This window comes from Pan troglodytes, chromosome 7 (genome assembly GCF_028858775.2).
Source record: "Pan troglodytes isolate AG18354 chromosome 7, NHGRI_mPanTro3-v2.0_pri, whole genome shotgun sequence".
Classification (NCBI taxonomy): domain Eukaryota; kingdom Metazoa; phylum Chordata; class Mammalia; order Primates; family Hominidae; genus Pan; species Pan troglodytes.
In genome coordinates, this window is record NC_072405.2 from 48,437,690 (window position 1) to 48,509,778 (window position 72,089).

The following is a 72,089-nucleotide window of genomic DNA, read 5'->3' on the forward strand; positions in this document are numbered from 1 at the left end:
GGTTTTTATGGTTTTAGGTCTAACATTTAAGTTTTTAATCCATCTTGAATTAATTTTTGTATAAGGTGTAAGGAAGGGATCCACTTTCAGCTTTCTACATATGGCTAGCCAGTTTTCCCAGCACCATTTATTAAATAGGGAATCCTTTCCTCATTTCTTGTTTTTGTCAGGCTTGTCAAAGATCAGATAGTTGTAGATATGTGGCATTGTTTCTGAGGGCTCTGTTCTGTTCCATTAGTCTATATCTCTGTTTTGGTACCAGTACCATGCTGTTTTGGTTACTGTAGCCTTGTAGTATAGTTTGAAGTCAGGTAGTGTGATGCCTCCAGCTTTGTTCTTTTGGCTTACGATTGACTTGGCAATGTGGGCTCTTTTTTGGTTCCATATGAACTTTAAAGTAGTTTTTTCCAATTCAGTGAAGAAAGTCATTGGTAGTTTGATGGGGATGGCATTGAATAAATAAATTACCTTGGGCAGAATGGCCATTTTCACGATGTTGATTCTTCCTACCCAGGAGCATGGAATGTTCTTCCATTTCTTTGTATCCTCTTTTATTTCATTGAGCAGTGGTTTGTAGTTCTCCTTGAAGAGGTCCTTCACATCCCTTGTAAGTTGGATTCCTGGGTATTTTATTCTCTGTGAAGCAATTGTGAATGGGAGTTCACTCATGATTTGGCTCTCTGTCTGTTATTGGTGTATAAGAATGCTTGTGATTTTTGCACACTGATTTTGTATCCTGAGACTTTGCTGAAGTTGTCTATCAGCTGAAGGAGATTTTGGGCTGAGACGATGGGGTTTTCTAGATATACAATCATGTCATCTGCAAACAGGGACAATTTGACTTCCTCTTTTCCTAATTGAATCCCTTTATTTCCTTCTCCTGCCTGATTGCCCTGGCCAGAACTTCCGACACTATGTTGAATAGGAGTGGCGAGAGAGGGCATCCCTGTCTTGTGCCAGTTTTCAATGGGAATGCTTCCAGTTTTTGCCCATTCAGTATAATATTGGCTGTGGGTTTGTCATAGATAGCTCTTATTATTTTGAGATACGTCCCATCAATACCTAATTTATTGAGAGTTTTTAGCATGAAGTGTTGTTGAATTTTGTCAAAGGCCTTTTCTGCATCTATTGAGATAATCATGTGGTTTTTGTCTTTGGTTCTGTTTATATGCTGGATTACGTTTATTGATTTGCATATGTTGAACCAGCCTTGCATCCCAGGGATGAAGCCCACTTGATCATGGTGGATAAGCTTTTTGATGTGCTGCTGCATTTGGTTTGCCAGTATTTTATTGAGGATTTTTGCATCGATGTAAATCAGGGATATTGGTCTAAAATTCTTTTTGTTGTGTCTCTGTCCAGCTTTGGTATCAGGATGATGCTGGCCTCATAAAATCAGTTAGGGAGGATTCCCTCTTTTCTATTGATTGGAATAGTTTCAGAAGGAATGGTACCAGCTCCTCCTTATACCTCTGGTAGAATTCGGCTGCGAATCCATCTGGTCCTGGACTTTTTTTGGTTGGTAAGCTATTAATTATTGCCTCAATTTCAGAGTCTGTTTTTGGTCTATTCAGAGATTCAACTTCTTCCTGGTTTAGTCTTTGGAGGGTGTATGTGTTGAGGAATTTATCCATTTCTTCTGGATTTTCTAGTTTATTTGCATAGAGGTGTTTATAGTATTCTCTGATGGTAGTTTGTAATTCTGTGGGATCGGTAGTGATATCCCCTTTATCATTTTTTATTGCATCTATTTGATTCTTCTCTCTTTTCTTCATTAGTCTTGCTAGTGGTCTATCAATTTTGTTGATCTTTTCAAAAAAACCAGCTCCTGGATTCATTGATTTTTTTGAAGGGTTTTTTGTGTCTCTATCTCCTTCAGTTCTGCTCTGATTTTAGTTATTTCTTGCTTTCTGCTAGTTTTTGTATGTGTTTGCTCTTGTTTTTCTAGTTCTTTTAACTGTGATGTTAGGGTGTGAATTTTAGATCTTTCCTGCTTTCTCTTGTGGGCATTTAGTGCTATAAATTTCCCTCTACACACTGCTTTGAATGTGTCCCAGAGATTCTGGTATGTTGTGTCTTTGTTCTCATTGGTTTCAAAAAACATCTTTATTTCTGCCTGCATTTCGTTATGTACCCAGTAGTCATTCAGGAGCCGATTGTTTAGTTTCCATGTAGTTGTGCAGTTTTGAGTGAGTTTCTTAATCCTGAGTTCTAATTTGATTGCACTGTGGTCTGAGAGACAGTTTGTTATAATTTCTGTTCTTTTACATTTGCTGAGGAGTCAGTTTTGGAATAGGTGTGATGTGGTGCTGAAAAGAATGTATATTCTGTTGATTTGGGGTGGAGAATTCTATAGATGCCTATTAGGTCTACTTGGTGCAGAGCTGAGTTCAATTCCTGGATATCCTTGTTAACTTTCTGTCTCATTGATCTGTCTAATGTTGACAGTGGGGTGTTAAAGTCTCCCATTATTATTGTGTGGGAGCCTAAGTCTCTTTGTAGGTCTCTAAGGACTTGCTTTATGAATCTGGGTGCTCCTGTATTGGGTGCTTATATATTTAGGATAGTTAGTTCTTCTTGTTGAATTGATCCCTTTACCATTATGTAATGGCCTTCTTTGTCTCTTTTGATCTTTGTTAGTTTAAAGTCTGTTTTATCAGAGACCAGGATCACAATCCCTGCCTCTTTTTGTTTTCCATTTGCTTGGTGGATCTTCCTCCATCCCTTTATTTTGAGTCTACATGTGTCTCTGCACGTGAGATGGGTTTCCTGAATACAGCTCACTGATGGGTCTTGACTTTTTATCCAATTTGCCAGTCTGTGTCTTTTAATTGGAGCATTTAGCCCATTTACATTTAAGGTTAATATTGTAATGTGTGAATTTGATGCTGTCATTATGATGTTAGCTGGTTGTTTTGCTCGTTAGTTGATGCAGTTTCTTCCTTGCCTCAATGGTCTTTACCATTTAGCTTGTTTTTGCAGTGGCTGGTACTGGTTGTTCCTTTCCATGTTTAGTGCTTCCTTCAGGAGCTCTTTTAGGGCAGGCCAGGGGGTGACAAAATCTCTCAGCATTTGCTTATCTGTAAGGGATTTTATTTCTCCTTCACTTATGAAGCTTAGTTTGGCTGGATAGGAAATTCTGGGTTGAAAATTCTTTTCTTTAAGAATGTTGAATATTGGCCCCCACTCTCTTCTGGCGTGTAGAGTTTCTGCCAAGAGATCGGCTGTTAGTCTGATGGGCTTCCCTTTGTGGGTAACCCGACCTTTCTCTGTGGCTGCCCTTAACATTTTTTCCTTCATTTCAACTTTGGTAAATCTGACAATTATGTGTCTTGGAGTTGCTCTTCTCACGGAGTTTCTTTGTGGCATTCTCTGTATTTCCTGAATTTGAATGTTGGCCTTCCTTGCTAGATTGGGGAAGTTCTCCTGGATAATATCCTGCAGAGTGTTTTCCAACATGATTCCGTTCTCCCTGTCACTTTCAGGTACACCAATCAGATGTAGATCTGGTCTTTTCACATAGTCCCATATTTCTTGGAGGCTTTGTTAGTTTCTTTTTATTCTTTTTTCTCTAAACTTCTCTTCTCTCTTCATTTGACTCATTTGATCTTCCATCACTGATACCCTTTCTTCCAGTTGATCGAATCGACTACTGAGGCTTGTGCATTTGTCACATAGTTCTCATGCCATGGTTTTCAGCTCCATCAGGTCCTTTAAGGCCTTCTCTGCATTGGTTATTCTAGTTAGCCATTCATCTAATCTTTTTTCAAGTTTTTTAACTTATTTGCCATGGGTTTTAACTTTCTCCTTTAGCTCTGAGTAGTTTGATCATCTGAAGCCTTCTTCTCTCAACTTGTCAAAGTTATTCTCTGTCCAGCTTTGTTCCGTTGCTGCTGAGGAGCTGCACTCCTTTGGAGGAGGAGAGGCAGTCTGATTTTTAGAATTTCCAGTTTTTATGCTCTGTTTTTTCCTCATCTTTGTGGTTTTATCTACCTTTGATGATGGTGACATACAGATGGGGTTTTGGTGTGGATGTCCTTTCTGTTAGTTAGTTTTCCTTCTAACAGTCAGGACCCTCAGCTGCATGTCTTTTGGAGTTTGCTGGAGGTCCACTCCAGATTCTGTTTGTCTGGGTATCAGCAGTGGAGGCTGCAGAACAGCGGATATTGGGGAACAGCAAATGTTGCTATCTGATCATTCCGCTGGAAGTTTTGTCTCAGAGGAGTACCCGGCCGTGTGAGGTGTCAGTCTGCCCCTACTGGGGTCTGCCTCCCAGTTGGGCTACTCGGGGGTCAGGGACCCACTTGAGTAGGCAGTCTGTCCATTCTCAGATCTCAAGCTGCGTGCTGGGAGAACCAATACTCTTTTCAAAGCTGTCAGACAGGGACATTTAAGACTGTAGAGGTTTCTCCTGCCTTTTGTTTGGCTGTGCCCTGACCCCAGAAGTGGAGTCTACAGAGGCAGGCAGGCCTCCTTGAGCTGCAGTGGGCTCCACCCAGTTCGAGCTTCTGGGCTGCTTTGTTTACCTACTCAAGACTTGGCTATGGCGGGTGCCCCTCCCCCAGGCTTGCTGCTGCCTTGCAGTTTGATCTCAGACTGCTGTGCTAGCAATGAGCGAGGCTCCGTGGGCGTATGACCCTCTGAGCCATGCGCGGGATATAATCTCCTGGTGTGCCGTTTGCTAAGACCGTTGGAAAGCACAGTATTAGGGTGAGAGTGACCCAATTTTCCAGGTGCCATCTGTCTCCCCTTTCCTTGGCTTGGGAAGGGAATTCCCTGACCCTTTGCACTTCCCAGGTGAGGTGATGCCTCATCCTGCTTCAGCTCACACTTGGTGCGCTGCACCCACTGTCTGACAGTCCCCCGTAAGAGGAACCCAGTTCCTCAGTTGGAAATGCAGAAATAATTCATCTTCTGGTTCGCTCATGCTGGGAGCTGTAGATTGGAGCTGTTCCTATTCAGCCATCTTGGCTCCACCCCACTTTTTAATTTTTTTAAATCAGAGTCTCATTCTGTCGCCCAGGCTAGAGTGCAGTGGTGTGATTCCAGCTCACTGCAACCTCCACCTCCCGGGTTCAAGCGATTCAGCCTCTGGAGTAGCTGGGACTACAGGCACACACCTCCATGCCTAGCTAATTTTTTGTATTTTTAGTAGAGATGGGGTTTCTCCATGTTGACCAGGCTGGTCTTGAACTCCTGACCTCAAGTGATCCACCCACTTAGGCCTCTCAAAGTGCTGGGATTACAGGTGTGAGCCACCACACTTGGCTGGTTCTTTTATTATAATAACTGAAACAAACCTGTTACATTATTATATGTGTGTGTAACTTGGTGACATAGGCTACAGGTCATAGGCAAAAAATAAGATAAATAAAAATAAACACTAATCTACTCCCACTAATGACATGCCTCTGCTCTACACCTGCTTGGTTGTCATCCTGACTCTATGTGAATGCCGTCACTGCTTATTCTTTCATGAACTCTCTCTTTAATTTTGCTGAGTCAGAATATGTCTTCCTGGAGCTTGCTGATTAGCCCAATTTCTATCTATCCCTAGATGCCTTTCAGACAAGCTTAGTTTTTCTTTCACACAATAACCCTTCAAACATTTGAACTGAAACATGTTGTCCCTGCTGAGGTTTCACCTCACCTCACAAAGCATTCTGGGCTTCAACTCAGTTGATGTTATGAACCTTTGCTGATTAAATTTCTCTATATACCCTCACCTGTTTGGGCTGCGTATAGCTCTTAGAAAGATAGAATTAGATTGTCCTGCAAAGAGAAGAGCCAGATGTGGCTGCACCCTGATCAGGAAAAGAAAAGAAACAGGCGACGAGCTTCAGGAATGGCGCTGGGTATCATTTACGATACTACTTATAACATCTGGGAAGCTCATATAAGAAGTTTTATTTCCCTTATGGATCCCTCTTGGAGAATGATTGAAGTGTGGCAACGTCACAAAGCTCAGCCAGAAGCACACATTGAGCGAATTGGAGTGAGGACTGGGAAGAGATAGTTCATAAAGACTTATTTTGGCTTTAGTCATAGATTTTAGAAACGCACACGCTAGTGTAAATACATATAAATATCTCATGCTCACTTCCTGAGAAAAACATGCTAGTTTATGTTCACAACTGTTTTCTTTTTAAAGAAGCTATAAATACCAGGGCCTCAATATCTGAATCTGAACAGCTAATTAAAATTTTTAAAAAAGAACAGCTTATCTTCCATTCCTTTTTTAGGAAACATTTCAAATATAGACTGATGGTTTAACAAAAGACAGCTGTTTCATTTCACATGCAAAAACATCATGTGAAAAGAGGCACTTCTAAAAAATTGTTTTGGCTGTAATTCTTTTCAATAAAGTTGCAGATTTTTCACCATAATTCGCCAGAAACCCTTTGAAAATGCATTTCACCAGATTTGTTTTTTGAAATTTGTATTGCTTCAGAATTTATTTCCTCTCTATGATCCAAAATAAATGTTAGAATTGAAATTTCTAAATTAAACTACTACTCTTTCTTATCAGCAATAATTAAAGATTAAAAATGTATTTAACAAAATTTGTTAAAAGAAAAATGTTAGCTGATTAGTTTTAAAAAGAGATCAACCACAGCTATGGAAGAATAGAAACCTAGAATAGGCCTTGTGTGAAAATGACCCCGAACAACTAATTGCTTAGGAGAATGATTGTCACTTCAGTTGTTAAGTATAGAAAAATGAAAGACACTCAACATCAGAAAAATAGAAACAATGCAGCCACTAAGCAGCAGTTTCATCTTTGTATGTTGCTTATCCCTCCCAGGGCTAAATACTAATTATTTTTTATGTGAAAGAATTCTAAAACTATTTAAAATTTACTTCATGCCAGGCATCATTTTGGGTTCTGGATTTATACATAAGTTGAGTGAAGAAAGCTACAGGCAATGTTGACTTCTTGACAATTTTTACTGAAAAAGAATAAAGAATTAAACTTGCATTTCAGATTTCTCCTCTGAGCTCTGGTTTCCTATATTCAGCTGCCTCCTTAGCTGTGCTGCAGGCATTTCAGCTTTACTGCTTTGCATGTCTGAACTCTCGATCTTTCTCTCATGCCCTCTCCACCTACACCTGACCCACCTCAGCCTTCCTGACCAACCTGCTCAAGACTCAACCTGGGAGCTCCGTTGACCCTTACCCTACCCTCTATCCAAATCACCAGATCCCATTGCATTTACTTCCAAAATGCCTTTCAAATAATCTGCTTGCTCTCTGAAACCACGATTGTTCTTTTTTGGTTGTTGTCTTTAATGGCCCAAAAGCCAAAGTGCAAAGGGTCATTACGGGAATTAAATAAAATTGCATATGTTGTTATTTAACATTACTATAAAAACAATCCTTTTATTAAGTGATCTAGGGACTTTGAACATAGTGACAAAGGTAGATCCAATCCCTGCTTCTGATAGAGATAGGCTTTAAATGAGTACTCCCCAAAATAAATGTATGTTTGCAAACTCTAGTAAGTGCTAGTAAAGAAGAGCAATGGGTATATTGGCAGGAATTAGGAAAGCTCAGTGAGCAAAGTGACTTCAGAAGAAAACAAAATCTAAATACTTGAGCAGTTTTCCTTCCATGCCTGTAACCTTTTAAAGACTGCCATTTGCACTTGGGATAACATTTTAAATCTCTAACACGACCTTCAGCACCCTGCAGCATTCGGCTTCTGCCTGCCAATCTAGCCTTGTCTTCCTCTCCTCTCCTCATTTGTTTCTGTTCCCCATATATGTTGTCTTTATGTCTGCTTTTCTGTCTTCTAACTCATTCCTACCACAGGGCCTTTGCACAGGATGTTCCTTCCGTCTCCAAAGCTCCTTGCTGTGCTCTTTCACAGGCTTTCCAGGACGCGACCAATTTAAATGAAGCCTCGCCTTGTTTCTCTTTTATGTCTTTGGATGATTTCATTCGCTAGCATGTGTAAACATTTTCTTCATATAATTACAAGTTTACTTATTTGTTTAAAGTCTCTTTTCTTCTTTAGACCTCATGTTCCACAAACACAAGGGCCATGTCCATTTCCCTCTCAATGTACGCCTGACATGTAGTAGGCAATCAACAAATATTTGTGAATAAATCTATAAATCACTGAATAAGTTCATGAAAAGACAAATGGAAGAAAGCTGCAGTAGAATCTTTAAACTGTAGGAGACGAATAGATATGTGTATAATAAGAAGCTATGCCACGATAGAAAAGAACACAGAATTTGAAATTAGAAAATAAAAGTTCCAGGGTTAGCTCTTCATTTAATTAGCTCTAAGATTTTGGAAAACTCATTTAACTTCTGTAACCTAATGTTTTTTCATCTGTAAAATGAAGATAATACCAGTGATGTAGTGAAAGTCAAATGAGATAATATATGTGAACGTGCTTTTTAAATTTGAACACAGCATGATTTTTTTTGTGTTAAAGCAAAAATGAACAGGGATAATTCAGCTGATGTTTAAAGTACAAATTTCAGATTGCTGGCCTCTACACTCCAGTCGCATTCAGGAAATTGCCGCAGAGGTAAACTAGTGCACAAAGACATCATCAAAGTAAAGTCTGTGCACTTAATTTCTTTTACCTATTAATGTAGTAATTAAATAACTGTTCATTGGATGTACACTGTGTACCAGCTGCTATACCATGCACTAAAGCTATAAGTAAGAATGCACCATCATTTTTAATTTAAAAAGATAAACCTAAGGCACAGTGCATGGCAAAAGGAGGAGCAACAAAGATTAAGGAAACTCTTGGCAGAAAAGATTTTGGAGATATAAAAAAATTTTGGAAATGAAATCAGGTTTTACACTTAGCACGGACATATTGTTTAGCCTCAATGAGTCCAATTCCTTACTTGTGTTGAAAATTAAGGTCAATAATACCTACCTCCAATATGGTTGTAAAGAGTCATTTAGTTATTAGATGTAGAAAACCAGATATACTAGTCACTTAAGAAATTTTTGTTTTCTTCTTTACCTTTTTTTTCTAAAATCTCTTTATTGGACACAAAACTAATGAAGCTCATTTATTGCTGGCAAATAAATACTAAATCTCTTTGTATAATGAACAAATACAGGAAAACTGACGCACAGAAGAAAATACGCTAGACTAGAAGCTGCTTCTTTTAATCAGCCTTCATTATCTTCTGTCTTTACTGCAGAAAGCACAATTCCGTAAGGTGTTCACATGCAATTTGTGAATCTTGCGAATATCTTTTTAGATCCTGTTAACCACATCATTCACTGAAAATATTTATACGAAGAAGGGAAAGAACAGGATGGCAACAGTAAACACCTTTCCAAGCATACATAGTTACCTTTGGCAAAAAGGATCAGCAAATCATAACCTTAGGGCATGTGTCACATTTCTGGGAAACAGAAACTGACATTGTTTTCCTGCAGATGGTCTTGTCCTCTAAACAATTTTGAAACTCCTTAATCTCTCAAATTCATCTGAATGCTTGTAGGCAGTACTCAAGGAGAGCTGTTCAATGTCATGTAAAAATATAATCCAGACTTTCTGAAGACAGAGCTTGCAGCTAATTTGAAAGCAATGCAGGATAGAATTTAAGATTATGAACTTTGGAGTCAAGTAGCCCTGGCTTCAGGTTGTCTTACAGCTGAAGGGTGAGGGGAGTGTATTATTTTCCCATTACTGCTGTAAAAAACTGACATGAATTTAGTGAGTTAAAACAACACAAATTTATTATCTTATAGTTTAGAATGCCAGATGTCTAAAATGGGTCTGCAGGAATCTGTTGTTTCTGGAGGATCTAGGCAAGAATCTGTTTCCTTGCCTGTTTCAGTTTCTAACTGTTGTCCACATTCCTTGGAGCACGGCTCCTTCCTCCATCTTCAAAGACAATAACCCAGCATCTTCTCTCCTTTCTGATCTTCTGACTCCTTCTTATAAGAACTCATGATTACATGGGCTGCCCCGGATAATCCAAGCTAAATCTCCACATCTGGAGATGTTTAACTTGTTCATACCTGCAAAAGCTCTTTTGCTATTTAAAGTTCCCTTTTGCTTATATTCGTAAATTTCAGGGATTAAAACATGGACATCTTATGGAGCCATCATTCCATTTATTCCATCATTCCATTTATCGCCTCAGTTCTCTTATCTTTGACTTAAGATCTGCAATAGTTCCTATTGCAAAGGGTCGTTATGAGAATTAAATATAATTGCATATGCTGTCATTTAACATTACTATAAAAACAATCCTTTTATTAAGTGATCTTGGAACTTTGAACATAGTGAGAAAGGTAGATCTAATCCCTGCTCTTGATAGAGCCTTTAAATGAGAATCCCCCAAATAAAGGTATGTTTGCAAACTCTAATACAAAGTGCTACTAAGGAAGAGTAATGGGTATGTTGGCAAGAATTAGGAAAGCCTCTCTGAGAAAGTAGCTTTTAGTTGAGATTGTATGAATAACCAGGAATTACCTAGCCGAGACAAAAAGTATAAAAGAACATTCCAGAAAAAGGAAAAAGATATGCAAATCCTCACTACAGGAATGAATGTGGTGTATCCAAGGAATCTGAAGGCATAAAGACATAGCAGGTCATGTTCAAAGAGGTCATGCAAAGTTTACGTCAAGAGTGGTTCAATCAGAGCGCTTATTAGGAAATATGGCTCTGGGTGCTGTGTAGGGAATTTGGGGCAAGAGGCAAATCAGGAGAGCCAGGAAAGTGAGTTACTTGATCTTAGTCTAGCAAGAGATGATACAGTATTTTAGGCTGGGGTCCCTAGGAAGCAAACTCTGAGATGCAGATCAGCAGTCAGGTGACTGGTTGTAGAGTGCTGTTGGGATCAATGCCTGCAGATGGGAAAGATGCAGGATTGGACAGAGGGAGATCTCAGCCTACCCTGAAAGGTGCTCTGAAGTTTAGATGACCCCTTAGAGTTGATACGGACAAGGAGAGCAGAATTTTACACCACCATGTGGATCAGTCACTGGATATAGCTGCACCTGGAAGGGAAAAAGGGTACCCTTAGGTGATGTAAACTTCTTCAGTAGTATCAGTCCCCAAAGCGGGCTGATAGCTGAGCACCTGGGAAAATCTTAAAGGGAATTCTGGATCATGTATCACAGCATCCACCATATGAAGGGCTGGCATAAATGGCAATGAAAATAGAGAGAAAGTAGATGGCTTTGGGAACATTTTCTAGATAGAACTGACAGAACTTGGCCATAGATTATGTATAGGGAGAGAAAGAAAAGGAGTTATTAAGGATCATAGCCGGGTTTATTTTATAACAGAATGAATATGTATAACATATTTTTATATATTTGTATTGATTAGTTAGATGAATAAATGAGTTTACACTTCAGAGGCCAGGGCTAGGTAGGGATGAAAATTTAGGAGTAATCAATAAGTAGGGTATCAGAAAAAGCATGAGCCCACATAAGAATCACTTCAAGAAAGAACATAGTATAAGAAGGTTGAGGCCAGGCACAGTGGCTCACGCCTGTAATCCCAGCACTTTGGGAGGCCAAGGCGGGTGGATCACCTGAGGTCAGGAGTTCAAGACCAGCCTGCCCAACATGGAGAAATCCCATCTCTACTAAAAAAAAAAAATACAAAATTAGCTTGGCATGGTGGTTCATGCCTGTAATCCCAGCTACACGGGAGGTTGAGGCAGGAGAGTCACTTGAACCAGGAGGCGGAGGTTGTGGTGAGCAGAGATCACGTCATTGCACTCCAGCCTGGGCAGCAAGAGCAAAACTCCGTCTCAAAAAAAAAAAAAAAAAAGAGAGAACTTTGATAAATCCTTGAGTTATGACAATAATTAAGAGAGGTTTTGTGAATCTCTTGTCCTCTGCTTGGCACATAATAAAAGCTCAGTAAATCCTTGTTGCCATAATAATAATTTTTTTTTTAATTTAGCAAGGGAAACGATGCTGCCACAAAGGTGTGCTATATAGGTCTGTAAATCCATAGCCATAGACAGCAGAACAAAGGGCTCTTCTGGAACCCCTGGAAAAACTGGAATACACATGAGCTATATGGTTGGAGAGTTGACCACTGGCACACCTGGAAATGTCTTTCAAGGAGGCATCCTTCAGAAGAGATCAGCCTGGGCTCCTGTTTGTTATTCATTCCTCGAATCTAATTTTTCAGCAATCTTCTTAGCTTTACCTTCACAATATGCCAGAATTGGATCAGTTCTCACTACCTCCACATTCTCCCTAGTGGAAGCCTTCATCCTCTCTTTCTTGGATTATTGAACATCTCCTGACTAGTCTTCCTGCTCCCCACTCCCTGCTTGCTTCCCTGAAATCTATTCTCTTCTAAGAAGTGTCAGTAAGCTTTTAAAATTATAAGGAAAACCATGCCATTTCTCTGCTCCAAATTCTCCAAAGCCCACCTGTCTCCTAACAGTGTACGAGCTAAATCCACAATCAAAGCCTGTGAGGTTGCACACAGCCTGCTCCTGCCCTCTTTCCACTGCCTACTCGCCCTTACCTCATCTCCTCCCACTCTGCCCTGCTCACTCTGCTCTGACCACACTGGTCCCTGGCTGTTCTCCATACACTCTTTGCACACTCTTTTCTTCAACCTTCTGCACTTGCTCCTCTGACAGCACCCTTCCTACAGATATCCATATAGCTGACTGCCTCCCTCACCACCTTCAAGTCTTTGCACAATGTCTCATTACAAGAAGCTGTGCCTGAATATCCTAGGAAAATCTCAGCCCTCTCCTTCCACTCCTGTACAACTCTGCTTCATTTTTACTCATAATATTCCTTACTCTGACATGATATATATTATAAATGTATGTTTCTTTTTTTTTTTTGAGACGGAGTCTTGCTCTGTCTCCCAGGTTGGAGTGCAGTGGCGCGATCTCGGCTCACTGCAAGCTCCGCCTCCCGGGTTCACGCCATTCTCCTGCCTCAGCCTCCCAAGTAGCTGGGACTACAGGCGCCCGCCAACACGCCTGGCTAATTTTTTGTATTTTTAGTAGAAACGGGGTTTCACCGTGTTAGCCAAGATGGTCTCGATCTCCTGACCTCGTGATCCGCCCGTCTCGGCCTCCCAAAGTGCTGGGATTACAGGCGTGAGCCACCGCGCCCGGCCAAATGTATGTTTCTATTGTCTATTTCCCAGTAGAACATAAACTTCATTAAGGTAAAAAAGGGATACTTTGCATGGTTTGGTTAGGTTGGTTTTGTTTGGTTTACTGTTTCATTTCTAATGCCTCAAAAAGTTCTGGCTAATAACACACCTTTAATAAATATTGATTAAATAAATGAGTGGATAAACGAGTAAGTGAATGAATGAATTAAAATATAAGGAGAGTCTCTAACTCAATTTCCTAGTGAGGTACCTTCCCCACGGTGTCTCCCTTTGCGCATTTTCTAGATCTTACTTGACTAGATAAAAAGAAAAACGAAAAGACCTGTCCTGCTTTCTTAAAGGACTAGAAAGCGGACCAGGCGTAAGATCCACAAAGAGAATCTCCAGGACCCTTTGAAGCTCGCATTTAGCATATGACAACTCCATAGGTCAGTGAGGACACTGGCTGGCTTGAATATTGTGGAAGACAGGAAGAACACATTTATATGCTTCCAAAGAAGTTATTGCTCTATGTCTGGGTAATGCCAAAATAAATTTGAAAACAAAAGATCACCTCGTTCATTTTGGGCACTGTGCACGTAAAACACTTGATTAACTTTTCCTGCTGGCTTTTTTGATAGCTATTGTTGTGGATGTATACACAAGCCTAAGGAGATAGCCTCTACTATTCATATTATTACTACACCCAAATTACAATGGTCTTCAGTAACACTTAGCACTTGTACACAATCTCTGAAAAGTCACCGTTTCAAGCTGTGTCATGTCAGTGTTTTGTATGTAAAATCCCGTCCTAGAATTGATCACACCCCAAATTATTATCCTTGATTGCTCAGCTTTCTCTCAGTAGCTCTGGAGTTGCCCCTGATACGGATGTCCAAAGGGCACTGATGTGGACTGCCAAATGTTTGCAGTGCACTTTAATTACTTCTCTGCGAACGAAAGCTTTCCTGTAGTTAGCAGAACCCCTTGTTCTAACTGTTGTTTGGGAAGATTTGAGAGTCTAAGCAACCTCGTTTATGTCTTATCTTTGCATTTTCCTGTATTCAGCTATTTTCTTAAAGAAAGGCCCAGGTCCGTATTATCCTACTGCCACATAGGAAGTAAAATGAGTACTCACAGCCCTGCGCCTAATCACTGAACACAGCTTTTAGTAATGTTTTACACAAGAACAGGATATTGGCAACTCAACTGTTAAGCCTTTCTGTGATTATTCTTCCTTGAGATCACTCTGATGTCACCAGTGTAATTTGAGCCTGGAGCTTTTGTTCACACTTTAAATAGCAGTCCCAGAATGATTTCACTACAGACTCTCTGGAAAGCCTGGGAGCTGAATTCCGGAAGATCCCCACATCGATGAAAGCAAAGCGAAGCCACCAAGCCATCATCATGTCCACGTCGCTACGAGTCAGCCCATCCATCCATGGCTACCACTTCGACACAGCCTCTCGTAAGAAAGCCGTGGGCAACATCTTTGAAAACACAGACCAAGAATCACTACAAAGGCTCTTCAGAAACTCTGGAGACAAGAAAGCAGAGGAGAGAGCCAAGATCATTTTTGCCATAGATCAAGATGTGGAGGAGAAAACGCGTGCCCTGATGGCCTTGAAGAAGAGGACAAAAGACAAGCTTTTCCAGTTTCTGAAACTGCGGAAATATTCCATCAAAGTTCACTGAAGAGAAGAGGATGGATAAGGACGTTATCCAAGAATGGACATTCAAAGACCAAGTGAGTTTGTGAGATTCTAACAGATGCAGCATTTTGCTGCTACCTTGCAAGCTTCTCTTCTGTCAGGACTCCAGAGGCTGGAAAGGGACTGGGACTGGAAAGGGACCAGGACTGAACAGACTGGTTACAAAGACTCCAAACAATTTCATGCCCTGTGCTGTTACAGAGGAGAACAAAATGCTTTCAGCAAGGATTTGAAAACTCTTCCGTCCCTGCAGGAAAGGATTGATGCTGATAGAAGAGCCTGGACAGATGTAATGAGAACTAAAGAAAACAGATGGCTGGAGATGACATATATCCAGGGTCACTTTGTCAGGCCCTAGGACTTAAATCGAAGTTGAACTTTTTTTTTTTTTAACCAAATAGATAGGGGAAGGGAGGAGGGAGAGGGAAGACAGGGAGAGAAAATATCATGCATAAATTGTTTACTGAATTTTTATATCTGAGTGTTCAAAATATTTCCAAGCCTGAGTCTTGTCTATTGGTATAGATTTTTAGAAATCAGTAATTGATTATTTATTTGCACTTATTACAATGCCTGAAAAAGTGCACCACATGGATGTTAAGTAGAAATTCAAGAAAGTAAGATGTCTTCAGCAACTCAGTAAAACCTTACGCCACCTTTTGGTTTGTAAAAGGTTTTTTATACATTTCAAACAGGTTGCACAAAAGTTAAAATAATGGGGTCTTTTATAAATCCAAAGTACTGTGAAAACATTTTATATATTTTTTAAATCTTCTGACTAATGCTAAAACGTAATCTAATTAAATTTCATACAGTTACTGCAGTAAGCATTAGGAAGTGAATATGATATACAAAATAGTTTATAAAGACTCTATAGTTTCTATAATTTATTTTACTGGCAAATGTCATGCAACAATAATAAATTATTGTAAACTTTGTGGCTTTTGGTCTGTGATGCTTGGTCTCAAAGGAAAAAATAAGATGGTAAATGTTGATATTTACAAACTTTTCTAAAGATGTGTCTCTAACAATAAAAGTTAATTTTAGAGTAGTTTTATATTAATTACCAAACTTTTTCAATACAAATTCTTACGTCAAATATCTGGGAAGTTTCTCTGTCCCAATCTTAAAATATAAAATATAGATATAGAAGTTCATAGATTGACTCCTTGGCATTTCTATTTATGTATCCATTAAGGATGAGTTTTAAAAGGCTTTCTCTTGATACTTTTGAAAAATTTCTTCTATGATTACAGTAGCTATGTACATGTGTACATCTATTTTTCCCAAGCAATATGTTTTGGGTTTAGAGTCTGAGTGATGACCAAGATTCTGTGTGTTACTACTGTTTGTTTAATAGGAACAAATATAGAAATAATATTATCTCTTTGCTTATTTCCCATTAAAACTATAATAAAATGTTTCTAGGACAGCATACATAAATGCCTGCTATGCTTTCCTAACAAAAATAAAATTTTTCCAGAAGTTAAGCATTTTAGAAACACCTAAAGTGTTTTTCAAAATGCTGATCACAGTAAGTGAAAACAAGTGAACTACCTCACATCTGCTGGGAGGGTTACAAGTCAGGATTATAAATACTATGTTTTTAAAAAGAAAATCAAATGGCAAATTCTATTTTCAAATAGTAATTTACTCGTTCACTGAAGATAATGCAAATCACTTTATTAAAAATGAGTTCTTTCCAAGAGAGCATTCAGGAAGATAACACATTAATATGCAAAATTGTGTGTGTGTGTGTGTGCATTTTTCTAGGAGGAATATTGATAATTTTCACGAGATTTGTAGAGACAGCTACAACTCCAAAAAAAGTTATAAACAGAAAAAGGGTTTGCGGAGTAGCAGGAGAATTGGAAGAAGCCTAACCCAGGCTGGGGACATCCTAGACAATTCCACAGAAATTTTCCCTGTTTCATTTTCACTGTGCTGTGTTACGGGAGTATGAAAGAGAAGGCTGTAAAGAGGCCCTCGGCTGCATAACCCTACTTTCCCATCCTTATGAACTGAGCTTTCTTAATGTTCACTGCGTGTGCTAGAAATAACTTCCTTCTCTTGATAGGGCACATCAGTGAAAATCTTTATTTTCTATTCAAAAATTGAAGCACACTTGGATGCTAAATGTAGTTCAAGAGTTAAGTGTATTATACATACTCATAACTATTTACTCTGCCACTGTTGTTTTCATTAGGGTACAAAGTATATCTTCTCCTCTTTTCACATTAGCATGTATTAAGTTGTTTTCTTGCAGTATATTACGTTATTTTCTGATTTCAAGGCTGTAACATGGGAGACAAATTAAAAAGCAATTTGGATGCACTCCACAATGGTATGGAAAGTAAAAACACATCCAGTAGATTATCACAAACGTGTCGTCTTTACCATTCATGGAGAACAAAAGTTGGAATCAATTTAATTGCATAAGGATGATTTTTAGCTTCATAATACATTCATTACTTAATGTGAGGTGAAAATAAACATCATTAGAACAGGGAGGATTGGTTCAGTTTAGAAATTTATGGCACAAGGATAAACAAATATATCTCAGGACATCTCACTGTAATTGAAGAAATAAAAGCAGCAAAGATTAAATAGCTCATTAATCATATTGGTATCATGAGATCACAATAATAACTTTCACTGAGTGTTTACTCTCAGTCAGACAATTTTCTAAGTGTTTTTTTGTGTATTACTAATACATCACTTAATTAGTGCCATGACATAAATGCTAAGGGCATGTGCGTGTGTAATATAGTAATAAAACTGAAGCACAGAGAGGTGCAGTAACTTGGTCAATGACACGCAGCTAATAACTCCAGAAATCAAATCCAGGAACTCTGGCCTTCATTCCCAGCCACTAGACTATACTGGTTCTTTGGGAGAAACCAAGCTTCTCTTTTTCTTTTAAGTAACGATACTTCTATGTTAGTCAGTCATGAAGACAGGAAGGCCTGGCCTCTGAAGCATCACTTTTATCTGACCTGGGTATGTTTGTCTATTTATTTGTTACATGTGCTACATGGGGAAAGCGTCTTAGTTTAATAGTTTTAATTGTATCAAGATGTGCTTAGATATAGGCTTTCAAGCCTGCAGTTAAAATAACACTTGTATTAGCATCCTGGAACACAAGGCCACACGTAAGCTTTGGGTCTTAGTTTGTTCATTGAAGGAACTCAGAAACCATGGATTCAATATTTTATTCACTCAGTTCATCCCCTGGCCCACAGCAAAGGGGGATTTGTCCAGCAGATAGGATTTTCTGAGAAAGGGGTCCAGGGTGTATGGCTGACTATATTTTTCTCATCATCGGAGGGTAACCAGGGTACGCAATTGACATTCCCTTAGAAAGTTTCATCTGCTAGTAAACTAATAATGAAGCCATGGCCTGAGGATTGCATGTTTTTTCAGAGTATTTAATTGACCTTTCTATACTCCACATTAGGGTTTCTCAGAAGAGCCTGTATGGATTCCCAGCAGAACAGATGTGGGGGGCAGGGCAGCATTTATATCTTACCCATTCATGCAACAAAAATATAGTAAGCACCCATATGTGGGAGCCTCCGTGGCCAGAATGGATCCTGCTTCTCCATATCAGAAGAACAGGACAGGTTTTTAAGAGGGGTATCACACGGTGAGACGTGTGATGGGAGTTTAGACAGAATGCTCTGGAAGCATAAGGCAGGAATTATGTGTGTGTGTGTGTGCGCGCGCGCGCCCGTGTGTTTGTGTTTGTGTGTGCGTGTGTGCTTGTGCATGTGTGTGTGTGCTTGTGTGTGTCTGTGTCTGTATGTCAGTGTGTTTGGGGAGTAGCAGGAGAATTGGAGGAGGCCTAATCCAGTTGGAGGAGACCCTAGCAAATTCCACAGAGAATTTTCCCTGTTTGAAAGTAGGAGTTGGGGGAGTAGAGAGAAAAATTTTTATTTCAGCCTATGCCTATAGTATTTGCAAAGACAAGGAGGCAGGAAAGAGTATTTGAGAATCTCCAGGCAGTTCAGTCTGACTAGGGGCCTAAGCATTCCCAGCTAATAATTAGGAAGGCAGCCAGGGCCGGGTGCCGTGGCTCACTCCTGTAAGCCCAGCACTTTGGGAGGCCGAGGCAGGCAGATCACTTGCGGTCAGGAGTTCCAGACCTGCCTGGCCAACATGGTGAAACCCTGTCTCTACTAAAAAATACAAAAATTAGCAGGGTGTGGTGGTGCGTGCCCATAATCCCAGCTACTTGAGAGGCTGAGGCGTGAGAATCACTTGAACCTGGGAGGCGGAAGTTGCAGTGAGCCCAGATCACGCCACTGTACTCCAGCTTGGGCTGCAGAGCGAGACTCCATCTTGAAAAAAAGAAAGGCAGCTTCGTTTTAAATGACAAGTGTAAGTATTAATTTTATATATTCTGGAGGTAATAGAGAAACATTAAAAGTAACATTTACTGTCTAGCTACTGTGTATTGGGTCCTAGGAAAAGATACGGTTAATAGCTTGAAAAATAATCCACCATCTAGCAGTTGAACTTGGTCAGATTCTGCAGAACTCTGTAGCTTCACACTGAATGAAAAGCTATAGAGGACCTTTGCAGTTCAATAACAGTGGGCAGCAATGTGGCAGCTGAAGATAAAACAGAAGTAAAAGATTATGAAGAAAAGCATTGTGAGGCCAGATTGTGGAAACAGCAAACTAATATATTGCCCAATTAAATATTTAAGAAATTGTGACTATACCTGATCCTTATAATGAGTCTTATTATTTAACAAGTATTATAAATAAATGGTTATAAGCTCTTTTTTTTTTGTCTTGAAAAACTCTTCTGCAAACAGTTTCCAGATATTTTAAGTGATTATCATGGGTAATGCAAATGTGTTCTATTTCAATGTCTATACACATTGACAGTGGATATGGTTCAGCAAAGTACTGGCAAAACTATATTACAGAGCTTTGGAAATAAGCATCCTGTGCCAGTGAGATTTAACAGTGTTGTTGTCGTTGTTGTTGTTTAAATTAAAAGTGGATGAGTAATCAGAAGACTTTTAGTGTAACTGCTTTCTCCCCTCTGTACTCCTTACACACACACACAAGCATGCACACACATACACACACGTGCACACACATGCACACACATGCGCGCACACACACTACAGACACATAATCCTACTAGAAGCATATCAGTTTTTTTCCCTGAGCTTTTGTTTCCTCATCTGTGGACAATAGCATCGTGTTGAGCAAACAACCCCAGACTGAGCCTGGAATTCTGGGGTTTTTCCCGACCCTGCCTTAGACAAATTCCTTTTTTATCTCTGGGTTTCATCTGTAAGAAAAAAAAAACAGCTAGACCAGATGGATGATGTCTGTGACCTTTATCAGCTCTTATATTCTACATCAATGGGAAATAGCAACTGTGCCACCTTACGTGATAGGATTTTTTTCTGGACCAGTTGGTATTCCATATATGATAAGAATTTCTCTTAAGTATGATAAAGGCCTAATTTAAAAGTTTTCATCTTTAGCCAGTGGTTGCTGAAGGCACAATGTGAGGAAAATCAGTTTTTGTATGTATATCTCTGCTTTTTAATAGCCTGCCTCCGTTCTGGTTGGTTGGTGCCTGTGCCAGGGCTGGCTGGCTGGCAATATTTTGACTATCTCTTCCATAGCCAAGCAATGACAGAGTCACTGAGACAATCTCCACTGTTGGTGAGAATTGCATTCATATGTAAAGTTTTAAAAATAGAGATTCTTCGTCCCAAACTCTCCAGGCATTGCTTTTAGGACTAGGTATTTGTACAAAGCTCTACAGTCAACTACAAAGAACATGAGATATATGGAACCATTTCTTATGTTACGTTGGCTCTCCTGTTGGTAGCACTTCATAATATAAAGACCAAGAAAGAGGGTTTGATTTCATGGCATTAGTTAGAATTTGTTTTACCATATTAATTCTGTCATTAATTGAAAATGATATTGATAGGGTTTGGCTCAGTGTCCCCTCCCAAATCTCCTCTTGAATTATAATCCCCACAGGTTGAGGGAGGGACCTGGTGGAAGGTGATTGGATCATGGAGACAGTTTCCCCAATGCTGTTCTTGTGATAGTGAGAGAGTTTTCATGAGAGCTGATGGTTTAAAAGTGGCAGTTTCCCCTGACCTCTCTCTCTCCTGCCACCATGTAAGACGTGCCTTGCTTCCCTTTCACTTTCTGCCATGATTGCAAGTTTCCTGAGGCTCCCCCAGCCATGTGGAACTGTGAGTCAATTAAACCTCTTTTGTTTATAAATTACCTAGTCTCAGGTAGTATCTTTATAATAGTGTAAACACAGACTAATACAGATACCCTCCAAAAATAAATATATTTTGAAGAGAATAATTACAGTATGTATTTATGTTAATTAATTCATTCTGGGTTTTTTCTTTCTTGAATTTCGGTCTGATATTTATCTACCTTGATACATGTATGTTTGACCAAAAAGAAAGCTTCTGTTTCTTACCACTACCTATCCTTTAAATTTTTTTGCAATCTGTCTATGTTTATTATTTATGCCCAGGTTTTATCATCTGAAAGATTCCAGAGAAGCCCAGTGATCCTGAAGGGTACTGGCAGCCACAGTATCTGAAATGCTGTGTCTGAGGACCATCTTCCCCTGACATTGCAGAATACCTAGGACAGAGCAACTGTTTCCAGGCCTACTCTTATCACAGTCTCCTTGGGGACTTTTAAAAATCCAGGCCTTTAGACTTAATGATTCAGAGTTTCTGGGGCTGGACACCTGCTAGCTCCGTGCTTCAGTCACTCCCCAGGTGATTTTGCTGCTCAGTCATATTGAGAAGCACTGACCTAGATTAAAATCACAAACTGTGCACGGTGTGAGGACACGGCTCATTTCAGTTCATCCATGTATCCCCAGGCATATTGCAGGCCTCAATACCTTTCGGACCGAACAAATGCAGCAAAATGTGACTAGGACTTTATTGTGGAATACCTTATTCCTACTATCTGTAATTCAAATAATACCATCATTTTGATTTTGCTCTAAATTTTATTTGTTTTAAGAAATCCTACCAACTCACAATGATCGCATCATTATCTAACTCCCATCAGGCTCCCATAAAGCATACAGTTGCAGCAATGAAAACACATTTTTCCAAAGAATGTAAGGGCTGTCTCCCCCTAAATATATTTACCACTTGCCTGCTATTATGGAGATTCATTTCTTAGTCCAGAGAAGTTTGTCTTTTCAAAAGTAAGAATTAGGCTGGGCGTGATGACTCATGCCTGTAATCCCAGCACTTTGGGAGGCCGAGGCAGGAGGATCTCTTGAGCTCACGAGTTCAAGACCAGCCAGGGCAACATGACAAAACCCTGCCTACAAAAAAATACAAGCATGGTGAGGCTGAGGTGGGAGGATTCCTCGAGCCTAGGCAGTCGAGGCTGCAGTGAGCTGTGATCGCACCACTGCACTCCAGCCTGGGCAACAGAGTGAGACCCTGTCAAAAAAAAAAAAAAAAAAGAATGAGTAGCACTTATCACTAGCAGTCACTTCGATAAACTAGAATACTAGCATTTAACAAAGCACTTTCTTCCTAACAGCAAATATCTTCCACTGAGATCGTGTGGTTTTAATCATACAAGGAGAGTGGCAGAAGAACAGAAAGATTGAAACCAAGGACAGAGAACACCTGAAATTGGTAAGGAAGAAAACAACCAAAGGTAGTATTTCACTAAGAAAAACATCTTAATTTTCCCTAGCCCTGGTCTTGGCTGTTACATAGTGGGATAGCTCGATGTGCGTACAGCGTGGTTGGCAGTAGAAAGATCAATAGAGGAGTTTATAGGGTTTACAAAGACCTGGATTCTAATCCTGCCTCAGCTATTTATGAGGTATGTGTAAATTTTGAGTAAATTACTTAATGTCTCATAACCTCCCTTTAACATTTATAAAATAGGGACAATAATACCTTCTGTATTAGTTTACTAAGGCTTCTGTAACAAGGTACCACCAACTGGGTGGCTTAAACAACAGAAACTTACCTCTTCACAGTTCTGGAGGGGGAAAGTCTGAGATCAAGCTGTCAACTGGGTTGGTTTCTTCTTGGCTTGTACATGGCCATCTTCTCCCTGTGTCTTACATGGTCTTCCCTCTGTGTGTGTCCATATCCTAATCTCCTCTTCTTATAAGGACATTAGTTATATTGAATTAGGGCCCACTTTAAATACTTTAGTCTAACTTACCAACCTCTTTCAAGGCCCTGTCTCTAAATGCAGTTGCATTCTGAAGTACTGGGGATTAAGACCGCAACACGTAAATTTTGGTTGGGGAAACAGAGTTCAGCTCATAACATCTTTGTATTTCTTTCTCTTGCTTGTTGTAAGCATAACATAAGGCAACATATGTGAAAACACCCACAAGTTAAGTATGGTATCTGTGAAGGTAAGGTCCTTGGGGACCAGGACAACACTTTGCTCATGGTTGAATTCTACAAAGCTTCTTGCACAGGCTCTGGCGTGGGGTGGGTTCCTCATAAGTGTTTTCTGAACATGAACACACAAATATCCCTTAGAAATGAGGTATTTGTTTGTTAACCTCTGAAGTCAACATCTGTACCCTTTTTGTCTCTTAAGCATCTCTAAGGAGGGCTAAGTCAACAGTGTTCCATTAGCGTTAAATAGCTGAACCCGGGGATGAACCACAGTTCATGCTGAAAGGGTCATGTCGAAATGGCATTGTGCAATGGTGCATTTCTGCCACTAAAAACTTTGTTTGCTTTTCATTATACAAGAATGGCTTCAAATGTTCAGTGGAAGTGAACAAGTTCTTGTATTGTTTTCTCCTATTCTCCTTCCAGCATCAGGGTCATATGTCACAGTGCTGGGCATTTCATTTGGGTGAGTGAAAGGACGGAAGGGAGCAACGCTGGGAAGGTTTAAAATCTCCAAGTGATATACGAGGAAAAAGGCTGTGCTCATCGCAAAAGTAATTCTATCTATCTTACCTTATATAGTAAGAATTTCAGCATGAATAGAATGAGTTTAGAGGGCTTCATAATCTGTGCTCAAGAAGAGTGGGAATCTTGGTGGAATAGAGCCCTGCACGATGTTGTTGGAGATCAAATGCCATTGGCTACTATCTAATTTCAATTTGAGAAGAAAATTACTAATTGTATATCATATCAACTCTGAAGACCCTATTACTTTGACACAGAAAAATAACTTCGTAAAATCAATTGACTAAAATAAATTAGCCAAGCAAGGGTGGGATACCTTGTGGCCAAAATAACAATCTGAATATCTGGTTTTTAACTTTTCATTGTTAATGATCACATGATCGCGCTGAGTAGACATAAGCCAGTGTTGTCATTTCATTCTACATATATTTGGAAGATGAAGATACCTACATCCTCACCTTGTTTACAGGATCAAAGAGGCCTGGGATTCTTCAATGATTATCTAGCCTGGCATGTGGACTCTCTGTCATCCTTGAGGGACGTCAAGACCAGGATTCTGTATATATTGGATAGATTTCATATGTATTTCAGTTACTATTCCTTTATACCTTTAAAAAAATTTAAATTGATATAAGAAAGTGATTAAATTTTTCTCTTTCAATTTTAGGGGCTCATTTTTGCTGTTAGAGAGGTTTGTAAAAATTCAACACAAATAAGACAGAGCTGGTTACTTGGGCAGGACAAGTGCATGCCAGAGGCATAACCACTCAAAACTCTGCTCTTCAGCTAAGAAACACCAGAAATTCAATACTCTAGGCACCATGGTTGAGAGATGGGAGGACTTACTTATGCCAACTAAACTCTCAGCCTGCAATATGAACAAGGACCAGGCTTGGTGGCTCACACTTGTAACCTCAATACTTTGGGAGGCCAAAGTGGGAGGATTTCTTGAGCCTAGGAGTTTAAGGCCATCCTGGGTAACATAGCAAGACTTCATCTCTACAAAATTTTTATAATTAGCTGGGTGTGGTGCCATGTGCCTGTGGTCCCAGCTACTTGGGGGCCTGGCTGAGGTGGGAGGATTGCTTGAGCCCAGGAATTTGAGGCTGCAGTGAGCCAGGACCATGCCACTGCACTCCAGCCTGGGTGACAGAGTGAGACCCTATCTCAAAACATAATAAATAAATTAATTAATAAATAAACAGATAATGTAAGACCATTAATTTATTCATCCATGGGAAAAATTTAAGTGCCAAGGAGGAGGAAAAATTATAAGTGAAAGCCAAGCAAGATCAAGAGTCTTGAAGGCAATTTCTCCCTGGTTTTGGCAAGGTTTGAAGGATTAGCTTCACAGCAGAGACCTCTTAGCTACTGACCACTACAACATTTACCTTTTGCTGCATAACAAGCTGCCCCAGTACTTAGCAACTTAAAATGACAAGCATTCAATTTAACTCATGATTCTGTGAGTCAGCTTGGGTTCTCCTGGCCTGGGCCAACTCAGCTCTTGTCTGCTGAGCTCTCTCAGGCATCTGTGGTCAGTTGGTAGCTGGGTGATACAGGATGACTTCACTCACCTGTCCGATTGGCAGGTCGTTGGCCACGGCATCTTGACTCTCTTCCACCATTTTTTGCAATCTGCCATATTAGCACTTAGGGGCTTTCATCATAACAGTGCTGGATAAGCATTTGTCAAATTCTATCTTTCTCTTTGCTCTGTTTGTAGACACCATGCTCACCATCTTCTTTCTTTGTGACATTATCTTTTCTGGAACAGCGTGCACTATAAATGACCACATTTTACCTTATTCATCAGAGTCACCCTCCAGGCCTTCTTCCCTGAACTGAGATTCAGATTAGTTCATGAAACTCAGTCACTCATTTAGAAATATATTTTTATTGACTCCCATGGCTAACAAATTTGATTCACCAAACTCAGTCACTCATTCAGAAATACTGTTTACTCGCTCCCATCACTAACTAATCTTTTCTATAATGTGTGAATGTTACCAATGTAATATTCAGAGAATATTCACTGTGGTTTTTCTGTAATTTCTTGATGGTGCAGAGATGGCAGAGACATCTCTCTTATCCTCAGGTACCCATGGCAGTGCCAAAGCAGTTGAAGGGCATGAGCAGATTTCTGAAAAATCATAACTGCCTTAAACCACCGTTTCTTAGTGCCAGCTTCCTTATGAAATATATAGATGCATGCCACTGAATATCTGAGCTTGTTCCTCTCGTTAACCTCACTTTGTGGAAAGGTTTTTAAATCAACTGCTAAAAATGCCTGTTCTTTTCTCTGGACAGTGGACATGGAGAGACATGAGCTGAGGGAGACAGACTGACTCAGGGAAAAGAATTAATGGAAGCACATGGCTCCCGCGGGCAGGAAATGCTTTGATAGACCTTTTCCTCTTTTTGTTACCAGGAGGACCTTGACAATAGACTCCACCTTGGAGCAGCTGCTCTGTCCCCCGTAGGATGATCACAGCACATTTTCCTTGTCAGACTTGGAGTCTGCACCAGGGAGTGCTCAGGAAGGGACCAGTACAATGTTGGGGATCTGCCCTTGAGCCTCCAAGCTGTGCGATGGGTGGAGACGTCACCCCAATACACTCACAAATCCTTTTGGCACACGCTTCAGGAAGACCATCTGCTTTCGTTGTTCCTCTGACCTTTTGTTAGCACCCACCCTCAATTGGAAATAAATTGCCAGAAGAAATCTGAAGCCTAAAGCAGTTTTAGACCCTGTTGTCAAAGCAAGTCAAATTAGTAAGTGTTGGTTTAGCACCTAACATGTATCCCAAATTGTGCTAGATGTTGGCAGTGGAAGGAATATTTTTTCAATGTCTAAATAGCTTCAGGACTATATGGGATCTTGAATAATTTAATTTAATCTTTTCAAAATTTCTACAAGGCAAGTATTACTATATGCCTCTGATAGATCAGGAAACTGAAGCTCTGGAGGTTCACCAACTTTTCTGGTGCCAGTCTAACTTCGTAAGGTAGGAGAGTATAAAGTCAGACTTCTATCTCGATTTCATATATGATTTTATGTCAGCTCTGATGTATTCTCAAGTCTGACGCTTAACTGCTTTTTTTCCCGTAGTCTTATATACCATGTCTAAGAGGCTCTATGAAACATTGGCAAAGAAGAGACCTGGTTCTAGCCCCATTCTGATAGGTGACATGGGATAAGGCGCTTAAAATTCTGGGTTTCATCTTCTTCTGGAACATAAGAGACTAAATGAGATGACAGACTTTCTAATTCCTAAATTTATAACTATGTTACAAAATGTGGTGTGGGCTCCACATTCATTAGGATGGCAAGTAAAAAAAATGGAAAAGAAGTATTGAAGAGAAGGTGGAGAAATTAGCTCCATTGTGCACTGCTGGCAAGATTGTAAAATGGCACACCCATTGTGGAAAATAGTTCAGCAGCTCCTCAAAACATGAAGCGTAGAATTGTCACAGAAATCCTGTAATTCCGCTTCTGGTAATATATAAAAAAAATGAAATTAGGAACATGAGTAGATACACCTGTGTTCATAGCAGCATTATTTACAATAGTCTAAATGTGAGAACAACACCCATGTTCATCAACACATGAATGGATAAACAAAAAATGGTATATACATACAATGGAATATGATCCATCCTTAAAAAGGAAGAGAATTCTAACACAAACTACAACATGGGTCAACCTTGAAGACATTATTGCAAAGTGAAATAAGTCAATCATAAAAGAACAAATACTATATGATTCCACTTATATGAGATACCTAGAGTAGCCAGATTCATAGAGGCTAGGCTCAGGAGAGGAGAAATGAGGGGTTAATGTTTAGTGGGTACAGCGTTTCAGTTTGGGAAAAGAAAAGAGCTCTGGAGTTAGATGATAGTGTCTCAGCATTTAAATGTACTTTATGCCCCTAAACTATTTACCTAAATGTAGTTGAAGTGGTAAATAAAGCTACAATTTAAAAAAGGAAGTTAAAAAAATGTGGTTTGAATTTCAGTAACAAAACACAATAATTCAAAAAAGAATTCACTATTTTTTTAGAAATGTTCGCATCATTCAATTTCCAAATTATTTAGTGACCTTTAAAATATTGCAGATTTACAGGCTTACAGGAGGACTAAGATTACACTCATCTGCATTATAAGCCACAATGAAAAGGATGAGAAGTTATCCTGGCAAAAGATGGAGAAAGGAGCATTTTAAAGAGGGGAACTAGTTTAAAACAAGATTCTATTTTGGAAAAAGCATAACATGTTCAATAAAATTAGAGCAATTTTCTGGAGCAATGTTGCTTAATCTCAGGGAGCAGGAGAAAGAATAGCATGAGCTGGAAATGGAGATAGGCAGGGCCAAAGCACTTGAGGCTGGGTTAGAGTTTACATTGTGTTATAGATAATGCTAATAGAGCCATTGTAGACTTTCAAGCTAGAGAATATCAATATTTTTATTCGTGTTTTTAAAAGGTCAAGCTGGCAGCATTTTGGGGAAGAACCAGAGGGTAGAGAGCATAACATGCTTTAGGCAGCTACTGTAGTTGTCTAGATTAGAGCATATGAAGAAGAGATGGAAAGTAGTTGAGTGTCAGAGGTAATTAGGGAGAAAGCATCACCAGAATTTGAAGATGCATTGGCTTCATCCTCTGCATTATGATTTCCCAATTAATCATTTCCCCCCGGGGTCATAGTCACCTTCACTGGGCATCTTCCACTAGAGTGCTGCAATAGCTAAAGGAGTTCGCTGCCTTCTGCTCTTACCCTTCAGTGGGTCTTTTATATTACAGCTAGATTTAGCTTTCTAAAATGCCACTCTACACACATAACTTCCCTGCTCAGCACTTTCAAAGTCTACCCATTGCCTACAGTATTAAGTCCAGCTTCCTTAGCTGGGCATTCAAGGCCCATTGTAATCTGGTCTCTCTAACCCTACCTAGCACATTGCTTTAACATGGACTGGCCAGCCACAGTGGCTCATGCCTGTAATCCCAGCACTTTCCCAAACTACCTCCCAGGCCGAGGTAGGTGGGTCACCTGAGCCCAGGAGTTCAAGGCCAGCATGGGCAACGTGGCAAAACCCTGTCTCTACAAAAATACAAAAATTAGCTGGGTGTGGTGGTGTGCACCTGTAGTCCCAGCTACTCGGGAGGCTAAGGTGGGAGGATCAAGATCGCTTGAGCCCGGGAGGTTGAGGCTGGAGTGAGCATGATTACGCCCTCACTGCAAAAGAGCAAGACCCTGTCGCAAAAGCACAAATTAAATAAATAAATAAATGTGGACTCAGTTAATAAAAAAAAACTTTCTTCAGCATCTATCACAGGCCAGATTAACTAACTTGTTACAAAGCATTCCTGCTACTTCATTTTCTTTTTCTGTCTTGTTTATATTTGATTTTTAGAAATATATAGAATATACCATATGTATAAAGCAGAAATATAAAATGCAGGTGCAGGTTAAAGACTACTGTAAAAAACACTACCTAGCTTAAAACTAGACCCTTTTTAATATATCTGAAGATCTGTGTGCTCTGATCCCTCTTCTCACACTCCCCTAAACATTATCTTGGATTTTATATTTATTCCCATTCTATCTTCCTGGAATGCCCTTGCCCTTCTTTTTTTTTTTTTTTTTTTTTGAGACAGAGTTTTGCTCTTTTTGCCCAGGCTGGAGTGCAGTGGCGCGATCTCGGCTCACTGCACCCTCTGCCTCCCAGGTTCAACCGATTCTCCTGCCTCAGCCTCCAGAGTAACTGGGACTACAGGCGCATGCCACCACGCCTGGCTAATTTTTGTATTTTTAATAGAGACGGGGTTTCATCATGTTGGCCAAGATGTTCTGGATCTTCTGACCTTGTGATCCACCTGCCTTGGCCTCCCAAAGTGCTGGGATTACAGGCGTAAGCCACCGCTCCCAGCTGCCGTTGCCCTTCTTGTTGCTTTAATACCATTCTTACTCTGTCCTGGCCCAGAATTTAGAAAGATTTTTCTGAAGATTTTAGCTCTTACTAAGTACAGCTAGTGTTGTCTCCATCATCCATGGGCACTGGCATCTTCTGTCATTAATGCTAGTAATCTTTTTATGTGTCAGTGGAAGCAGAAATCTCATTTTCTATTGAGAAGGTGCTTGGTATGCAGAGCTTGTTGCTGCTGATGGGATCAATACTCATGTGCTTTGTTCAGAGTGGTCAGATGGTCTGAGGGACCAGGGTGCTGAGAGGTGGTGGCAGGGAGACATTCTCAGGAACCAGACGGGGAAGGTAGAAAGTGCCTGGCATGCCATGAATAGTTGTTGAACTAGTGAATTAATGAATGATTGACAACTCTTTCTGGTCTACAATACTGAACTATAAGCAACGTAAGGATAGGCTACTGTGTGACTCAGTGATTCATAGTCACAACTCAGTTCAGTTGAGTTATTTCTTGAGTACCAGGTTCAAGAGATGCAACGACAAATAGGTCTGTTTTAAAATATCAGCAGTGGGGTCAGGGGAAAGTGGGAGGAGGGAGGAAGGCAGACACATAGATCAATCATTGTAACAGGGCAGCAAGCACAACCAAAGAAAAATACGATCATCAATCAGAGGAGGAAGCGGTTAATGTTTCCAGGAGAAAGTATTGATTGCCTAGAGTTTACTCCCACCCAGTCTGAAGAATCCTACTTGGATACCACTGCAGCATTTTCTCCCTCTGATTCTCCAGCCTCCTCCTTGCACCCTGCCTGGGATTCTGTGCTCCAACCACATTGGCCCAGGTTACTATCTTCCAACAGGCCCCGACTTTTCATCCTCTGTGTTCTACTCAGTGCATCTCAAATTTTAAAGCATCTACAAATCACCTGGGAATCTTGCTAAAATGCAAATTCTGACTTGGTCTGGGAAGTGTGCCCTGAGGCCTGAGCATCTGCATTTCCAACAAGCTTCCAGGTGATGCCAAAGCTGCTGCTCTGCAAACCAAAGCTTAGAACTGCAAGGCTACTCTCTCCGCCATGAAATACTTTTCTCTTCCCACACTCTTACTCAAATCCTCTACATTTCTATGAGCTAAGTCAAATGTCTTCCCTGTGATGACATCTCCTCAGTTTCAGGATGGGGCATCAGTGCCGTTTTTCTCTCCACTGCCTGGCAAATCTTTCTCTCCAAGTCTTTTTCCTCAACGAACTAAAGGCTCCTTGAGGGAAGGACTTGGTCACGTTCATCCAAACCCCTGGATGGTGTCTGTTATAGAGTTGGGCCTTAAATACTTGCTCCATTGAATTTGAATTGAACCTAAAATATTATGGCAGTCCTGGTACAGTGGCTTGCACCTGCAATCCCAGCACTTTGGAAGTCTAAGGTGGGTGGATCACCTGAGGTCAGGAGTTCAAGAACAGCCTGGCCAACATGGCAAAACCCTGTCTCTACTAAAAATACAAAAATTAACTGGGCATGGTGGCAGACGCCTGTAATCCCAGTTACTCAGGAAGCTGAGGCAGGAGAATCACTTGAACCCAAGAGGTGGAGGTTGCAGTGAGCCGAGATCGTGCCATTGCACTCTAGCCTGGGCAACAAGAGTGAAACTCCATCTCAAAAAAAAAACAAACCATATATATATATATATATATATATATATATATATATATATATATAGCATATGGATTAAATGTGTATTTGTGTGGTTATATAAGTGTGTTTGTGCATGTGTCCTATTCAATGTACTATGTACTATACAATATACTATAGATATAATGTCTATATACAATGTACTATATAATGACTAGATCAGAATAAATAGACAAACCAGGTCATTTTAGCATTGTGTCACCATGAATTATAATAAAATATAAATTAACATAGATGATAATGATCAGGGTGGCAGAAATTACCTCCAATATAAATTTGATGAAGGCAAAACACTTTTTTTCTAGTAGGTCACTGGGTCCCCCCGAGTCTAGGCCCGTGTCATGTATGTTGTAATAATCAGTAAATATTTGTGGAATTCTAAATGAGTAAAGGGAGAAGGTACTGAACTTTAGTTCTATGAATAAACACAATTGTAACCCCTGGAAAAGGAAGTGGTTAAAGCTATGTTAAGATCTAAGACAAAAACAAAAATAAACAATAATAAAGACAAGCCAAAAAAAATCTGAAAATCTTCCCCTATAGTGAATGCACATTACATTTTTTTTTCACTAAGAATATCTTCTTACATGGCAGCAAAACTAAATTGGGGACATTTTTCCATGTGAATTGTTTTTTCCTAAAATATCAAATTGTTGTAGATCAACAAAAACTTTGTTTTTCTTACTATTGAATATCAAAAAAGACCCAGTTAATTGCAAACATAAACGCTTTTTCCTTGCCTCTCCAGTTTTGCTGATGAGGGAGATTTTGCAGCTTTACTTGGTACCAAAATAGCTCTGTTTTGCAGACCATTATCATCTTCAAAGGGCGGGGCAATTATAATGAACTAGAACACAGGAAGTTTACCATTTCTCAGTATTAAAATAGAATTCCTTATTACACAGATGCTTCTCCCAAAAAGGAAAAGCGACTAGAATTTTTACTTTCTTCAATCTGTTGATATTACTGTGCTGTATTAATATAGTAAGGCATTCGTGTCATTAATACTTGGGAAATGCTGCTTCATTCTCTATTTTTATTTGAATGATGTTTCAAAAAATAATTCAAAAACGTTTATTGCCTAAGAAACATTTTAGTCAGCACTGCTTAGCTGAAGCCAGCACTAAAAACACAACCTTTTTAGAACTCCACTTTTTTTTATGTAAAGCATTAAGTGGTAACCTAGTAGCAGGATTTGGAATCAAGAATAACATTTGCCAAGTGGCTACTGTAAGACTGATTCAGTATAAACACAATCTCACTTGATTCTCATAATAATCTTTGCAGGTATCTATCATCATTCCCATTCTGCAATGAGGAAATGCTGTCAGAGTGATGAAGTAATTTGCCCATGGTCTCACATAGTAAGTACCGCAGGTGAAACTCTGACTTCTCTTCTCCTTGCCAAAGCCTACATACATCCCTCTCTATCAAGAGGCCCTTATAAAGCTACCATCTATTTTATTAAAATGTCATGTCTGTGTAAGAAGCTTAACACACAAGGCTGCCTGTATCTTAGATAACAGAATCTCATTTTGTTCATTTCTTCTATAAACATTTCCTGGGTTTTTCCTACGTACTTGGTAATGTGCTGAGTGCTAAAACCAGAGATAAAATACAGTAGAACCAGGAGAGACAGCCAATTCAAAGACAAATGTAATTTCAAATTGCCAATGTTTCACTGCTTTTGAGTTACAAAAATGCCAACTTTATATGATTTATACTAAAATATGTTATCCAATAAAGAGAATGGCACATTTTGTTCCAATTATTCCAACTCAATATTTTAGAAAAGTAAACAGATTTCTGTGTGATTTCCCAGCATTTTGATTATACTGGCTATGTATATAAATGTTTCTTTTGGTTTATAGGAAGCCTGTCTTCTCCAGGGAACACAGCACTCAGAACCGTCTCGGCCCCTGCATAAGCCTGCATGAGCCTGGGCTCTGGGGACCCATCCTGGTGCATCATTCGTGGGCTCTGTGACAATGGGCACATCGTTTAACCTCTCTTGGCTTCATTCTCCTTACTGGAATGATGGAGAGAGTTTTGCCTATTTCAGAGGCTTGCTCTTCTATACGTGAGCCTATAAGTAACTTGTCTTAAGAATTTCCACTCCTTCCATACTCTGATTTAAATTTGAAGGCATCAAAACAAAAACAATCAAGATTTCAGATTCCAAATACTTCCATTTTCATTTTTTATTATGATTAGAATTTCTTCTGAATGAATTTCTGTTTTGTAATTTTAGCATTGCCCTAAGGGGGGAAAAAGGCAGTTTATCACCATGCAGTATATTTTTCAGACAGCCTCTCTTTGACAAACTGATTTTTGTCAGTCTCAACTGACTCACCAATTCCAAATCCCAGGGCTTCCCTGGGAAACTTCCTTGGATCATGGCTCTGCCACACAGGACCGACATCCCAGAGGCCAAAGCAACCTGCTATAAACTGAGATCATTGCTCAGCAAGCTGGTACCACATGCAAGGAGTCTCAAGAGCTAACAGGAAATGATTCAAGACCAGAATTAGCCAGAGCAAGTGTGTTAGCTTCCTCTGCGCATGGGATAATAAGGAGCTTGCATCACCAACCTTCCGTGAATAGCCTACTCAGTGATTCAACAGGTTTCAAAAATTGTGAAATAAGGGATGTCTCTTGCATGGTGTACTTTGGAAGTCTCTACCTGAGGATGAAGGAAGTACCCAGGAGTAGGCATCATTCCACTTTTGTACCGTCTTCCACTATGTTTACATGGGTCCTCACTGAGAAAAAGGTATTAAAAGTGAGATGGAAAGAATAGGTCAGCTAGGTGAAAAATGGGAGGAAGAGACAGAAGGATCTGGGTTACAAAAGGCTGAGACCAGGCCGGGCACGGTGGTTCACTCCTGTAATCCCAGCACTTTGGGAGGCCAAAGCAGGTGGATCACGAGGCCAGGAGATCGAGACCATCCTGGCTAACACGGTGAAACCCCATCTCTACTAAAAATACAAAAAATTAAAATTAGCCGGGTATAGTGGCAGGCACCTGTAGTCCCAGCTACTTGGGAGGCTGAGGCAAGAGAATCACTTGAACCTGGGAGGCAGAGATTGCAGTGAGCTGAGACTGCACCACTGCACTGCACTCTAACCTGGGCAACAGAGTGAGACTCTGTCTCAAAAAAAAAAAAAAAAAAAAAAAAAATGCTGAGACCAAAGTAGCCTGGTGGCTTTAGGAATGGAAGTCAAACCTGGTGCGTGGGGTGGAGTTCCTGTAGTTTTTATTATACTCTCAGAGTAAGGCAAAGTCAGTGAAGCATTTTGAAGGGAAAGATGGCAAAGTGGGTCCGTATTTTTAAAAGCTCATTTGAATTGCCGTGTGGCAATTCAAATAGGATAGGATAAAGAACAAAAGCAGAAATGGAGAGAATAAGAGAAATGTGGCCGGGTGCAGTGTCTCACACCTGTAATCCCAGCACTTTGGGAAGCCCAGAGAGCAGCATCTCTTGAGTCCAAGAGTACAAGACCAGCCTGAGCAACATTTCAAGACCCTGTCTATACAAAAATTACAAAAATTATCCTGTGGTTGTGCACCTGTAGTCCCAGCTACCCAGAAGGATGACGTGGGAGGATCACTTGGGCCTGGGAGGTCGAGGCTGCAGTGAGCCAAGATCATGCCACTGTACTCCAGCCTGGGTGAGAGTGAGACCCTGTCTCAAAAAAGAGAGAGAAATGTGGTCCCAACAAGCATTAAGGGGATCGTGGGAAAGGATGAAATTAATGGAAGGAGTAGAGGGAAGTGCAAAGGATGAAATTAATGGAAGGAGTAGAGGGCAGTGCAAATGGGCAAAGAACCTGTCTGAGGGTGAGGCTGTGCACAAAGTCCTTGGGATATAGCAAAACAGGTCAGTGAGGCATGAAATCAGAGAGGCAGGCTTTATACAGACTTGTGGTAGTTGCAGGATGAGGGTTGGGGGGAAGTGGTTTGCAGACTGCTGTGAACTACAGACATTTTTTAAGGATATCAAGAAGAGCCCCCTCATTTTCTTCCTTACCCCCGCTGCCCCACTCCTGATTCATGGGCAGGTGAACCTAGCCCATGAAGCAATGCTGACCCAACCATCAAAACATGACACCAGCTTGCTGCCCAATCCTCTGTGGACCTAACTGCAGTCAGTCACCATGTACAATACAATCAAGCAGTAACACTCTGAGGTTCTTGAACGCCCCTTTACAGAGGGAACTTGGCAGGGAGTAGCCATGTGTGAACAACAGGGACTCCCCATTGTTCTGCACTGATGATTGAATAGACTTCCTTGGTGGCCCATGGAGACAGCTGTTCTTACTGAGGAACATTTTGCCCTTTGAATGTGATTAGTAAAACAGAGATGACTCTATTCTTTAAAGGTCTCCAATGACCAAATTTGGCCTCTGAGAACTGGACCGAAACATTTTGTGTGAGTCACGTCTGTTTGCCTCATTTTCTGTCACTAGTTGTTATGGAAACTACATAGCACAGCCTGAGGGTTCAGAATTCCTGAAGTTGGCCTCAAACTTATGCATAGTTTGTACAGCAAACAAGTTTGCTTACTTTGTTAATCTTTAGCTACTTCCCATCCTGCTCAGATTGGAAGCTGAAGAGGTCAATACTGCCTAGCGTCCACTCTGGTCTTTTCACATGAATCAAAATAATAGACTTGACCTTGTGTCCTGCCCTGAGGATGGTACAGATATTTAAAAGAATTCCAAATCACTTCCTGGGTTATCTGATTGTAGGATCAAAGTGGCCCCCTTGCTAACATAAAAATGATACACATGTGAAAAGAATTTAAGACTTCTTCATGCTGTCTTTTTTGGGTTCATCCCAATCTTTTGGCAAAATCTCCAGCCAGATCTTAATGGCCACTGGGTTTACTCTGGGAAATATGCACTTTAGAGAGATGTTTGACATATTTTTGTTACTTGAACTTCTTTGAGATATCTATAGATCTTTGAAACTCAGACACAAGAAAGTTTTATGTCCATGGTGCCTCCCGATTATTCAAAGCCAGGTGATGAGTTTTATGGCTTCTTCAGCAAGGAATCTAAATCAGACAGACCTGGAGTCATAGTCTGGTTCTACCATTTAATAATTGCTTGACTGAGTAGGTAAATTACCTTTGTGAGCCTCTGTTATCCATCTACAAGACAGTGCTATTAACAACTATCCCATGGGTTGTTATGAAGACTAAGCAAGTTTAACATGCAAATTGCCTAGAACAGGTTTTTATACATAGTGGGCACTTAGCAAATGTTAATTTCCTTTTCTTTTCCATTGCACTACCTGCTTTGTGGCCATGTTGTTGACCAATAGCACTTCCAGTTGCAGATGAGCAGGAATAGACAAAGAATGTGGAATTTTTATAAAGTTCCAATTAAGAGAGCCTGAAAGCCATCCAGGTGTTCCTTCTAAACTTAGATGTGTGATTTAGCATGAGGAAGCCATGTAACTTTTGTGCTGTGACCATAAACTGAGAAGGCTGGAGCATGTAATCCTGAAGCCAGGCATTTTAACTGATGTAACAGAAGCAATGTGTATTTTTACTATTAACTAAAAAGTGACTGGGGCAGGTCTCAATCCATAGAGAGGTATTTTGCCAAGGTTAAAGACATGCCTGGGGAAATTTTAAGTCCCAAGAGTATCTGTGACTTGTGTTTTTTTCCAAAAGGTGGTAAACCAAAAATAAAATTCTAAGCTCCACAGCCATCAGAATGAACCCCTCCTCTCAGCCAAGGGCATTCCAAAGTTAACCTGAAAAAATTGTTCAGGCCTATCATGGGAGTCAGACGTGCCTCATTATACCTTCCTCCCTTTTGGAATTCAGGCACAGCTGACTAGCATTAACATCAACACAGAGACCTTAGGACTGGTAAAACAGACTCTTTACGTCTGATAAGAAACATTTACAATCTGTTCTTTCTGAAGCCTCCTACCCGGAGGCTTCATCTGCATGGTAAAACCTTGCTCTCCACAACCCATTATCATAGCCCAGACATTTCTTTCTATTGATTCCAGATCTTTAGATAATAATGCAACCAATCCGAAAATGTTTGAATCCACCTATGACTTGGAAGCCCCCACTTCCAGTTGTCTTGGCTTTCTGGACCAAACCAATGTACATCTTACATGTACTGATTGATGCCTTATGACTCCCTAAAATGTATAAAACCAAGCTGTAGCTGGCCACCTGGGGTACAGGTTGTCAGGATCTCCTGGGAATGTGTCAGAGGCCACTGGTAACTCATATTTAGCTCAGAATAAATCTCTTCAAATATTTTACAGTTTGACTCTTTTTGTCGACAGGGAGCTTTTGGAACTTCAGTATTAAAGGAAAAAAGCAAGCAGGAAGGGAAAAAAGAGAGGGAGGATAGGCAGTGAGGCAGATGGTGACATTCTTGTGAGGCTCTGATTAGCTTCAGTAAATCTACATTTTACATAAGAAGAAGAGGGAGTAGGGGAAAAAGTCAGTGACGCATTGTCCTGTGCTCAGTCAACTACATTTGACATAGCTAAAGTAACCGCATGAAAAGAGGGAGCAGAGGAAATGGGGCTATGGCACAGGGTTGTGAAATTACAGCTATTTGGGAACAAAAGGAAAACAGTGTCCGTTCCCAAGCTTAACTTTCTCTTGTCATAGTGTGTTTTGGGCCCCAAGATTCTATTTTCTTTCACACTACTAACCCCAATGAATATATGATTTATCTTTTAGAAACTGCACAAAAGAAAGAAAAATGCAAGTTGGAGAAGAGACCAACATGGAGCTTGTGCTTGCTCTCATTAAGAACTCAATCTCTTGAAAAATCAGATTTTAATATTTCTATGGGTGAGCACGGATTTCACATCAGCTCCCCATAGCCTTCTTGGGTCCATCAGTTCATCACTTCTAGAAGTTGGCCACCTGTGAAGCCACTTAGGGGAGGTCACTCATCACTGCTGGTGACAATGGTGCTCTGTGTGTGAATACTCATGTTCATAGCCATGGCAGAGGATTTTCTCTCCAGGTGAAACAGTGTTGCTGTGTTTCCCTCTCTCTTCCAGTCTCACACGTTCAGGAAAATTAATCCCCAAAGTCCTCATTCATTATTTAGCAAATATGTTCAAATAGGAGAGAATATCAGCTAAGTTTAAGCTAAGGCCCTCTGCTAAGGAAATACAAAATATATATGTGAAAAGGAAATTCTAGTTGAAGAACAGTATGAAAACTCCCAAAATGGGCTGGAGAATTTGTGATTACAGTCTTGAGAGATCATTTAAAAATAGAATCAGATTAGCAAATGCGTTCAGTGCTAGGTAGGGGAGTTAGTCATAAATCTAACAGGCTCTATGTAGAGCCACTGAAGACAGACATAGTTAAAACTCAAGTTGATTTCTGTATATTATTTTTAATGACTTAGAATTCAATCCAAAATTTGCTTAGTGTTATTGTGTACCTTTGTGCAAAGAATGCACACTTTCTAAGCATCAGTTGTTCTTCTGTGAAATTGGGATAATTTTACTTTTGTCAAGGGCTGCCCTGAGGAGTGAATCAGATGCTATACGTAAGCTCAGTTGGTACAAGGCCTAATAGTAGTGGCTTAATGCATGTACTCTTCTTCTTTTTCCTTAATAGAAGAATAAGGTGAAATTAAAAACAAGGTTGATAATTACATGTATATTTTAATGATTCATCAATCAATATATGATAACATTAACAATAATTTTACTGTCAGTACTTAGAAGTTAAAAGGAGAATGGTAAAATCAGTCTGTTGATCCTAAAAGTTTTATTTTTTCTTTCATCCTTTCATAAATTATATCTGAATCTAGATTACTGAAATGCAACGAATAAAAATATTTACAAAGCTATCTTCTCTTTTAGTGAATATAATGTTATTAGAAAATAACTGTTACTTCATTATTCAACATTCAATGTGTCTTCTGACTTTCTTACTCCAATTTATATAAAAAATTTTTAGAATTTTTAAATAACAATGTTATTGACATAAAAGTCACATACCCTGCAATTTGCTGATTTAAAATGTAAATGAAATTATTTTTAGTATATGCACAGAGTGATACAGCCACCATCGCAATAAATTCAAGAACATTTTATCGCCTATCAAAAAACCCTCATCTCCCTATAGTCACTCAGCTTCCCTGCCTCACTTCCACAACTCTAGGCAACCACTAATCTAATTCCTGTTTCTATAGGCTTCTCTATTCTGGACTTTCATATATAAGGAATCATATAATATGTGGTCTTTTGTCTCTGGCTTCTTTTACTTAGCATCATGTTTTCAAGGTTCATCCATGCTGAAGCATGGGTCAGGACTTCATTCTTTGTATTGCCAAATAATATTCCATTGTATGGATGCACCACATTCTATTTACCCATTCAGGATTTAATGTACATTTGAGTTGTTTCCAAATTTTGGCTATTGTGAATAATGCTGCTATAGAATTACAGAATTTTAGAAGGTGCCATATGGCTTATGTGGCCCGTTCCTCTCAATTTACGGATATGCTAATGAAGCATCACAAAAGTGGGGTGAATAGCCTATGTCTCAGTGCTTCTCAGTAGCAAAACATTAACTAGAACCCAGTTCTTGTAATTATTTTATAACTGCCATTCCCATCTCTACCAATAGTTTGCAAGGTTTTAGAGGGACGGCCTTGCACTAACAGTTAAAATGGATTGAGTAACAGATACGAGCCAGTCTCTGTATCCCCAGCAATATACAATGTAGTGGAATATACAACACCATTTGGTGATTGGGTCTGATTCTATTAATCTCTGAAAGACTTATCCTAGTGCAGAGCACGTAGTGAGCATATAATAGGAAATTGTGTAACTAGTATGTTGGAAGAGCTGAAGTCATGGGGTATAAGCATGCAAGCAACTTAATGTTTTATTTTTATTTTCCCTTTAAGCCATTCATTGTGGTAGTTTTTTTGAAATAATCCTAGATAAAAATTTGGATAGGCCCCAAGAAATTAAAAGCCCTAGAATCACTTTATGTCACAAAACAGCCTCAATTCAGTACTTAGAATAGTAAACCTATGTAAGAATGAAAGGTTTCATCTTCACTGAAGTAGAGTCTTCTCTCGTGCCTAAGGCTCACAGCCAGCCAGCAACATGCAAGGGCTGGGGAGATAAGGTACAAGAGGAGCTGGTGAGGCCTAATAAAATGGATGCTGTGACAAGATGGGCCTGTGTTCTCTAGACCTGGCCAGTTGTTACAACCTGTTTCTTTCATGGCTGCTTTTATGGGTTCTTTAGAGTTTATCTCCCCCATCACTGGGTGGCTACAATTCTCTTGACACGAATGATTTACACCTTTCTGGTTTGTCACTTTATCCCTCCTTAGCTTCTAGGAATACAGCAACCCTTCAGCCAGATCACCCCTCCTGGTGGCCCTACTGGAAAGTTCTAGATATTCCTTTGTATGGATGGTCCACATCTGGTTCCCTGGAAATTCTCATGCACCCTTTGCCCTCCAAGGGCCAAATCCAGTGTAGCCTTGCTTCTACTCATCTTTCAGCAGCAGGGAAATATCCTTATTCCACCCTTCCTCTTTGTTAAACCAGTCAAGTCTGTCCCTCTTCCCACCCTGCTAAATACTTCAGACCACACATATTCGGTCCTCTGATCAGTTTCCTTCAAGTTCCTCTCTTGACTTGAGATGGTGAGAAATATGTCCTCCCACTTGGAGTGTTGATGTGTTTAGGGGAGGGGACAGAACTCACATCACAGCTCTCTCTCCAAGTAAATATTCCTGAACACTCTTTCTTAAGCTTTTGTACTTTAGATATAGAAGAGGAGTTCAGCAGTCAGGGAACTGCTTTTTATTGAAAACAAACAAACAAAACCTAAAACATTTGACACTTTGCATTTTGGTCTGTAACCTTACTTTAGAATATCATATCTATTATATCTTGGTCTCTCAAATGTAATTTACAATTTAATGTCTGGTTATACTTTGAAATTGTCTAGAAGGCAGGGTATTACAATAAAAGGAACATTGACTTAGAGTGATACTAGCTATCATGTGTGGAACTCTATACCAGACACCATGCTAATTTATTTATTTATTTATTTAAGATAGCATCTCACTCTGTGGTTGGGCTGGAGTGCAGTGGCATGATCTCAGCTCACTGCAACCTCTGCCTCCTGGGTTCAAGCGATTCTCCTGCCTCAGCCTCCCAAGTAGCTGGGATTACAGGCACCTGCCACTCCTGGCTAATTTTTGTATTTTTTAGTAGAGACGGGGTTTCACCATGTTGGCCAGGCTGGTCTTGAACTCTTGGCCTCAAGTGATCTGCCCTCCCTGGCCTCTTAAAGTGCTGGGATTACAGGCATGAGCCACCACACCTGGCCCAAATAATTTATTAACATTATCTCATTAATCTCTTTCAACAACTCAATGATAGAGCTATTTTGATCTTCATTCAATAAAGCAGGGACTTAAACCTTCAAAAGGTATCATCTAGAATGGTGTACTAAAGGTGTAGTTTAGTTGGGTGCTTTCAACAGGAAGAAACAGAGCAACCGCACACCCCTAAATGGCTTCAACAACAGAAAGCAGCACTATTTTACATAGTAGTTAACCCAGAGATAGGGGCCATGCCAGTGCTAGTTAATCTGATGGCTCAAGGGTGTGTCAAGCACCTGGGTTATTTCAATCTTTTGGTTATGCATCCTTGGTATTTAAGCCTGTCCTAGGCTAGTTCCTTTTGCCATCACATGATGGTTGCCACATTTCTAGAAATCAGATCTAGATGAGACAATGCTTAGAATAATTGTTTCTCCCTTTTAGTAAAACTCTTCCTAAATCTCACCATGAGTGCCTGAACAAAATGGAATTCTGCAACAAGGAAGAAAAAGGAAGATATACTCTAGGTGTAGAGTTGACGACTGGTTACAGGGGTTTAAGTAACTGGACTTAAGTGGTTAAAGGAGTCTTACCTTCTCAGTTTCTTAGTTCCTTCACCTGTAAAATCAGAGTTTTGTGTCCTGGTGATTGTCTATTTGCTTTTTTATTACAGCAAAGCTGACAGTACTTTATGGTATCCTTTAAAAGAAGTAAATATTTAAGAGTATGACTTTTAGGTCATTAACAAGACTGGGTCATTGTCTTGAAAGTAAAAACACCCACATTTCAATTATTGTTAGTTTTTTGTTCTTTCAGTGATAAATCACCATATAATGTTATGGAAGAGTTACTCAGGAGCTTCAAATACTTATCTCTAGAGGCAGCAGATGTTTGTTTGTTGTAGATGAAATAAATCTCCAAAGTAGACAGATTTATCTGTCAATCAACATGGGCATATAGAGAGTGAGGAGACAGTGGACCTAGGCAGGCTCACACTGGCTGACCATCGCCCAGGTCAGTTGCCACACTCGTTCTGCAACTTTGAAAGGAACACACAAGGCACAGCCTCATGCACAGCCAGTGAACAACTGGGCTCAGATTATCTGCAGACGCTATAGTTTATTTATTTATGTATTTTCTCTTTTTTAGACAAGGGCTCTCCCTGTTGTCCAGGCTGGAATGCAGAGGTGTGATCCTAGCTCATTGCAGCCTCAACCTCCTGGACTCAAGTGATCCTCCCACCTCAGCCTCCCAAGTAGCTGGGACGAAAGGGGTGTACCACCAAGCCCGGCTAAACTCATTATGTTGCCCAGGCTGGTCTCAAACTTCTGGCCTCAAGTGATCCTCCCACCTCGGCATCCCACAGTGCTAGAATCACAGATGTAAGCCACCACGCTGGTCCAAGTGCAGTTTAGATTGTTGCTCATGCTGTTAGTCATTTCTGGTTTTGGTTAACCTTTATTTATTTTAGACAGTGTCTTGCTCTGTCACCCAGACTGGAGTGCAGTGGTGTGATCTCAGCTCACTGCAACCTCTGCCTCCGGGGTACAAGCGATTCTCCTGCCTCAGCCTCCCAAGTAGCTGGGATTACAGTTACCTGCCACCACACATGGCTAATTTTGTATTTTTAGTAGAGACAGGGTTTTACTATGTTGGCCAGGCTGGTCTTGAACTCCCCTGACCTCAAGTGATTGGCCTGTCTTGGCCTTCCAAAGTGCTGGAATTTACAGGCGTGAGCCACCACGCATGGCCTCAAATAGTATTTTCTAATAGTATTTTGCACCTTTAAAATATTTGTTCAAACTCTATTTTAGGCTAACCTTTGAGTACATAGAGATGTTTGCTCTATTGTAGATCTTGCTCTAAAGTTGATCTTTCTTCCAAGCTCCTGACTTTTATATGAAGCTGAAGATTCCCTAATTATACTTCCATAGCTCAGGAAAATAACTTTCAGACTTATCCAAAATCAAGCTCTTAATCCTAACTGGAAGTTTTCAATACCTGCTTAACACTCAGTTCTCAATTGTATTTTCTCAGAGAAGTTTCCCTCACTGTCCTGGTCTAAATGAACTCTCTCTGTTGCATCCTCCCTCTCTCTCATGATGTTTATCACACCTTGCAATTATATATTCATTTGTGTGCCTCCTTGCTCAGTGTTTCACACTTCACCAATCTGTGCATATCAGGAGGGTAGTGACCATGTCTCTTTTGTTCACAATTACATTACTTGGCACAGTATACAGTAGGTGTTCAATAAGTATTGTGGAATTCATGAAGGATACTGCACCACGTTTCAGAAGTTTGAAGATGCTAGTTTTATTATATCTGAAGAAACCCACCACCTTATGCAAAAAGAAATTACTGGGATGCTTTAATATCTAAAACATCTCTGCTGAAAGAGTCTTGTTTGTTGAATGGATTTAGAAAGAGATAAAACATTTGATAGTGAAGAAATGTTATAGTATACTGTCTTTAATTCCTGGATTAAAATTTGATATGTTAAGAGAAGTCCAGGGTAATAATAGACAAAAATTACTAGATAACTCAAACAAAATGTACTTGATATTCACTTATCATGAAATACAGGTTTGTGGACTAGATTTCTTGCTCATTAGGAATATTAAAAATCTTCAACTTCCCTTTTTTGACAAATTAGCAAATTTATGTCCAAATAGGTTACTTGGTTTGCTCTCTACCAATGTCACATTGTATAGGGGACACTAATCACTGGTCTTCTAATTCCTAGTCTGGTATTTATTTCATTTTGTGATTATTTTTTAAAAGTTATGCGGACCATAAACATATTATTTTGTGACATAATCTTAGCAAAAGGGCAAAGAAAGAAACTTTCAGAATCTTATTGTTAAGTAGTTGGAATTTTTAAGTAACTTATTTTACTAAAATTTCTCTAATTCATAGTAACAGTTATTTCTTTATTTCTTCAAAAAAAAAAAACGTTGTTATGAACGTTGGTCATCCATAAAATAGAATATTATTTAGTGATAAAAGAAATGAACTAACAAGCCATAAAAAAAAGTTCAAGAAACTGAAGTGTATATTGCAAAGTAAGCGAACCCAATTGAAAAGGCTATATACTATATGATTCCAACTTTATGACATTCTGGAAAAGGCTAAACTATGGAGACAGTGAACAGATTAAAAAAAAAACAATGGTTACGAGGGTATGTAGGGGAGGGAGGGATGAATAGGTAAAACACAGAAGATATTTAGTATAGAGAAGCTATTCTATATAATGGTGGATACGTCATTATACATTTGTCAAAACCTGTAAAATTTACAACACCAAGAGTGTGAACCCTAAGGTAAACTATAGACTTTGGGTGATAATGATGTGTCAATTTGGTTAATCAATCATAACAAGTGTACCACTCTGGTGGGGGATATTGATATTGGTGGAGGTTGTGCCTGTGGGGTCAGGAGGCATACAGGGACTCCATACTTCCCACTCAATTTTGCTTTGACCCTAAAACTGCTCTAAAAATAAAATCTATTTATTAAATGTGAATAAATAAATAGGTAGATAAGTAGGTAGATAGATGATAGATAAATGTTGCTCATTCCTTTTATTTTCATTAGTGATGGTTCCCACTGTGCAAACAATTTGTGGAGTGCCCTGCTTTAGATAGCAATAAGCAGTGTGGCATGGCAAGGCATCAGGTCAAACCAGGGTCAGCACTTGGGTTCTGCAGGCTGCACATTGCCTGCCATGGTGAACGTGTCCCTCCAAAATTCCTATTTGAAATCCTAACTTTCAAGGTGATGGCATTAGGAGAGGAGATTAGGTCATGGGGGCTTTGCTTTCATGAATGAAATTAGTGAAAACAGGCCTGAGGGAGCACCCTTGCCCCTTCCACCATGTGAGGACACAGCAAGAAGACGGCTATCTGTGAACCAGGAAGCAAGCCCTCAGCAGACACTGAGTTTGCTGGCACCTTGTCTTTGGACTTCCCAACCTCCAGAAATATGAGAAACAAACTTCTCTTATGTATAAACTACTTCACTTACGGTACTTTGTTATGGCAATCCAAATGGATGAAGACTCTGCCCAGGCTTATGGGCACCATCCACATAGACTATGATCTGATTCTCCTTTGAGTTGTAACATAGCAGCCCTCATTCGAGTCCATCCTCCCTTAGAAAATTGACTGTGTGACTTTGGTCAATAAATTTAAGCTTTTTGTATATTTGGCATTTCATTTCCTATAAAATTGAGATCATAACATATACTTCATAAAGTATACAAAAATAATATCCCAGAGGAATAATTTCTGCTAGGGGCAGAGACCTATTAAGTGTGGCCTGCTCTAAAGGTTGTTAGAAATGTTATTTATCCATTACGGCAAATCCTTCAGGTTTCCTCCTTAGGCTGGACTTTGGAATCTTCTTGGAAGATGAGGTTTTTCTTCAATTCTTCAATTAAAAAAAAGGCTAAGTTTGATGAAATACAACATCAGGAATAAAAACAGGAAACAATATTCCAAGTGTGATTCCATCTACCAACGTAGAAGTATGGACTACAGGCCAGAAGAATTCAAGAGCTCTAAGCCATGCTCCAATTATCCATATTTGTTACTTTTGATATTTTCTGTTGCTTTTCCTTTTAGGGTGTAGCAGTTAAAACTTTCACTCTAAAAGTGCTCAGTGCCTGCCTTAGGAGATACTGAGCACATCACAGCCCATCTTGGAAAAACAGACCTGTAAGGATTTGAATAGATGGCAGTAGCCTAAAAAGAAGGGAAGGGAAGCAGGCTAATGACCAGGAGGTGATTTCTGTAGCGTGGGAGGAAAAAAAAGTTATTGTTAGCCATCCTGGTTCCAAGGGGAAAAGGGGCCGCTGCTGCCTAAGTAAATTGCCTGACAGTGAGGCTCAAGAAAGAGAATTTCCTTTCCTAGGGAGACAATATTATTGGATCTCTTAGGAATTGCTTTCTTTCTTCCTAATTGAATTATTCTTAAATACAAGGTGTATCTCCTTGTTTGAGTAATAATGCAAATGCTGTTTTATATAAACTGTCTTCCCTTGACTCATCAGAAAATAAAACAGAATCATGGTATCTATAATCCAGTGGCAAATATTTTAGAAAAAAACTAATCTAAATGGAAGGTAGCCTCACTGACTATTTAGAGCCTAATTATTATTTTTTTTTAATTTTTTATTTTCTTGAGACCGAGTCTTGCTCTGTCACCAGGCTGGAGTGCAGTAGCACGATCTCAGCTCACTGCAACCTCCACCTCCCCGGTTCAAGCGATTCTCCTGCCTCAGCCTCCCAAGTAGCTGGGACTACAGGCGCATGCCACCATGCCTGGCTAATTTTTGTATTTTTTAGTAGAGACGGGGTTTCATCATGTTGGCCAGGATGATCTCAATCTCTTGACCTCATGATCCGCCCACCTCGGCCTCCCAAAGTGCTGGGATTATAGGCTTGAGCCACTGCGCCTGGCCTAAAGCCTAATTCTTTTAATACAGTCAACTCACACTGGGCAAAGAGGCAAATCAGCAGAGCCAGAGAGCTGGCATCTATCCCAGTTGGTACAAATGCTTGGGATGTTCCCTATTTACCAGCTAAGGAAGTGCGGAAGACAGTTGCTCTTCTCAAACCAGTCTGAATGAACTCGCTGTATTTATTATGCACACACTTACATCTTAGGAGAGGTGATTATTTATTTAAAAAGAAACCCCGATGGGCTGAATTCTGCTAGGACTGATGGAGGGCTTAAAAATATAAATCGATACAATTTCATTAAGGACCTCAAAGCAAGATTCATAAAAAATATTTTGCCCACAGACAACCAAGAGTTAACTATACAGGAGACACCGTGTTGAGAAAGCCCCCAAGTTACTGCAAAAAAAGATTGAATGATATTGGCCACAGAGCACAGACGCCATTCAGTCCTTATTACTGGATGAAATCTCAACTTCCTTTATGAAAGAAAAAGGAAAATTAAAATTTAGAGAATTTGAGAGTCTGATAAATCTGTATTGATTCTCAGAAAGCAGGCATGAATTTTAATATGAGCCTAACCATGACTCAGTATGAAGTCTATATTTTATTAATCCATAGACACTCATTGTCAATTAATATATTGTTAAGGGCGCATATCCAGTTAACAAACATTCCTTGAACTCCGCTAGGCACCACTGTGTTGAGAACCGGGGAAAATTATTGGTTAAGAAAAACTCCACCCTTCCTTGTAGAATACTTACCTATTTTGAGGAGACGGACTAAAAAAGTAAACAGACCAGAAACAATAAAGTAAATATACATTATGATCTATGAAGTTAATAAACAAGGAACTAATGTCCAGAATAGATGTCTAGGGCAGGCCTTTCTGATGATTTGGCCTTTCTGAGATCAAAATGGTCAAAAGAAGATGAAATTTAAAGGAATTGTTTAGGTAAATAAAATAATAATCATAAAGATGAATGGTAATTTCTGCCATTCTAATAGCCTTGTCAAGAATGTCCTACAGAATAATAGTTCTTATACTTCAGCATGTGTCTGAATCGTTTCCTAGAGGGCTTATGAAAACACACATTCCCGGGCACCACCTTCAGAGGTTCTGATTTAGTTCGTGTTGGGTAGGGTCTACACATCTTTTGCTGTTGTTGCTGGCTATTTAAAGCACACTTTTTAGGCTCAATGCTGTTTGTTAACAAATGGCAGAGGTATAGGTTAACAAAAGTGAGGTATTTTAGGCCAGGTGCAGTGGCTCAAGCCTGTAATCCCAGCATTTTGGAGGCCAAGGTGGGTGGCTCACCTGAGGTCAGGAGTTCGAGACGAGTCTGGCCAACATGGTGAAACCCTGTCTCCACTAAAAAATACAAAAATTAGCTGGGCATGGTGGCAGGCACCTGTAGTCCCAGCTACTCAGGAGGCTGAGACAGGATAATCACTTGGACCCAGGAGGCGGAGGTTGCAGTGACCCAAGATCATGCCATTGCACTCCAGCCTGGGTGACAAGAGTGAAACTCCATCTAAAAAAAAAAAAAAAAAAAAAAAAGTGAAGTATTTTACACTTGTATTACTACAGCTTCCAAAGCATTTGCATGTACTTCATCTAATTTGATCTGTATAATTATCATGAGGAAGAAAGAGCAGATGACTTTATCTCTATATTATTCATTTAATAATTCATTCATTCATTCAATACATATGTTTTGAGATTTTATTAGGTGATCATCCCTATGCAAGGTGTGCTGGGGATACAGTGCTGAGCAGAATGGACATGGAGCTTAGCACTCCAAAAAAACAGGCATACATTAAGCCAAGAATCACACGCTATATACAGTAACTATAAAATGCACACAACAATCACATTATATAGATGAAAAGTGGCATAAAAATGCACAAAGAGAACATATAACTTGAAAATGTTTGAAACTTCCAAGGTGATTCAGTTATTCAGAGAAGAAAGCCATGGCAATCTCCAAGTCCCAACGCTATTTCCCCTCTACCACGACTGCCTCTTCAGATGTACAAGGTCAGAAAATGACAAAGTCAGGAAAAGGACAAGGCACTCAGATCAGGAAGTGCCACTGTCTAGGACTGAATCTAAGGAAGACCCACACCCTGTGGATGGGGCCCACTACGTGCAAGAGGTCTACCAAGAGAAAGTCATCATGTCGGGAAGCTGGCGACACTTTATCAGTGAGCTTATGATCTCCTCCCTCATCAGGAAGCACTCATCCAAAATGCCATCAAGAAAGGAAGGAAACTAGCATTTTTTGATGTTCTATCACATATTAGGCATCTTTTCTACTATATTGGTACTAATCATTCCCTGCTTGCAGATGAGTGCACTCAGGCTCATGGAGGTTAAATAACTTAGCCAAGATCACACATCTTGGCAGAACTTAGATGAAAATCCATCTCTGTTTGACAATAAAGTCAGTCTGGCCAGTAGCTCAGAGCCAAGTAGAGTCAGAGCTTTAAGGAAAAAGGAGCTCCCAAGAGGCCATGGCTGTGAGGTTAACTCTTGTCTCTGGCACAAGCATTAGATGGAGACCAGTCTGAACATTTATTTCAGAATTTGCAGGTATACGGGACCAGAATTAGGGGATGTGCTTGAAACAGATGCTGAGATCCATGCCTAATAAATTCGATTCAGCAAGTCTGGGATGTAGCCTGATGTGTGCGTATGTATACACTGTATATGCATACACATACATATACATACATGCATATATGCACACACACACAATTTTAACTCGTTTCCCAGGTCATGTTAAAGCCCAGTTAGGTTCTGTTCTTTTCATTTGGCCGTTTTCAAGCCTGAGTGTAGGTAGAATTGAAAAGCAGGTCAATATGGCTAGGACAAGAACAGAAATAGAAAATAAATACACATTTGAACATTTTCATGTGTAAATAAAATTATTATTATTTCGTACCATACAACTCATTTGCTCAAAAATTCCTTGCTTATCAAACTTAAAGATAATGTTTCTAAGAATCCTGATACTGGGGAAGACTGCCCTAGCCAGCATATCTTAATTCTCTTATCATCCTGGCAGATCTGTCTCTGTAAATTGATTTTGTTATGAATTTTATTCCTGGGAACTTATCTCTTACAACCTTGTTACCCTTGGATTTATAAAGCTGAGGATCACATGCAGGACTGTGATCACCATCATACAAAACCGGGTGGATATATAGGATTCTTTAAAACCTCAGTGAGTCCTTCTTGTCCATACCAAAGCCATGAAATAAGACCAGGATGCCAAGTAAAAGCAAACTGTCAGAAAATATGTAAGACTTCTTGAAAATAAAATACGTGATTGCAAAAACAGGAGACTCTTGTGGAAGAACCAGAGCGTAAAGCTGAGGAAATTCCCCAGAAAAAGAACAAAAAACCTGTCAGAAAAAAAAGAAAAAAGTTCGAAAAATCACCACAGGTTGTCTATTATTTAACTATTAAGAGTTCCATAAAGAGAATGGAGAAATTGAGCAGGAGGAGATTTATTACAGAAATAATTCAAGAAAATTTTCTAGAATTGAAGAACATGAGTTTTTAAATTTAAATGATTCACCAAGTATCAAGTACAACGAAATACAAAACAAACAAAATCTGCCACATTATTATAAAGAGTCACTTAGGATAAAGATTTTACAGGATTTCAGAAGAATAAAAACAGGTTACAAACAAATACCATTAATCAGAAAAGTAATTTATTCCTTTTAAAGTTGGAAAATAGGGGCCGGGCATGGTGGCTCACACCTGTAATTCTAGCACTTTTGGGAGGCCAAGGCAGGTGGATCACCTGAGGTCAGGAGATCGAGACCAGCCTGGCCAACATGGTGAAACCCCATCTCTACTAAAAATACAAAAATTAGCCGGGTGTGGCACCACGCGCCTATAATCCCAGCTACTTGGGAGGCTGAGGCAGGAGAATAGCTTGAACCCGAGAGGTGGAGTTTGCAGTGAGCAGAGATCACGCCACTGCACTCCAGCCTGGGCAACAGAGCGAGACTCTGTCTCAAAAAAAAGAAAAAAAAAATTTGGAAAATACCACCTTCAACATTCTGTGGGCAATGATGTTCAATCTAGAATACTACATAGAGCCCAAGCTGTCTGTCAAGTATGATACAGAAAAAAGGCAGTCCTTGCTATCAAAAATGCATATTCCATGAACACTTTCTGTGGAAGTTACTGGGAAAAATGCTCCCATAAAATGAGGAAATTAAAAAGAAAGAGGAGGACATGGGATTCACAAAATAGGAAATTCTAAATAGTGATAAAAGAGCATTTTGCCAGGCCGTGATTTTAACTTTTTAATATAAATAGTCATCAGTTAGTAATATTTCAAATAACAAGTGTCATGAAAATGTTTAAAAATTTTAAAAAATCAATGAAGATGTTACTAATTTGGGGGAATAAGTGGTTTCTGGGAAAAAAACCAACACATTAGTCAAGAATGGAAATGTAACTGCAGGAGTCTCAGAGCTTGTTGTTCATAAATAGTTTTAGATGATAATAATATATTCACTCACTAGAGATTTACCTGTCAATATGGTATTGGGAGAGCGGAACATAAGGCAGGGGAGTGGCATATAACTGCCAAACCTATGGCGTGCAGTGGCTCTTGCCTGTAATCCCAGCACTTTGGGAGGCCGAGGCGGGCGGATCACAATGTCAAGAGTTTGAGACCAGCCTGACCAACATGATGAAACTCCGTCTCTACTAAAAATACAAAAATTAGCCAGGTGTGGTGGTGCGTGACTGTAGTCCCAGCTACTAGGGAGGCTGAGGCAGGAGAATCGCTTGAACTCGGGAGGCGGAGGTTGCAGTGAGCCGAGATCGCACCACTGCACTCCAGCCTGGGCAACAGAGTGAGACTCCGTCTCAAAAAAAAAAAAAAAAAAAAAAAAGCTTCTTCACACCTGTATTCCCAGCGACTCGGGAGGCAGTGGGAGGATCGCTTGAGCCTAGGAGTTGGAGGCTGCAGTGAGCTACGATGGCAGCACTGTATACCAGTCTTGGTGACAGAGTGAGACCCTGTCTCTAAAAAACAAAAATTATTAATTAAAAATAAAAACAGCTTGTGTTTATTGACACTGTGTACTGAGGGCTGTTCTAGATGCTTTACATGTTCTCATCCATTTAACTCTCATAATTACCAAATAAGTGTATATCATGCATCAAACATATAAGGCACGTGAGATATATAAAGTAACTGGTTCAAAGCCACACAGCTGGGAAGGAGTGGTCTCAAGCATTAAGCCCAGGCAGCCTGGCTCCACTGTTCTTATTTGTAACTTCTACCCAGTATTGCTCCTCCAGTCAGCTAGCAGAGCCAGCAAGTAATAGCTTATGTCTATAAATGGAAATCAGGAAATGATTACATAAGCATCTCATGTAGAATTATGGAGGCAAACACAAAAGGAAACAGAAGATCAGCCAAAGTATTTGCCTCTAAGGAGTGTGACTACAGGCTTGGGAGGGTAGGTAGGCAAAGCTGTTGTGTGTTAAAGGCCTTTCCATATTTTTTATTGATATGCTTATATTACTTTGATAACAGCTAAAATTAATATTTTTTAAAGTTTTTAAAAATTACCTGCACTTTAGTTTCCCCATATAGAAAACTCTCTCTAAGGTGCTCTATAGCAATGCCCACTGTCTATGATTCTGCCATAACCTCGTATAATCAGGGCTAGGTGGGAACAGGTCTCAGACATAGGGATACAGGCATATAAATTCATCTTGCATAATAAAATTGAAATGTCTAGGAATATCATGGACATGGCAGTTGGTGGTAATGATGGTTGTTTTCTCTGTCCCTCATTATAGCCCCTCTTTCTCCCATCTCACCACTCTTCACTGATGCTGTATATCCCCCTTCCCCAAATTTCTTGGTGCCATTGTCAGAGTTAGTAGTTTGGGCAAGATTAATCCTTGGCCTAACTCGAAGTGGCAGTTCTTTAGTTCTTGAGCTGAATACCCAGACTAAAATCAGACTGTAGTTTAAAGTTATGTGTTAGAGAGCTCATTTGGATGAAAAATCCAGTGAGGGGATTATTCATGTTTGAAACATGAACAATGGAGTTAAAACTCTGTTGATAATCTGGGGGAAAATAGATAAGATTTGTAGTCCTTTGCATGTTCAGAAAAATCTCAAGAGAAAAAAGATATTTCTCTTAGATTCTCACAGCTGAATTATTTGACCTTCTTACATAGAGTGCATCAAGCATATTTCTAAGCATAAAAAATAAGCCACAAAGAAGAAAACATATGTTTTGATGGAGGAGGCTTAGTAGAATAAATTGTAAGAGAGAAACTGTAAGGAATAGTAATGATTCATAGGCAGACAATTCAGAACTATTTAAATGTCTAGGATAGAATAGAGCTGAAACTGAAAAAGAATATTGGTCTTAAGATACCAATTTTCCTTTAACTGGCAGAGAAATGGCAATATAACAGATAATAAAAACTTTCTAAGACAAATCCAAGATAATTCAAATTTTTGAAATGAAAGAAAATTGAGTGATGGCTTAAAGAGATTAGACACTTAAAGGAACAGTCTACATTCTCACTGTGTAGTAAAGTAAGACACAGAGACGTACTCACTTGCCCAAGATCACACAGCAAATGAGCGGCAAAGCCAGAATCAAAGCCCAGACTTTCAGGTGCTGGTTAATCATTGAAAAAAAAGTCCTGCCAGACACATTTGTGCAGAATTGAATATATAGGGAAGTGGGCAAAGAGCTCAAAGCCCCTGGGTTGCAGCAGCACCCTGTGGGTGCTCAGAATTGCTGTGATTTGGTGTTCTAGAAGAAGGTATGGCAGGATGCAATCAGGAAGCAGTTTGATGCAAGCACTTCTGGAAAAGCGACCAAACAGGTGTCAGAAGAAAGGGACTTGAATATGCAAGGCTCCAATAATTTGTTGAGATTTATTGTCTCATCATAAGCAAATATGCAATTTTATCCTCATAATTTTTTTTTCTTAAAGAAATCATAGGCCAGGCATGGTGGTAATCCCAGCACTTTGGGAGGCCGAGGCAGGTGGATCACGAGGTCAGGAGATCGAGACCATCCTGGCTAACATGGTGAAACCCTGTCTCTACTAAAAAATACAAAAAACTAGCCAGGCGTGGTGGCGGGCACCTGTAGTCCCAGCTAGTCGGGAGGCTGAGGCAGGAGAATGGCGTGAACCCGGGAGGCAGAGCTTGCAGTGAGCCGAGATAGCGTCACTGCACTCCAGCTTGGGCGACAGAGCAAGACTCCATCACACACACACAAAAAGAGAGAGAAATCACAGGCCGTGAGTGGTGGCGCAAGCCTGTAATCCCAGCACTTTGGGAGGACCAGGCGGGCGGATCACGAGGTCACGAGATAGAGATCATCCTGGCCAACATGGTGAAACCCCATCTCTACTAAAAATACAAAAACTAGCTGGGTGTGGTGGCGCATGTCTGTAGTCCCAACTACTGAGGAGGCTGAGGAGGGAGAACTGCCTGAACCCGGGAGGCAGTGAGCCTAGATCACGCCACTGCACTCCAGCCTGGCGACAGAGTGAGACTCTGTCACAAAAAAAAAAAAAGAAAAAAAAAGGAAATCACGTAAAATTATATACAATTGAGGCCCCACCCTACCTAGAACCACAGAACCTCTTGGATATAGACTTCATTGAATATTACTATGATTTTTAGTTGAACAAATTTTAAGAGCGGAACCTTAAGAATTAACAATGACTCACAGGTAGACAATCCAGAACCATTTAAATATCTAATAATCACCTAATTTTCATTTAAATCTACCTGAAAATTAAATGATTATTTACATTACAAAGTGCTCAATTGTAAAGGGCAAAATAATAAATATCTTAGATTTTGCGGGTCACATAATCGTTGTCACAACTACTCCACTGTGTCTCTGTAGTATGAAAACAGCCATAGACAATACAAAAATGAATGTATATGGTTTTGTTCCTATAAAACTTTATTTACAAAAATATGCAGTGGGCCAGATTTAACCCACAGGTGGTAGCCTGCCAACCTTTGATCCAGAGTTTCTTTAAATCAGATTTCTCAGCCTCAGCACTATTGACGTTTTGGCCAGATAATTCTTTGTTGTGGGAGCTGTCTTGAGCGTGTGCTCAACAGCATCCCTACCCACTGTTCACTAAATACCAGTTACTCCCACCCGTACCTCTTGCAGTTGTGACAACCAACAATGTCTCCAGACATTGCCAAATGTCCCTTGGGAGATGACATTAGAAAAACCACTGATTTAAATTAATGAACTTCCAAACTGTGTGGGTTTGGGGGTAGGCATTCACATCGGCCTAACCTGTGGGAGCTTCTCTAACTATATGTCCTCCATCTCTGCACATCCGCCAACCCCTCCCCTCCCTTCCAAGATGCTGGACCACCAGCAGTGAGGAAGTCCCATTGGTGATTCAGAAATACAATTTCACCTTCAGCTGTCGATCATAACTTTGGTTTTATTTTACAAGTACAAGATTCATAGCAACTGTTTCAGGTTTATATTGTGTAAACTGAGGCTCCACTGTTTGTCACTAAGACTTTTGACTGCTAAGTTTGATATTTTATATAATCAATCACCTCTAAAAATCTAAGGCGTATCTTAGGTATAGTTCTTGTTGGTGAATATTTAATATGGTCTGGCTTTTTAAATTCAAGATGTTGTAGGAATAAAATTTATAGTAGGGTGCATGTGGAATACATTTGATTCTATAATCATTGATCCTCTGCAAAAGCCAATCCAGCAGTCTCTAATTCTGTGTCTTTAAAGAAACAACAAGAAGAAAATACACAATTGTCAGAATTGTCTACGCTACTGGAAGATTATAAAACGTGAACAATAAGAATTCTCAAAGCCATATGGTAAGTTTATCGATGCTACATCATCTCAAAGGCCCATGATATGCGGTTGAAAATACTGTCTTGGATAATTTCTATGTTCCTTTAACATGGGAGGGTCAGAGAGCAAAACCAATGCTATAGTAGTCTCTGCAGCTTCGTTTTGTTTCTACGTATGAGGAAAAAATGCAAGTTTTCATTTCATTTTTGACAGGTGGCAAGAGAGTGTTGGGCAATAACTCTTGTAGGTGGTTTTGCTGCAGTGTCCCATAGTCTGGTATAAAGAGGCAACTTTGCCTCTACTTTCTAAATTAGGTTTTGCTTTTAACAACCCTGCTATTTAGGAGACATTTCTACTATAGAAAAACCATTACAAGCTTTGTTCCTCTTGCTCTTAAAAATGTCCTTTCATAATAAATCTTTACACATTTGACTGTAGAACTCAGGGTTCTCAATTCCCTAAGTAAATAAATTAGACATAATTCAATATTTGGTTATAAGATTTACAGTTCTGTTCCTTACAGTTTCTCAGGTGAGTACTCTATAATTGAGCTCGAGCGAACAGCTCCATTAATTCTGATCTTGGTGTAAAAAGGGTCCTAAAAGTGCAGAGATGCTAAAGCAGACACAGGGGAACAAGGAAAAGAATAATTCTTCCCTTAGGTCTTCACCCCCACGCTTCACAGCTGTGCTTCCCCTGCATATTTTTATCTCTAGAGAAATCATGCCTTCCACATTTGAAAGTCAGCATAGCATTTGTTTCTAAGCCAGGTCCACCTTAATCAGATAAATGAACTATTTTTGATCTAGCTGCAATTAGAATAAAGAGAAGAAGAGGGACTATACTCAGCACACCTCCAGGACAATCCCTGTTTTTCTCTGTGGCATTTCTGAGATAATACCGATATACATTATCAAGGGCTCAACAGCTGAGTCAATCAGGAGGCCAAAGCAATTTGTACTGGTTATCACATGGATACTGAGACATCTGGGAAACTCTTATGGCATTTATTTTTTTTCCAGAGAATTTTTATTTTTTGACGTATGTGGTTATAGTACTGCTGGCACTCAATGCCAGAACCCTTATGACTAATTACCCTTCCAGGGACATGACTTTAGGTAAGCAAAAAGCAAACTTACCAAAGAAGAAAATTTCCTTGTTTAGTGCCCGAAGACCTGGTAAGAGAGATTAGCTTATTTTTAGCAAGGAAAATGATGCCTCGGTATACAACCTGCCTCTTTATATCCAGTAATAAGAGAGAAATGTATAATTGTCACCAGGTGCTAACACCAGTAAAAGCATTTCGGGTTGGGCAGGTTTTGTACCAAAAAAAAAATGTTAAAAAAAATCCCCATGGACAAATTTAGCCTTTAAAGAAATGTGTTCTTTCTGGGTAATAGGATTGCTGGTTGGACTCTGTCAACCAGCAGGAGAGAAACACACGGTCGGCAATAACAGTTCTTGCTCAGTGCTTTTCATTTGAAAGGTACCTACAGAACCCATTTCTAAGAGACCAGATGCCACTGACCTTGCTCCACAGTGTTTTTTCCTAATCCACGCATGGAGAAAATCAAGGACAAAGTTGTAAAACAAACAAAGTCCAAGGACAAAGGTACAAAGCAGCTACCATGTACACCCATATTCATCTGTGTCAGAAAGCACATAACCGGTGGGGCACGGTGGCTCACGCCTGTAATGTTTGGGAGGCCAAGACAGGCAGATCACTTGAGGCCAGGAGTTTGAGATCAACCTGGGCAAGATGGTGAAACCCCGTCTCTACTAAAAATACAAAAATTAGCTGGGCATGGTGGAGTGCACCTGTAGTCCCAGATGCTTGAGAGGCTGAGGCAGGAGAATTGCTTGAACCCAGGAGGTGGATGTTGCAGTTAGCAGAGATTGCGTCACTGCACTCCAGCCTGGGCAACAAAGCAGGACTCCATCTCAGAAATAAAAAAAAAAAAAAAAAAGGAAGAAAGAAAAGAAAAAAGAAAGCACACAACCTATATGCACATACACACATGCACACATACACACACGCACATATATGCATACATGTGTATGTGTTTGGCAGCTGAGTTTTTCACCTGGTGAAATTCACTTTCTTGATTTTTGTTTGTTTTTTAAGCAACCATATTAACTGCAATTGGCCACTGCCTCACTTCAACATAACGTCTTTCTTTGGCAGCTTAGGAGAAGGACTTCTAAAAAAGTTAAAGAAAAAGAAAGAAAATGATACAAATTCAGATGCAATAGTGCAAGTTTTAATCCCAGTTTCATTACCGACTCTCTGCTTAGTCTCCCCACGTGGAAAAGGAGCTTAGCGATGCCTTTTTGTCTTTCTTACCAGACAAGAGGACAAAAGGGTGGGGGGAGGGGGAGTGTGGAGAAAAGGCTTTTAAAATTAGGAAAATACTCTCAAACTCAAAATATACGATCACTGTGATGAGTGGTATATTTATGCAAAATCAAGTCAGTAAAGGTAGGTAAGGGTGCAGCTTGCTCTTATAGAAAACTTATTCTCAATCAATCCTCATCATTTCTGGTCTAGAGCCTGCTATCTGGTCTCCATGCCTTCATTCTTATCTCACTCACATCCATCTCTCAGAGCTTTTGCAGTGATCTCTCTAAAGTGTTCATCTTACCATTCCTTTCCTCCACATAAAACACATTTTCCCCACATGAGATGTGTCACCTTTAACATAAACTGCCATGCATTTTTAACATGGCTTACAAAGCTTCCTATGATTTGATCCATCCCTGATTCTCCAGCTTCCCTCCCCTCCACTCCTTCCCTGGAACTTTGATCTTCAATAATTCCAAACAACGTTTAGTTCCCTAAACACGCTGTGCCATGGTTATCCTTGTGTGGTTGCAAAACATTTTCTTCTGCTTGCAATCCCGTTCCTGCCCAAAGCTGCATGAACAACCAGTATGCCTCCCGTGTGCCCCCACTCTCTCTGGTATATGCCTATTCTTTTCCACTTTAATGTGTTTACCTGTTTACTTTCCTATTCAGACACCAATAATCTTACAACCATGAAACAGGTCTAATTCAAAGTCAATATCAAGGGCCTGGTATATAGTACCTGACACATAGAAGGTGCTCAAGTGCTTGCTGAGACAATGAATGAATGAAAGGAGGAAGTGTATTCCCAAGCCTTAGAATATGTATCTACTCCAAATTGTTTACATGATGGTTACATATTTTACATTATTTTACATATGTATCTTTCCCCTTTCAATGACATAACCAATGCGCTACATTTCTGCGGCCACCAGATTATCCTTTCGCCTTTCCTATCCTGAAACTACTAAAGCCACTGTGTTTCTGTTACTTTGCTCCAGAAAATAATTTCCTGAGCCCTCATCCATTCAAATGTTTTTATATTCTCTACTGTGCTTGTTAGTCAGGCCATTTTACTATCAGAGATTCCTTTGCCCTGATAGAGGAATAGGAGATTCTCAGCCCCGAGGAGAGAACAAGGACAAGGCGAGGAAGGTGGTGGGAGAAAAAAGAGTGTCTCTGCAAACAGAGGCAGATTTCGAGTACAAGAGCTAGCGTGATAACCTCACCCATGGGCTGAAGACACAAACGAAGTAATTCAGCTCAGCATTATGGTGATAATGGTACCTACCCCTCAATTTAGACAGTTATTATGTAAGTGCTTTAAACAGTATCTTAATCTAGTGAAGTTGTATTTACTCCTCTAAATAGATACTTAAAAAAGACTGCTAAAATAAAACAAACAACCAACAAAAAAACTAGCCATTACGACCTCCTTACCAAAAATTAAAAATTAAAAAAAATAAAAGAAGAAAAAAAAAGAACATTTCCTCGGGTCATTTAACCCAACACACTAATCAAAAAGAAAGATAAAGCAATGTCTTCATGTATTTATAAAACTAACCCAGCAACCAAAAATGAGTCACCTCAAGACCATTTGAGTAACATATTTGTGTAGAAAATACACAAAAATATTTTGAACTCAAAGACCAGCGGGTACCTATATATTCCCTCCTGGTTGCTAAAACACTGTATCTTCAACATATTCAATTTTCTACTGACTCTTTTACGAAGGAAACCGTAAGCTATATCCATTTGATAGCCAAATCCTAAAAATCATAAATTTTTATCAAAGACTTAATAAAACAGTCATAGTTCACAGACGCAGTAAACTATTTAACCTGGAAAGAACCTTTGAAGTCATCTAATTTGGCCTTCTGATTATGCAAACTGAGAAACGGGAGAACGTGATTAATCATCTAAAGTCAGGCAATGGGGTAAATGGGATTAAATTCAGATCTCCCTGAATTTCCCTTAAAATTGAAATTCCCTGAATTTCCCTTAAATCATAATGCACACAGCAAACCACATGAAATGCCAGATCGCATACACAGTGTAAACACATATATGTAAGTACAGATAAATATGTACTGCTAAACAAAATGGATTCAGTTTGTTGCTTCTAGCATAAAAAGAAGAAACAAAATTTAAGGGAAATATTTTTATTAGATACAATCTCAACATACTTCTTCAAAACTCACTATATATCATAATATAATTGTTATTTTTTATTTTGCATGTTTTTGAAATTTTAAAAGGCGAAAGCGAATTGCCCATGTCAGTAAATCCCTCAAACGGGTTAGGGAACTCAGCCCCTCTTCAAAGGAAGGGCAGACTTCTCTTTCCCTACGTCTGAGTTGAAAAAGGGCTCCCTCTTGTGTTCCTTTAGTGTAATGCAGACTTCTGCCTTAAAAATTGCCCTCCTTCCTAAAGAATTTCCTCTATTCCACCCCAGAGAGAGAAAATACGGATCTGAAACGTAAAATAGCCAGCTTGCCACTCACCTCTTTTCATTCTGCATATGCTAAGGATAAATCAAAGCATAAGCATGAATAATGAGTGTTCATATTTTATTCCTGACTTTGTTGTATTCAGCGTGGTAATTCATTACCTCTCAGTCCAGAGTACACACAGTAACTGTCATTTAAGGAAAAAGGAAAATAAAAAGAGCCCTTTCCTTTATACACAGACCTACTGCCACTCGAATGTGTTATTTAATTGGTTTTTCAAGAGCCGAACCAGGCCAATCTCTCTCAACATCAATTAATTTGTTAACTAATGTATTAATATAGCCAATAATTTCTTTTGGATCCTCTAATTTTCATAAAGCAACATATCAGTAGTGTGGGAAATACAAAAAGTCATATAATAGAAGATATATTAGAAGATAAGATATGTAATCTCAAGTGACATAAATATACATAAATAATAAGTTACAAGATAAAATATATGATTTCAAGTGACATATATGACAGCTTTCATGAAGTAACACACAGTGCAGGAAGAGACCAAAGGAGGAAAATGCTTCGTGAGGCAGTGGCGATCAGGGAGGGCTTTGTATAGCATGTGGTGTGTCACCTGGACCTGAAATAATGAGCACACTTTCACCACTAGATATCAGGCTTGGAAAAAGATTCCACATACAAGAAAAAAATAGAACTGAAAATGGGATCAATTCTGGACTTGCTGGAATAAGGGTTTGTACAGAGAAGCCATTGCTAGCTGGGCAGAGGGAGGACTAGTCTTTCCGAGGAGGCTGTAAAAATGCAACGCGAAGCCTTAAAATCTCAGTATCCTGAGTGTACGGGAGTCAAACCTGTGACCTTGGTTTTATTTTTAGCGCCGTGCTCTTCTAATCGGCTGAACTAACGGGATCAGGAGGATGAACTTGCAGGACCAGGAGAATGAAGTGACAGTGAAAAGAACAGTGAATCACAAACACATGGGCCACAGCACTGCGCAGTGACATTTTGAATAGAGGGCCTAATGGCTTATCTATTGATCTATCTGCTCTTAATTCTGCTTGGCTGTTACTTTCTTCAAGTAACATTTCCAAATTACATTCAAATATCAGTCTCCATTAAGGAAACAGGACTGTGGAACAGATAATCCAATTGTCATTTCTTTTCGTCTTTGGAATGGGTTCTAATGGTAATTTGAAGAAGAGAATTCATTTTTCCAAATTCATTTTTTTCAGACTGCCATTAAAATTTATGGGCTCTCCCTTATAAATCCATCAGACTACCTAATACTAAAGTTTTTCATGAATAATCTGCAGAGGAAATGATCCACCATTGCTAAATGGACATCACTTGCTTACTGTCACATTCATTTAATTCAATTATTTTGTATTACCAAAATGGAACATTTTTATATGAGCACCAGAACAAGAAATGTCATCTGCCTCCTCATCTCTGGCCTGGTTCCACTCGAATCCCACTGGCATGAGACTTTAATTTAACGTTGAGTTCCCTAAATTCTTGAAATGATGTCCTCTGATGTCTCTTCAACATACTTGTTTTCTCATTCGTAGAAATGAATGAATTCTAGTTTCCTGGTTATCAATACTGAAGATATTTTCTTTAATGGGACACACTCTTCTATCCTCCTTTACCTTTTTAATGATTTTGTCATATATTGTCCCCCCTATGGCATGGAATTTTCCAGAGTGGCCCTTATAAGTAAAAGCTGAAAGAGGTTTGTGCGGTGTGGGGTAGTATCACTGACAAGCAAAGGATTTAAGATTTAGGAATGAGCTATGCTTTTTATTTGTTTATCTTAAAGTAATGTGCAAAGTTCTGCTATGCAATAGTCAACTACCAATGATCACCTGCAAAGTTTTGCTCCATAATACAGCAGTCACCTACCAATGACCGCCTGCCAGCATTAAAAGCCAACTGCTTCCCTTCTGAAAACGGCTGACAAAAATTGCTACATGCCAAGGACTCCAGCTGTCTGAACAACAGACGACACATTCTGCAATGCTGGTGCCCTCTACTGGCTGACACTACCCGATGCTTTACTCTAGAGAATTCATGTGTCCTGATGGGAAAGCTGCAGATAGGATTCTAACACAGCCAGTCTTTGAGAAACAATTTAAGATCAGTTTGAATGGTGAGGACAGGGAGGACGGGGAGAGGTACCAGTTTCCTGCTATCTACCCCATAGTTATCATTCCTGTTACCGCTAGCATAAAAACCAGTTATCAGATCAAAGAAGTGGTATATTCTGGGATAATGTGGAATAATTGGTCAGAGAAAATAGCCATATATACACATACATACACACACATACATACATGGGTGGATTTGCTTCAGATATTCTGATGGAAGAAATGAAACATTACACATAGAAAAAATAAGTTTTTATTGTATATTTGGAAAGATTTGGGATATAATTGCATTCTGTACTAATTCCTAGAATAAACAAAAAATAAATTGAATGTAGATTTTTTAAAAGCATGATTTTCAAACAGAATTATATAATAGCAAGATACAATGCCAATCACTTCAAGTTTAACACAACAATCATAGAAGATGTTTGCAAAAGCCTTCAGTGGATACATCAATTTTCCCAAGGGCCTCTCTCATCTTTCTAAGCCCAAATCATTCCCTTTTGAACAATCCATCACGTCAACATCCTTATCCGTTTTCTTCAAACTTCAAGGGGAGTAATTTTCCCAGATCTACATTGGCTGGTGATTCTGGCAGTTTTCCAACACCACCCTTGTCAACTACATGTAATTCTGCCTCTTCGAACGTTTTTAGGCTTGCTCTGCAGTGTTATCAGAGAGGGATGATTGAGTGAGTTCTAATTTTATAAATGATTAATTTATTAATGAATATCTTAATATATAATAGCTTTTCCCTTTCCAAAGATACGAATTCACAGAATTCACTCGCAGATAATTAATTCACAGAAATAGTGAACTCTCTCCCTCGTCTACATGGCTGACTTGACAATGACTCCAAATGGGGAGGTGGACTCTTAACCCTTTCCATTATAGCCCTGCTTTTCTCCATCTCAGTGAACTCTCAGCCAAATCAGACACTGCTGAGAATCTGAGGGTCACTTCCTGGTCATTATACTGATATTACAAATGGCAAGTTGGAGACTCATCGCTCAGGAAGCACTGTGTGAGACTGGACAGAGTTCAGCACTGGTCTTATTAGCATCTGCCTTGGCTTGTTTATTGGTATACTGAGAGTCATGCATTTGTGCCAAAAGCATGAATAACACAGTAGCTTCCTGTGGCCATCATAATTATCATTTTAGCTGGAAAAAAAAAGCATTTGAAAGAAGCAAAGGGGGCATCTCTGTTTATATAGCCCACGCCTTAAGCACTGAGAATATGATCTGAAATCAAGATTTAATGAATGTAATAAATATTAATTGCTTCAGTTTGCCTTTGGGGTGGAGAGGTTTATGTTTTTATCATAAGTAAGTTTGGCACAAATTGCGAGCTAAACAAAATCTGGGTGTTTGTTTTTGTTTTTTGAGACAGGGTCTCACATTTTGTCACCCAGGCTGGAGTGCAGTGGCGGGATCATGGCTCACTACAGCCTTGACCTCCCAGGCTCAAGAGATTCTCCCACCTCAGCCTCTCAAGTAGTTGGGACCAGAGGCATGCACCACCACACCTGGCTAATTTTTTTTTTTTTTAGTTTTTGTAGAGGTGGAGCTGCTCTTGAACTCCTAGCCTTAAGCAATCCTAGCAACTTGGCTTCCCAAAGTGCTGGGATTACCAGCACATGCCACCATGCCAGGCCTTAAACAAAGGTTTTATCTTTGAAGCCTCCTTTTTTTTTTCCTCTTGTTAAAAAGAACCAAAACCCTTATAATTACCAGGTCTTATGTGGTTCAGTCTCAGAGCTGTGGAACAGTCAACAGAATGCAAAAACAGCTCAAATATTTTGTTTACGTTTCTTGAAAAGCCTGAAGAAGATCTAAATACATGGTCCAAGACAGCTTCGTAAAAATCTCCTTTTCTTTCCTATTTTCTTCCATTATACTCTTTAGCTGCTGAGATGCACCTCTCTTAAAAGCCCCCAAACAAAATAACTTCCTATTCCAGTCTTGATAAGTTTGCTCTCCTCTCTGTTATCTCTGTGTTATTTAATTCAATTTACATGTTTTGGCCGGACGTGGTGGCTCACCCCTGTAATCCCAGCACTTTGGGAGTCAGAGGCGGGTGGATCACTTGAGGTCGGGAGTTTGTGACCAGCCTGGCCAACATGGTGAAACCCCGTCTCTACTAAAAATAGAAAAATTTGCTGGGTGTGGTGGCACGCACCTGGAATCCCAGCTACTTGAGAGGCTAAGACAGGAAAACTGCTTGAACCCAGGAGGCAGAAGTTGAAGTGAGCCAAGATCATGCCACTGCACTCCAGCCTGGGCGACAGAGTGAGACTCTGTCTCAAAAAACAAAACAAAACAAAACAAAACAAACAATTTATATGTTTTAATCCTCCCTCTTTTCCTCTGGTATCTGGAATTCTCTGGCAGCTAAGTTCCCAGTTTTTGCATGATAAAAACTCAAGGGTGGTAAAGACCTAGAAAGAGGGGAGAGGCCTTCTGAGGATAGCCAAGAAGTAAGGCAAAAAAATCAAACTCTCCTTGGATGAAATTGGGCATGGGTAGAAGGATGGGAACACTTAAAAGTTAATAATCTTTGCCACATCTAAATATATATCAAATATGCCAAAGTAACTGTAATTAGTGGCTGAAAAAAATACTAGTACCCTGTTGTTTTTACTCACGCTATAAGTACAGGGTAAGCTATCCCGGAGGCTTACCATTAAAATAGAATCAGCAAATATGAAAACTTAGAAAATTCTCTCTGCTTGACTCAGCTCAGTGTCCATATGGATTAAAAAAGATACAGCTCTTAACACTTTACACCATCGTTTATCCAACTGTGGAGCTACGTGTGTGCGCATGGGAGCATGTAAAAAGACAGATCGCCATCCTGCCATCCGTGGACAGCTGTTGTAAAAATTAAATCACTAATTATACAATGTCAAGGTTGGAAGTGTTACCCACACAATGGGTGGGCTCCGTTGCTTGGTGGGTAACTGTCAATCACCACAACAAAGGAGCATGTAACAAGAGGACCTTATTACTTACAGCAAGTAAAGAGGGCACTGGGAATAATTCCCTGAAGCAGTACCTTCTCAAACAATGGTGAAATAGGGCTTTTATTGAGCTAGTTAGCTGAGTCACTGTGCGTAGAGATGGAGTAAAGGCAGCTTTACTCATAGTCACAGTGGCTGATTATGCTTCTACATATGTCACGTGTAGAAAATGGTGAGTAAGTTCTGCCTTGGGCAGGGATTTTAGTATGATAATGAAGGGAGTTGGCCAAAGTGCACTTCCAACTCAGGAATCTGTATCCAACTGTTTTCTGTTTTTTCCAGGGCTAAGTTTCTTCCTGGAACTTTTTTTTTCTTTTTCAACTTCTATGTTAGTGTCTGGGGTACATGTGCAGGTTTGTTACCAAGGTTGATTGCCAATGGGGAGGTTTGGGGTATGAATGATTCTGTCACCCATGTACTGAGCACAGTTCCCAACAGTTAGTTTTTCAACCCTCCCTGACTCTATCCTTCCCATCTCTGGTAGTCTCCAGTGTCTACTGGTGCCATCTTTATGCTCATGAGTACCCAATGTTTAGCACCCACTTATAAGTAAGAATATGTGACATTTGGTTTTCTGTCTTTTCTGGAACTTTTTGAAATGGCAAGAAGTCAATGTGCAATAGACACAAGTGGGTACTTTTTCACAGTGTGTACCCGAGAACCCAGGGACCCTGGGTTACAGAAGGACCTATAGAGATTATTTTAATTATCTCCATCCCTAGACATTGATTTAAAGGTTAAGATTCAGAAGAGATAAGCCCCCAAGTTGGGGCTTAGCCAGGGATGGTTCCTGGCTTTGCCAGGGAAGAATTCAAGGGTGAGCCAGGGGTGTTAGAAGTAATCTTTTATTCTTTTATTTTTATTTATTTACTTATTTTTATTTTTATTTTTTTGAGACGGATTCTCACTCTGTCGCCAGACTGGAATGCATTGGCATGATCTCAGCTCACTGCAACCTCCCCCTACCGTGTTCAAGCGATTCTTCTGCCCCAGCCTCCCGAGTAGCTGGGACTACAGGCTTGCGCCACCACACCCAGCTAATTTTTGTATTTTTAGTAGAGATGGGGTTTCACCATGTTGGCCAGGATGGTCTCGATCTCCTGACCTTGTGATCCACCCACGTCGGCCTCCCAAAGTGCTGGGATTACAGGCGTGAGCCACCGCTCCCGGCCCAGAAATAATCTTTTATTAAAGAGTACTGCTCCTTGGGGAGCAGGGCTAACTCACAGGCCATGTGCTCAGAGTCAGCAGTGCATGGGTTCTTGGCAACTGTATATATACTCACCTGTAATTACATCCAAATTCGGGGGCAGGTTAATGCAAATTGCAGGGTGAGTTATTCATAAGTTTCTAGGAAAGGCGTGGTGAGTTCCAGGTCATTTTCATGAAAAGAGATGGTAACTTCCAGATTGTTGCCATGGCATTTGCAAACTGTCTTGGTGCTGGTGGGAGCGTCTTATGCTAATGAGCAGTGACAGTGACTAGAGGTTGCCTTCTTCACTACTTGCTGGTTCCTGCTGGTTTTTTACTTCATCCTGTCAGGATGGAGAAATAAGTCCTGCTGGTCTTCTACCTCAGTTAGATACTGGTGGCCCTGACAGACTGTGATTTGCCCACAGATAATGAAAGTTCCCTGAATTTAGATTCTTAGCCCCTAGTACAGAAAAGTGATATGCAGGTTTGTCCTCACAGTGAACACTGGAAGATGCTAGGGATATGATATGGGTGCTGAGAGGCAGCGTCTGCGGGACATTCTGTTGCCACAGCTTGGACATGCAGAACACCAAGGCCGCTGTGGAACCCTCTAACAAAAATGGAGGGACCCAGCCCTCCCAGAGATGCTGGCCACACATGCAGAGCAGCTCTTGCCTCCAAATGAGCTCCTGTCTGTGTGGAAGGTTCGATTCCTCACAGAGCCAAGCCACTTTATTCTTCCTTTAAGAACAGAAAAAGGGAAACTTGAAGCTCAAAAAGTAGGTTTTTATACAAATTTGCCACTATCCAATAAACAAAACTGCAGCTCACAGAAACCTCCTGACTGCTCCTCCCATCCCCAGAGAAGCTTCGAGCATTTCTCGGTATCCTTGAATTTCATGCCATTTTTCTAAACCAAATATTAAATGTCCCCCTTGAAGTGAGAGTAATAAATCACTAAGGAGAGAATTGGCAGCTCTTGTGAAAAACAAAAACTGAGGTAGAAATGAGAAGTGGACCCCTTCCTTCTGTTCTTGCTCCCACCCTGCGCACAGCGCATAGGATGTGGCTGCCCTTCAGAGGCCGCTGTTCCCCCCGACTCTGAGACTGCGCGTGTTCTGTTGCTAATGTTATTGCTGTCAGTGTTGTGATGTTTGTGTTGCTTGATTTTGTGTTCTTGATGTTTTGCTCTCCCTGGAACAGGTATGGGTGTTTTAGTTTGCTATTTTATAGCTCAGAATCATTTTGGCGTAAATCAATAATGACAGCAATGTTTCCAAAATGAAAATAAACAGGTCTGTTGTTTGAAACAACCAGGTAGTTGCTTCGACTTTATTGTTCTATCAAGGCTCTTTTTCTGTTCTTTTTTTCTCTTTCTTTTCCTTTTCAAAACAACCTCCATTACAATACATGTGCATTGATTGTTGGTTGGCACAATCATATATTCTATGCTCTTCAATTTTCAAAAATACTGCTATTAAATAAATAAAAAGGCTAAGAAAATATCTAGCTGCTTGTCAATCTATTAACCTTACAGTCCATGTCTAGTTATTTTCACCTATACAATTTGGAAATAGGCTTGCAATAAGTCACTTGGTGCAATTCTGAAGATAAAGGAGAGCATCTGCTTTTTGTTTAGGGAGAAGACACATGTGTGCAATGAAGTGGAGGAGACATTCTCCTTAGCCTCACTTTAACAGAGCATGGGGAGGAATGGATTCAGCTGACATTTTGGGGATAGAAGTAAAACCTTTATATAAGTGAAGTACAACTCTTTAAAAAATTGAAATGAGAAGCTTTATTTTCATGATTCATACTCCTTGTTTCATAAGCACTGATTTTTAGTAGCCCTACCTCTATTTGAGGTTTTGCCACCACGTGCGGGCTGCATTCCTATGGCCCAGCTACTGCATCACGGGCCTCTGCTTTCTGGTTAGAATTTTACCCAGAGTGGCAATTTGACCCAGACATGCAAAAAATCAGAGTCCCTTCTCCCGGTGTTTCAGCACTCTTTCACTACAGCCACAAACAAGATAACTGATAATGCCAGACAGAACCTCCACCCTTGACGAAAGCTGAGGAATTTAAACACGTGTCCAGTATTTGGAGAATCAGCAATTGTGGCACTTAGCACAGTGCCCTCTGTGGTCTATGGAAGTCTGTGATCCTTATGCAGGAAATCATACTCACTGGGTGAACTGGCCCCGCAGGGAGGCAGTGTGAGTAGCTACCTACGGAATGCTGTTCAACACTGGCAAATACAATCTAAAAGGTCAACCAAAGTTTATTAAAATCACCAGCAATGCATAAAAGACATTGCGTGAAGAGATATTAACAGTTAGGAAGTAGTAGCTTTTTGACATGGACAGATGACCACAGCATGGAATTGGTCTAGGGTGGGGCTTGGCCATGGGTCACTTTTCAAAGCTCCTGAGCAATGCTGGCACCCATTCATGGTTGTCCGCCACTGGGGCAGCAGTTTCGGCCATCTGGTAGGAACAGAGCACAAAGCTCCACCTATATCCCAGCTGCTGGCTAAGGAAAATGAAACTGTTCCAAGTCAGATTTTTTTTTTCAAGCTCCTCTCTAGACAAAGGAGAAGATAATAAAATAAAACAGTTAAAACTAGAATATGAGACATTTGGATTGGATATAAGAAGAAACTTGGGGGAAGAAGAGGTTAGGTATTAAAATGTATGACCTCAGGGATATTGTGTCATATCATTTTCTGGAGGGTTTCAAAACAGGGATGAATTTCCATCTGTCTTCAAGGTGTTTCTAATGGAATGTCAAGATGATACTGGAGACTATAGCTCATTCTTTTAGACAGGGCTGAATTCTGCACTTATTCATTGAAACTAAATCAAGTTTTTCCCAAGTGTCCTATAATGTCCTAAAAAAGGGCACTGGGCTGGATGAAGGATTTGGGTGTACACATTGTGGCAGGTCCTGTTTGTAGAACTGTGACAGGCAGTAGAGTGTTTGGGGTAACTATGTATCCCCTAACTGCCTGGTTTCAGTTTTTCCACTTATTGATAGATAAACATACTCCTTAACAACCCTATCAGTTTACCTGTAATGGGGATAATGGTGATGATGCTGGTGCTACCATCCTCATATAATTATTCTAATATTAGTTAATAGGCTATACTCCAAGAGTTCAATTAGTTCATATATGTAAACTACGTATACCATGCATGGAACATAGCAGATATTTGTATAAAGATTTAATTTTTTTCATTAAAAGTGATTTTACGTTACCTGCATCAGAAGATTCGTTCAATCCCAATTAATATTTTTACTTGCAAAATTAAAATATACATTCTTTTTTTCCTGTTCCTTAAGCTACAATAAAGTACAACACTTTCTAGGAAGGGCAAAATCTTAGTGCTGGAAGGTAATAATGAAATCTTCCAGAGGAACGGTTTTCAACTGTGGTTGCATATTAGGGAGCTTTCAAATAATATTTATACCCAGACCCAAATACAAACAAGAGAATCAGGCGTGGAGGTTAGACACCAGTTTTTTTGTTTTTATTTTGTTTTCTTTTTCTGTTTTTGTTATTTACTCAACTTCATTTGTCATTCCAAAGTCTAACAAAGGATTCAAGCCATTGGTCTGGAACCATCTCTTCAAAATGCAGAAATTTTTCTAACCAACCTCTTCTTAATATTTCCATTGACACAGAATGGTATTTCCATTACGTCACATAAAGCTGAATAGTCCTTTAAGTGTAATTCATGCTAAGCAAACAATTCAGACTGAACACATTCAATGTTTATTTTCAAATTTGAATTCATCACCTCCTTACGTTGTTGGCAAAAGTGATAAACAAATGATAAATGCCAAATATAATGAAATATTTCTGCAAATTCTGCAACTTTTTACAACCATCACAGTTAAATGAAATAAAATATTTTCAAAAGCAAATTAAATTCTTTAGTAATAAATAATACAGTTATTATTACTTTGAATAAAATTACATAAAGATGGCATTTCGGTTTTGAAAGCTGTTTAGGAATCTACCTCCACATGATCAATTTCATTTAATTCTTTTTGAATTTATTTTATTTATCCATTACCAGTTGTGCAATAAACTATATAATCAAGAACCAGTGTCAGGCACTGGGCTATAAACCTTAATAAGGGCAAAACCAAAAGCTGGATTCAAAACTCAAAACTGTCAATTTCTTCAATGTGCCATACCTTTCTGTTTCCCCTAAACTATTAATTGTATTGGATATTTGCAGTTAAGCTGATTTTTAAATAGATTTGATATTGTTTCTAACAATTCAGAGCTATAATTCAGGTAAATTAAGGACTTGGTGAGGGAAGATTTTCTGTGGACGTTTTTTAAAAAATGAGTTCTTCTAGCTTATTTAAGATGTGATTTAACTCACCAGACTGTAGTGTGTATACAATTTCTGGAGACATTGATCAAGTAAACCAGGACCTGCCTGCAACCAAGGCTATGTGTGCTGTGATCATTCTCTAAGTATCAGTGGGTGTTGCACATAGGCTGGTTTAGAGGACACAAATGAGATAAGAACAGGATGCCTAAAGCTTGGATGCCACTTAATTCAATGAGGACAGATTGTCTGAGTCAGTTTGGTTTGGAGGAAGGGCAGAAGTTGATTGTTCTTCGGAAGGACATCCGGAAGGGCGGTCACCAGGGAAACTGCAAATCACAATAACACTGCCACGGGTGCCTGTTAAAGATGGTTACTGCAGTCTCCTCAGAAAAGTACTATTACATTTTAATCTCTTTATGGCGAATTATCAGTGGACCAAGGGTCAGGAGCACCAGGTAGTAACAGCCCTCATTAATGTATGTTTAATCACTGCTATTTCTCCAGAGCCTTTAG

At 39.7% G+C, this 72,089-nt stretch overlaps 1 protein-coding gene and 1 long non-coding RNA gene across 3 annotated transcripts; both read left to right on the forward strand.

The window, feature by feature from the left end:
- The first annotated feature begins 14,382 nt into the window (after positions 1–14,382).
- Positions 14,383–15,731, forward strand: TCIM (transcriptional and immune response regulator). The gene has a single exon (XM_519724.7). The coding sequence runs from the start codon at positions 14,456–14,458 to the stop codon at positions 14,774–14,776; it is 321 nt and encodes a 106-aa protein (XP_519724.2). The 5' UTR covers positions 14,383–14,455; the 3' UTR covers positions 14,777–15,731.
- Positions 15,732–18,230: 2,499 nt separating this feature from the next.
- LOC134810854 (uncharacterized) lies at positions 18,231–39,189 on the forward strand. 2 transcript variants are annotated; one of them, XR_010159502.1, is made up of 5 exons: positions 18,371–19,173; positions 22,377–22,474; positions 32,631–32,707; positions 33,215–34,116; positions 38,069–39,189. It is a non-coding gene; the product is annotated as an uncharacterized LOC134810854 (long non-coding RNA). The 2 variants fall into 2 exon arrangements; XR_010159501.1 differs by lacking the exon at positions 38,069–39,189 and having other exon boundaries at positions 18,231–19,173; positions 33,215–35,036.
- Positions 39,190–72,089: the final 32,900 nt, after the last annotated feature.

What these genes read in the sequence shown, in the direction of transcription:
- TCIM (XM_519724.7), top strand. Translation starts at nt 14,456, where the DNA reads ATGAAAGCAAAGCGAAGCCACCAAGCCATCATCATGTCCACGTCGCTA.